This window comes from Dasypus novemcinctus, chromosome 9, assembly GCF_030445035.2.
Source record: "Dasypus novemcinctus isolate mDasNov1 chromosome 9, mDasNov1.1.hap2, whole genome shotgun sequence".
In the NCBI taxonomy this organism is placed as follows: Eukaryota; Metazoa; Chordata; class Mammalia; order Cingulata; family Dasypodidae; genus Dasypus; species Dasypus novemcinctus.
Window position 1 is genome coordinate 107,460,091 of NC_080681.1, and position 72,089 is coordinate 107,532,179.

At 41.5% G+C, this 72,089-nt stretch overlaps 1 protein-coding gene and 1 pseudogene across 1 annotated transcript; both read right to left on the bottom strand.

Annotated features, from left to right (window-relative positions):
- Nucleotides 1–274: 274 nt before the first annotated feature.
- On the bottom strand, nucleotides 275–50,456 carry STX12 (syntaxin 12). The gene is made up of 9 exons (XM_004455712.4): nucleotides 50,192–50,456; nucleotides 38,052–38,121; nucleotides 36,187–36,286; nucleotides 19,587–19,724; nucleotides 13,707–13,750; nucleotides 12,075–12,180; nucleotides 4,798–4,870; nucleotides 4,090–4,172; nucleotides 275–2,221 (listed from the first exon to the last, which is right to left on the bottom strand). Exons 1-9 carry the CDS (start codon nucleotides 50,307–50,309, stop codon nucleotides 2,129–2,131), a joined length of 825 nt encoding a protein of 274 aa, XP_004455769.1. The 5' UTR covers nucleotides 50,310–50,456; the 3' UTR covers nucleotides 275–2,128.
- On the bottom strand, nucleotides 15,150–15,999 carry LOC139439697 (proteasome subunit beta type-2 pseudogene; annotated as a pseudogene).
- Nucleotides 50,457–72,089: the final 21,633 nt, after the last annotated feature.

Genomic DNA, 72,089 nt, shown 5'->3' on the forward strand with positions numbered 1-72,089 from the left:
GCCCACACTTCCCGTGCCGCTGACGACAACAGAAGCAAACAAAGAAACGACGCAGCAAATAGACACCAAGAACAGACAACCGGGGGGGGGGGGGGGGGGGGGGGGGGGGGAATTAAATAAATAAATAAATCTTTAAAAAAAAAAATTAGAAACTTGGGGTGGGGGAACTAAATGTCAGTACTTTAAAAAAAAATCTGAATGTGAATCCAAGGTTAAGAATCACTACCTTGGACCATGGTGCCCTCCAAAGATGATAAAGACACAGAGCAAGAAGTTTCTGTGAATAGGTTTATTCAAGACCATCTAGCAGAATCCCTTTGGCAATTACCACAAATTCTAGGCCAAGTTTATCAGTATTGCAGAACAGAACTGCGGTTGATTTACTTTACCCAAATTCAAATAGTTTTTCACAATAATGATTTTTTTTTCTTTTCTGTAATATTACAAATACCCAAGTCCAGCTATAATTTGGAGCTGAAGGGGCAGTGATCATAGAACCAAGGAATTTGCTCTTAAGCTGCTGCATAGGCCACTATGCCACCCCAAAAACTCCATCCTGATTTCAAGAAAGGGACTGCAGCCTATTTACTCCCCTAAACCAACCCTTCAGTCTTGCTCCTAAGGTGTGTGGTAGGTTACAATTTTTCTCGGGATGGCACATTACCTAATACCTGCCTCATTAGGATATTAACTTATAAAAACGTATACTATGAAAGTTTTAAAAATGTTTATTTGTATTACTTGGGTAGATTGGTACAAGAGTGCAAAGAAACTTATGCTTTTGGGCCCTGTTTCCCTACTGTTCACATTAGTTTATAAAAGATTAAGTAACATTAAGAGAAATGGAAGAAAGGAATATAAATATACCAGAGTAGTGAAGTCCTCTAATTCACTAAAGGATGAACTGAAATAGTTGGCCTGATTCACATTTATGTGAGAGTCTAAAGAAATTATGTTCCCTTTAAATGCTCTAAGCCTGTGAAAAAGGAAGTGGAAGACATATTACAAGACAGCAATCTTTTATTGAAACTTTTTTTGTCTGAAACTATGCATATAGAGATTAATCTCTTGCTCATAAATTAGGATAAGTCTAACACTATTCCAAACCAGTATTATTTACAAAAAAGAACCTTTTCTTTGCTTTATCACCAGGTTCACAGGACTAAATTTTAAACCAACTTCAGTCTAGCTTTTAAATCGTTTCCCATCAAATGCTCAGCAACCCTTATGGGGTAGGGCAGCTTTCAGAAATCAACATTCATTATTTACCAGGAATGTAGAACCACAAGCAAATGATGACAAAAAGAAATCATTTCAAACAATTTCCATCTGCTTTTCCAAAAGCATGCTTTGTCTAATTCTCCCTTTCTATACAGACCGTGGGAGAGGGAGTATACAGCAGAGTTTACCATAGAATATAGTAATGTCAATTAAATTAACCTCTTCAAAAAGTGAGTAAGATTGCTTAGTGTATGTAAGGATGAACTGCTGTGGATGACCCTAGCAGATAATAAAGTAAACCTTAAATCCAGTCTAGGAATGTGTACCTCAACAACTGACAAGCTCAAATAGATATTTCTCACTTTATCTGGATTACATTTACAAATTTTCACTTTCCAGTTAAATACAGTGCCAAATCTTTCAAAGCAGATATAGAATAGGCTTCTTAGAAATTCAAATTAAAACGTTAAATAATAAAAACTGCTGGCTTATTATACAGTTTTTGACAGCGTCCAATATGCCTGGTACCAGAAAGTAATTCTATCTCAGTTGCTAATAAAAAGATAAATCTGGTATATTACAAGAATGTAGTGTCACTTGTCAAAACGAGCATTTAGAATGGAATAGTAAACACTTGGGAGAAGGGGCAATCAGAATACAAGAGAAAGTAAAATCCACATAAATTAATTCCTAATTTGAGAAGTCAATAAAATGTATACATAAATTGATAAATACTGTCTCCATAGATCACTAATTCCAAGGACTGGTTAGTAGTTAGCTTCTAACTAAATTATCACAGGACGTTCTGGTGTATGATCTCTTCTTGTGATCAGTTTGTTCTGGCAAGACTCCAACAAGCCCTTGCCCTTGCAACAGCTCAGCGGGAGAAGGTTCTGAGGCAATCACTTCATTGAGAAACTCGCCAGATAATAAGTCCCAAGATTACACTAATCACTGACAGGACAAGCACCAGGATACAGATCTTCTTGCGAGATTTTTTCTGAGGAAAGAAATATGTAAAGACACCCATGAACCAAGTAAAATTTTTTATATTTAAGACATTAAGAGTGCTTCATAAACTTGCCTCCTTATAATTAAAAATTAATTTTATCCATGGACAAATATTCAGAGACCTTTCCAAAATCTGAATATTCACCAGTGCAATATTTGCAACAACAAAAAAAGTCATTTTTACTTTTTTTTGAGGTACCAGGGCGAGGGATCGAACCTGCGACCTTGTACATGGGAAGCTGGTGCTAAATCACTGAGCCACACTGACTACCCTGAGTTGGTGTTACTGTTTGTTTGCTTGTTTTTTTTTTTTAAGGAGGCTCTGAGGACCGAACCCAATACCTCCCATGTGGGAAGCAGGTGCTCAACTGCTTGAGCCACATTCGCTCCCCTTTGCATGTTATTTAATAAAACTTTTATACTTACTATAAAATTTTATATACAGGCAAGCAGAAAGAATTGAAAATAACCCACAAATAAAATTGTTGATATTTTGATCATAATTCCTTCTGATCTTTCATATATGCATATTATTAGTTGACTTAATTGGGATCATACTGTATGATGTTTCTTTTTTTTTTTAACATGTAATGATCTCAATGGTATTTATTTATTTTTAGATTTATTTATTTATTTCTCTCCCCTCCCCCCCACCCCAGTTGTCTGTTCTCTGTGTCTATTTGCTGCTTGTTCTTCTTTGTCCGCTTCTGTTGTTGTCAGCGGCATGGGAATATGTGTTTCTTTTTGTTGCATCATCTTGTTGTGTCAGCTCTCTGCGTGTGCAGCACCATTCCTGGGCAGGCTGCACTTTCTTTTGTGCTGGGCGGCTCTCCTTACGGGGCGCACTCCTTGCGTGTGGGGCTCCCCTATGCGGGGACACCTCTGTATGGCACAGCACTCCTTGCGCGCATCAGCACTGCCCGTGGGCCAGCTCCACACGGGTCAAGGAGGCCCAGGGTTTGAACCGTGGACCTCCCACGTGGTAGACGGACGCCCTAATCACTGGGCCGAGTCCGCTTCCTCTGTGTGATGTTTCTTATTTTCCTCACTTTATGTTTTAGTATTAAAATTTTTGTTATTATAAACTCTTTATAAACACTATTTTACTGCCTAGATAATATAACATTGAGTGGATATATATGATTTATTTAATTATTCCTTCGCTGTTAGATACTAAAGTCATCACATGATTTTTAAAGGAAATATTATTAAAAAATATAAATTTCTTTAAGAACATTCCAGGTAAAATAATGCTATCCTAGGAAAAAGTAAAATGACTGAATGCTATTTATTTCTAAAAAAGCTGCAAGACCAAATTAAAGGGAAATGAGAAGGACCTCATTCACAATATTTGTACAGAGAGATAGAGACCAGGAGTTTCAACTAATATGTAGAAGAGTGTCACTTGACAGAAACAGCTCCATAATGATTACCTCCTATTTATTCATAGAAAAAGAGCAGTCAGAATTAATCCTATGTCTATCCTCTGTGGCAAGTCACCATAAATTACCTAGGGAGCTCTACTTTAACTGTACCTATTACTATCCTAATCTGAAAAAATTTCAGCTATTTAGGATATAAAATTAGCCTTATACCAGATTTAGGTACTGTTCAAGCTAATGGGGTTAGCTTTATAGCCAAGTGGCTTCTGTGTAAATTGACTCAGGGTTTCATGCTTTTTGTAGAGCACTCTGCAAAGGAAAATTCTAAAAATGGAACTGGCACTGCAGCTATGACTACTTGCCTCCAGTTTATGCCCAAGCAAGAGGCTGCAGCCATTCTCAGTCTGTCAGTATACTATAATGACCCCAAAAAAGTCTGAAGCATAGATTGACTTTCACTGGTACCTGCTTTTACCTGATAGTAAGCAGCTCGCTGTAACTGATCAACGGCTCTTTCAACATGCACCTCTGAGCTTTCCACATTGGCTTCTATGCTATCTGTAAAAAGAAGAACAGTGGCTGTTTTACCACACTTGATGTTATGGATCCTGATTTTATCACCACCATCCCAACCATACAGCCAGGGAATCAAAAGTTACTAATCCCATAAGAAAATATGTCTGTTCTTTGAAAATAAACACTGATGTATTTAGAGGAAAGAGCTAATAAGTATGTAACTTGCCCACAAATGAATCAGAAAAATTATGAATATATATACAGAGATCACACATATACACAAAAATTAAAGCAAATGGGGTAGAGTGTTACAAGAGGTAATGGGTATATAGGAGTTCCTTGTGGTATTTTTATTTTTGGAACTTTTTCGTAAACTTGCAATTGTTTCCAAATAAAATTATAATTGTGTAAGTTTCTGGAGCTGAAAGCTGGGAAGCTTTCAGAGCTTATCAGAGGATATGACAAGTAAATGGGGCTGAGTTTTCAAGGACACCTCACCATAACTTCTACATTTGACGATATAAGAAAATCGTAAGGAAAATTAATTTAGTAATTTTAAAAAATGGCATTCCTAAACATTAATTCTAAAGGTGGCATGTCTGACTGACTTCTTTGCACGCTAATACTATCAACTCACCTTGAGGTTAAAGGGATCAATAATACATACCAATCAGATCACCCTGGTCATGGATCATCATGGCCAAATCTTTAAATATCTGATTGACATCCAATATGTCAGCCTAAGGAAGACACAAAAAAATTAACTAACATTAAACAACATGTTAGAAGATTAATTTCTTCTATTTACATAAAGTGTTGGCTATATGTGTTTTTAAAGTTTTATAAACTAAGCTTTCTCCTTAAACAGAAAATAAAAATAAAAAGTTATTGAACTTCTGGGAAGACGGCAGACTAGAAAAACACAGGGCTCTCTTCTCTCTCAGAAAAACAACTAGGAGACTGGGAGAAATGGCCTGAAAAATCTTCCAGGGGAAGGCAGAACATTGCCCAGAAGAGAGAGTAACAAAGGAAAATAACTACAATGTCAAAACTGCAAGTTAAAAGCAGCAGCTGCTATTGTCAGCAAGTTCTCCCACACTACAGACACTTGAATTCTCAGCGTTGGGGCTGGGGCCAGCAGGTACAGATGAGCGGGGCTCCAGGGATTCACCTCCCCTAAGGCTGACTCAGCTTTTGACCCACAAATTTGGTCTGCTGTGTTCTAAGCCTTTCCAAGCCAACTGGGGACCACGCCATTGTTTGTTTGGGAGCCAGCAAGGGACCTAAAGAGATCCGGGACTAAAGAGATACAACCCTCTCGATCACCCCTCCTATTGACCGGGACTGGTTACTGAAGATGCAGAAGGGAACGGAATTATTTCCTACCCAGGAAAAGGGAGGGAAATGCCAGCAAAGGTTGGAGACAGTCTGTGAGAAAGTTTAAACTGTGAGGCTCTTAGCACCCAGGCAGGACCCTCTGCCACACTGATCTGGTCCATGTTGCAGCAGACACACTGGGACCAGACTTTCAAATGAGAGGACTGCTGACGAGTGCCATCTGCTGGCTGACCAAGGAAGTTCATGTGAGGAAATTTAAGAAAGGATTTTTCTGGCCTTTACAACCTTCCTCCCCAAGGTTCTCGGAAGTGGGTATGTAACCCATTACTAGGTCCAGGGCCCAAATCTGAGCAACTAATGGGGACAAACAAGACCCAAAACAGGTTGAGCCATAATCAAAGAAGAGCAGTAACACACAGCTTCCCACCACTAAATCCTAAAGGAAGTGAGGGAAATTGAGCATCCAAGTAGACTCACCATCCTAAGCAGATGTTTAGACATCAGCAAAAAATTACATACTAAGAAAATTGAAGACATGGCCTAACAAAGGAATACATCAAAGTTCTAAAAGAGATACAGGATTTGAGAAAGCTAATCAATAAGATACACACATATTTCCAAAATGAAATTAGTAAGTTGAAAGACAATATGGCTAAAGAGATAAACGAAATCAAGAAGACACTGAGGGAGAGGGAATGGCTCAAGCAGTTGAATGACCACCTCCTACATGGGTGGTCCCAGGTTTGCTTCCCAGTGCCTCTTAAAGACAACAAACAGGGAAGTGGATGTGGCTCAAGAGACTGGGCTCCTGCCTACCACATGGGAGGTCCATGGTCCAGTTCCCAGTGCCTCCTAAAGAAGACAGCGAGCTGGCACAGCGGGCATGCATGGCGAGCTGACACGAGAAGACACAAGAGACACAAAAAGAAAAACATGATGAGAGACACAACAAAGAAGGGAGCAGAGGTTCCTGGTACCTCCTAAAGAGGACAAGCAGGATGGTGAGTTGGTTCAACAAGAAGGTGCAGCATGCTGATACAACAAGAGACACAAGATGAAAAATATAATAAGAGACAAAGCAGGGAAAAGAGGTGGCTTAAGTGATTAGGTGCCTCCCTCCCACATTGGAGGTCCCAGGTTCAGCTCCTGGTGCCTCCTAAAGAAACAAAGAAGATGAACAGACACAGCAAGTGCAGACAATGAGGGGGTGGGGGAAGATAAATAAAATAAATCTTAAAAAAAAAAAAAGACAAATAACAGCAGACATGGAGCAAAAACAATGAGTGGAAAATGAGCAAAAAGCAATGAGCAGACAATGAGCAAAAACAAAGTGAGTAGGGAGCAGACATGCCTCAAGCAGTTGAGCATCCACCTCCCACACGGGAGGTCCCAGGTTTGGTTCCTAGTGCCTCCTAAAGAAAAAAACACAAAACAGACAATGAGGGACAACAAGCAAAAACAACAAGTAGACAAGCACAAACAATGAGCATAAAACAACGAGCAAACAGAGGAGGGAGCCATGGCGGGGGGGATGGGGAAGACGACAACATTGAGCAAACACAAAGAAGAATCTGAAAACCGGAATAAAAAAGCAAAGAGCTCATGGGAATGAAAGGCATGATAAATGAGATAAAAAACACATTAGAGGGGAGCAGAAGTGGTTCAAGAAGTTGGGCACTCACCTCCCACATGGGAGGTCTTGGGTTCAGTTCCCAGTACCTCCTAAAGAAGATAAGCAGACATTCAGCAGACAGATGAGGGAGCCATCTTGGGGAGGGATTTTTTTTTTTAAAAAGCTTAAAAAAAAAAAAAACACATTAGAGGGGAAACAGAAGTGGCTCAAGCCATTGGATGCCTCCCTGCCACATGGGAGGTTCCAGGTTCAGTTCCCGGTGCCCCTAAAAAGATGACAAGCACACAATGAACAGACACAGCAGACAGCAAGTGCAAAATAAATTTGAAAAAATTATTCTTTTAAAAAAAAGGAATGAAAGAGGACTGGTTCTCATTCCCTATATAAGAATCAATTCAAAATGGATCACAGACCTAAATGTAAAAGCCAGGACTACAGAACTACTAGAAGAACATGTAGGGAAACATCTGAAAGACCTTGGGGTAGGTAGTGGTTTCTTGGACCTTATACCCAAAGCACAAGCAACAAAAGAAAAAATACATAAACGGGGTCTCCTCAAAATAAAACACTTTTGTACCTCAAAGGACCTGCCAAAAGGGTGAAAAGGCAGCCAACTCAATAGGAGAAAATATTTGGAAATCACATATCTGATAAGGGTTTAATATCCATGATATATAGGGAGATGCTACAACTCAACAATAAAAAGACCAACAACCCAATTATAAAATGGGCAAGACTTGAATAGACATTTGTCCAAAGAAGAAATACAAATGGCGAAAAAACACGTGAAAAAAATGATCAATGGCACTGGCAATTAGGAAATGCAAATCAATGCTGCAATGGGATATCATTTCACACCTATCATAATGGCCACTATTAAAAAAGACAGAGAACTATAAGTGCTGGAGAGGATGTGGAGAGATAGGAACACTTATTCATCGTTGGTGGGAATGTAGAATGGTACAGCCACTGTGGAGATCTGTTTGGCAGTTCCTAAAGAACTTGAATATAGACTTGTCATATGATGGGGCAATACCAGTACTAGGTATATACCCAGAAGAACTGAAAGCAGTGACACTAACAGACATGTGCACACCAATGTTCACAGCAGCATTATTCACAACATGATTGCCAAAAGTTGGAAACAACCCAGGTTCCATCAACCAATAAATGAACAAATTGTGGTGTATACACATGATGGTATTTTATGCAGCTGTAAGAAGAAATGAAGTTGTAAAGCATATGACAACATGGATGAACCTGGAGGACATTATGTTGAGTGACATAAGCCAGATACAAAAAGACAAATGCTATATGTGCGACTACGAACTAAATATATTGTGTAATTTCATGGAGTTAATAACCTGAATATGGGTCACTAGAACATGGCATGAGGTGAGAGAATAGAAAGCTGAGGGTTAACTTGTGCAGCACTGGTAAAAAGGATGTGTGCTAATCTTTGGAACTGAAGAGAAAAGGTGAAAGCCCAACATAATGTCTGTAAGTAGTGGTACTATTATGTGGGTATGAAAGGGGTTTAAAGGGAAAGTCTAAGGTCATGTATATTACTAAAAGGAAAGATAAAAATGTAACATGGAACTGTAGAGTACAGTAAAACCTCATGTGTAATATAAATATGGGTAAAGTTGTATACATAAGACTCTTCTTCTTTGAAATTGAACAAATGTATGTTAATACTCAAGATATTAAAATCTAATCAAAAAAGCCATCATGCTAAGTAAAAGAAACAAGATGCAAAGTACTACATATTGTATGATTCCAGTTATATAAAACGTAAATATAAATTAACTTTTGGAGATGAAGTTAGATTAGTGGCTACATAAGGCTAGGGAAGGACTGCTAAGGAGTGTGGAGTTTTTCTTTTCGGAAAAACGAAATTTTCTAAAATTTTTTGTGGTGATGAATGTTCAACATTTTAAGTATACTAAAAGCCATTGATTATACACTTTGGACAGATTGTGTGGTATATGAATATATCTCAATAAAACTGCTTAATAAATAACTGTGCAATAATAGCCAGAAATAGCAGTATGTACAATAGGGGAAGCATAGAGAGGTTATGGAGTGAATAATTTTCTTGTTTGTTCTTTGCTTATTATTAATATTATTATTGAAATAATGAAAATGCTCTAATGATGACTGAGGTGATGAATCCACAACTATGTCATTATACCAAATACCACTGATTGTACACTTTGGATGAAGTGTATGCTTTATTAATATGTACCAATAAAATGGATTTGTTAAAAAAAGTTCATGATATTACTATACCTCCTTTATATTTAACTATTATTCAGTAACTATGAAATAGGTTTTATCTTTGTGGATGACGCTCAGAGAGATTATATCACTTGTGTAGTTTCATAGCCGGTAAGTAATGAAACCAAGCATTGCAGCCAGGATTTTATCTCTATAGTCCGTGCTTTCCCATTACAGTACAATATACTACCTCCCAGAATGCAAACAAACAAACAAAAAAAGGATGCCGTGAAAGCAATACCTTCCCAATCATGATTTAACAAGAATAGTTCTTGCCAGCTCCTCAATCATTTGCTAAGAGTTTACTACAGCTGGGGTAGTCTGATAGTTGCTGGGGATACAAATGAGCTTAATATCTAATGGAGGTGTGTGTCAGTATACAGTAAGATAAAGAAGACAGGGAATGACTTCATATGACCTTTAATGACTTTCTATGGGAAATGATTAATGAATGCTATAGAAAAGTGTGCAGAGGAGGAAGATTTTGCAGAAGAGGCTGGACTTGAGTTGTGCCTTAAAGCAAAGAAGAGGCCATATAAACAGAAAGGCAGCTGAGTCAAAAAAGCAAACAGCCCATCTTGGCTATAATGTAAGGTTTGAATGTTTCTGAATGTTTGACACAGGATATGACTAGGTATGAAAATCAAACCAGGCTATGGAATTTGCACTTAATTCTACTGAATTTTGAAGTGATCCATCTATTCCTAACATGCATCCTTTTTCCCTTTTTCCCCCCTCCCCCCGCCACCGCCCCAGTTGTCTGTTCTCTGTGTCCATTCACTACGTGTTCTTCTTTGTCCGCTTCTGTTGTTGTAAGCTGCACGGGAATCTGTGTTTCTTTTTGTTGTGTCATCTTGTTGTGTCAGCTCTCCGTGTGTGCGGTGCCATTCCTGGGCAGGCTGCACTTTCTTTCACGCTGGGCAGCTCTCCTTACGGGGTGTACTCCTTGCGCGTGGGGCTCCCCTACGCCGGGACACCCCTGTGTGGCAGGGCACTCCTTGTGCGCATCAGCACTGCGCATGGGCCAGCTCCACACGAGTCAAGGAGGCCCGGGGTTTGAACCGCAGACCTCCCATGTGGTAGAAGGACGCCCTAACCACTGGGCCAAGTCCGCTTCCCCCATCCTTTCTTTAGCTCTATATATCACTCCATGCCCTGCTGTAGCAATATTTCTAATGTAAGAGAAACAAGCTGAGGTGATTACTAGGGGTAGGTAAAAAAGAATAAAGGAAAGATATGACATCTTTGAAGGTAATAAAATAACTGTAACTTCAAGATAAACTGTACCATCTAAAAACAGAAACTGATGGCCTCTAGGGCAGTGGGTCTCAACCTTGGCTGCATATTACAATCACCTGGGGAGCTTTATAAAAATGTACCTGCCCATGCCTCAACCCCAGAAACATTGATTTATTAGGTTTAACCCTATGAAAGTTTGTATATTGATGATTTTTTATATACATTTTTAATATACAAAACCCAGCAATTTTGCATAGTTGAATCTGTCATGGAGGGGGAATAGAGTTTGGTTTTCTGTTGTTTTTAAACTTCTCCAGGTGATTCTAATGTGCAACCAAGGTTCAGAACCACTGCCACATGAAGGCGAAGAGGGAGCTCAATTTCTCTACTCCCCTGCACTGCCCCCCACTGTCCCCCTGAGACTTCCTCCCACAAGATCTACTGCCCTCTTTTTACCTCCAAGGAGGAGAAAACTACCTATCAGGTTTAAGAATATTTTACTGGTCACTGTGCAGAAAGTTAAAGTTGGAAGCTTAGTTAGGTAAGAAAGTCCTACAAACTTCTCTCCCAACCCCACCTCAATAACTGCTCCTATTTCCCTGACCCACTAAAGTGGTAAGATTCAAATTTGGGATGTACAAAAATGGAGCCACCCTTTTGGCTTGATTTTATTCTGAACTATTTATGTAGACCATACAAAGGGGCTCTCCTCTTAGCCCTGCCTAACCCAAGAATTTGAGATTGAGGTTTGGGGATAAAGCCCTAATGAGCAATAAAATATTTATTGCTTGCACTGTTCTCCAGACATACTTCTCATGGAAACCATATGCAATGTGGTGACTGAAGAAGGGGATTTGGGTGTTCCTGGGTACCATGGCCAATAACATCTTTTTATTTTTTTTAACGATTTTATTTATTTTTCTCCCCATCCCTCACCCCGTTGTCTGCTCTGTGTCCATTCACTGTGGCACTGGGAAACTGCATCTCTTTTTTTGTTGCATCATTTTGCTGCACCAGCTCTCCATGTGTGCAGTGTCACTCCTGGACGGGCTGCACTTTTTTTTTCACGTGGGGCAGCGCTCCTTGTGGGGCGCACCCCTTGCGCGGGGGGCACCCATATGTGGGGGCGCCCCTGTGTGGCACAGTACTCCTTGCACGCAGCAGCACTGCGCGTGGGCCAGCTTTACCACCTGGGTCAGGAGGCCTTGGGGATCGAACCCTAGACCCTCCATATGGTAGGTGGATGCTCTATCAGTTGAGCCACATCCAATTCCCATAACATCTTAACTGTAGTTCAAACTCACTATAATTACACTGAGACAGATAATATAAAAACCAAGGACCCATTTCATGCTTTTTCATAATCATTGAGAGGAAACTCAGGTGGACCAAAGAGAATCCAGATACTTGCAGTGCCACACTGAGTCAAGCAAAACACATGACCTGGCTCTCACCTCCAGCTGCCGAATTGCCGTTTCCCTCTCTTTAATAAGTTCCAGATCCTGTTCAGTGATGGCCACCTCATCTTCCTGGCTCTGCATCTGGTTCCATTCCTCATGGCTGCAGGGAGACAAGAGCACTAGGTGATTCCTCCTCTCCAAGGTGTACATGAAACATGCCTACAACACCTCTATTCCAGCAGAGTCCATCCAAAGACAGACACCAAGGCTCCAACTCCTCTGACATCAATACAAAGACCCTGAGAGAGACATTCTTCATATCCAGACGTAAAGGGCTAATAAGACAAAGAAAACAGAGTCTTGGCTTCCATGGACAAAACTGAGATGAAACAGGATACAAGGCTCGTACTTCTTGTTGTTTCCATTTTTGGGTATACTCTGCAATCTTACTAGGTCTTACAAGACAAAGAAAAATAGCCAGAAATTTGAAGTCAGTGAAGTATATTGGCCCACTGTCTTCCAAGGACTCTCAAAGAGCAAGCTGTATTGGTATCTGGGGTACTAAACAGGTGAAGAGGAAAGCAAGGTAAGTGCCTGTCAGTGCTTTGTCAATTACTTGAACAGAACCACATCTCCTGATTTTCAGGAATTTCCTAGTGAAGTAATGCTTTAGGTTAAATGCCTCTTTTTTTTTCATCTTTATAAACTGATTTATATTTACATTTTATATTAATGGAATCATACATATGAATCCATATGGAACCATATACAAGTTACACAATATATTTAGCTCATAGTAGTGCAATCATATAGTATTTGTCCTTTCGTGTCTGTCTTAATAGAAAATCAATGTAAAAAGCTAGTGAAATGTAATAACTTTTCAGTTACCATTTTTATAAGAAAAGTATATTATATATTATACTAGAATTGAAACACTTTGAAAACCCAAAACTAAGCATTTTTCCAATAGTATTATAAATTGTACTCAACCTCACTGTATTTAAAGAATTTTCTCCATATGCTAGAGATAAAAAACTGAGTTAAGAGAGAGTCCCCCAGGCCTTTGAGGCACTCACAATGTAGTGGGGAGAGATAGATACATATCTACAATAAAACATTTTAAGTTTTTAACTAATATCACAAATATATTTCCATGGGATTAGTTATTTCAGCTTGGAGAAGACAAAGGAGATATCTTTCAGATACAAATTGTTTTGCTTTTCCTCTTAATACTCCTGAAGAATCAGTTGCTCCTATTTTAAAGATGAGAGAACAGAAACCCAAGAACTTTGAATGACTTAATCTGAATTATAGGTAAGATGATTTATACCTCCTAATTAATAGATTTATGGGGTACCAAGCTCTCTCTCCATGTGATGGACATCAAGGGTTTCTTGGAATTTTTTAATTTACCTTGAGATTATTCCTTCCATAATGCAAACACCTTGGAAAAGCCCAGGGTTTTGAACTGTTTAATTTTATTTTGTGGATTATAAAATGTCCCCTAAGGCCCCTTTTGTTTTGTCCTGATTTTTTTTTAATTAAAGCAATTTTACTAACACACCATACAATCCATCCAAAGTGTACAATCAATGGCTCTCAATATAATCACAGTCAATAAAAACAAGTATAAAGATATGAAATCCCAACTCAACTATTCAGCAGGTTGTATGAATAATCCCTTACCTGTCAAATGAGACAAGCTGCTCCTCTCTTTGCCTCTCCTCTGCCTAGAAAACAGGTGATATTAGTATTGCTGACATCCAGAATCACATTACAGAGAGACACACAGAACAAGGGTTTGTCTTTACTACAGGATAAAGAAGCAACATTAGCTCTGACAGATCTGTTAGTTGACATAAGACTCTGGTCTCCTACTAGAAAATGGGCATGAAGTGGTTTAAGCCAAGTCTGCATTCCAGTTTGGGTGTAGAACAGAAACCATGCTGAACAAAAAGAGATCATGGGCAGAAGAAAGGGGTAAAATAACAACAACAACTTATTTAAAAATTGGGGGGAAAGAGGATGAAGGGAAAGATCTGAAAACTTGTAAGGAAACAAATTCTGAAAATCTTTTTCCTTACAAGTTTTCAGAATATGTAAAGATTTTTAAAAGTTGATGTTTACAGCATGTTAAGTAGCAAATTCACTTCAAAAATAAGTCTAATGCACTTATTACTACTGTAATTTAAAAACAAACCAAGAAAAAAAATGTAAAGACCAATCTAATTTCATTTAAAAAAAGCTTTCCTTTTTATAATAGTGACAATTAAAAGACCAGCAAAATGAACAAAATTAAATATTTCAACATTCTATCCAGCTGAAGGAAAGTTTTTTTAATTTTCACTTTTGTTTTACCCAAATAAGAAGCAAAAAATTCCTAGTGTTCCAGAAGCCCACCCATATGCCCTTCTCTGATCACCCCTCCCTCCATCTCCCTTAAAATAATGATTCTATACTTTGTGATAATAATTTTCTTGCTTTTAAAAATAGTGATATGCATCCTTATTCAATATAATTTTGCCTGTTTTTGAACTTTACACAAATGTAATCATATGGTTTGTATTCTTTTGTGCTTTGTATTGTTCACTCCAGATAATGCCAGATTCATCCAGATACTGACTATAACCATGTTTCATTTATCTTCTTTTTCTGTTGGTTTTTTGTTTTTTTAGGAGGTACTGGGGATTGAACTCGGTGTTTTCCAAAGTGGTTGTGCCAATTTATACTACCACTGGTCAGAAAGGAGAGCTGCTGTTGCATCATATCCACATATTAACACTTCAACCCAGTGTTAAAAGTGGACATGAAATAGTTAACTCATTATGATTTTAATTTGCAATGCCATGACTACTAAAGATGTTAAGCATATTTTTATTTGCTTGACCATTATTCAAAAAAAATCAGCATGGAGTCGTCTTACTGTGCTGGCATTTGCAATCACAGTGCAAAAGCAAAGGTGGGTAAAACGGCTGGTGCCTTAGCATGAATTAGAGCATAGGCACCAAACTGTACCAGTTTTCACTGTATTCATCACCACACACTCAGAGTTTAAAAAAAAAAAGCTTGTTTGTCCTTGATGAAGCCATACAAATTATTTTAATTAAATTGCAACCCCTTATTACACATTTTTTTTTCTATTTATCCATATTCAACTTTATTCTGAATTAACCATCTGTTAAGAGTGCACATGAAGAGAGCAGAAAAAAATAAAGGAGCCCATCAAAAAAGTTCCCAGCAAGTGTGAGGAAGGACATGATGTTAGGAGCCCCATTTAGGGAAGGAAATACTGTTGAGGTCATGATTGCCATTTTTGTCAATGATTCGAACGCTGAAGGTTGGCAGATTTAGGATGAATTGTTTCTGGAGCGCCTCAAGACAATTCCCAAGAAGCTCCACTGCCCTCTCATGTGAGAGAGTGGTATATAGCATTGGTCCAGGATACTGAGAGTAAAGAAGGCACCATAGCCTTGGGCTGCAAAAGGGCCCTTGGCCAAGGCTGCCAGGTAGTCCATGTAGTAGAGTGCTGGACCTTCATGCTCATCATTGCCAGCCAGGAGGCTGACATGATACGGGGTCCGACTCTGAAGGCAGTCAGCCAAGTTTCGGTGAGTGAAATTAGCTGCTACTGTGGGAGACAATTCATATCCATTTATCATCTTATAAAGTTGTACATTTTTCTGAATATATCCTGTAAATTGCACAGGGTCTCCAGCCTCTCCGACACGTAGGAGTAAGATTTTTTCACTCATCTTAAACATCTTGTTATGATTGTCCTTCATCTGGACAATATTGCTGGTGGCCACCCTATCAGAAGTGACCAGGACGTAGTCGGGGCCCTGGATGCTGATGAGGTACTCCATGGTGGCGGGAGGTTAGGACCTGCAGGTTCGACAGAGCGAGGGGCTCGCCTGCTTCTCTGCCTCACTGGTGAGACAGCACCACCAGCACAGACTTGCATGATGCAGGCCACAAGACATACACATCTTTCTAATACTTTGTGAGATGAAATAGAAAGGACACATAAAGCACTTCTGCTGCATATAGAATTACAATGGTTGTCCTCAGGAAAAGCACTTGTGCGACTGAGCTACAAGCGAACTAGCCACTTTTTTTCAGGGAAAACTACTTTTACTTACAAGAATAAACTGACAACCTATGGTTATTCAGACTGGTATTTGACAGAAAACTTCTTGAATATAAACAATATGATACTGTCATTTCAAGGAAAACAACTGACAGTGCCTGTTACCAATGATAAAAATCTTTCAAATAAAAAAATCAGAATTTTGAAAAACCTGTACCTACCACTATGAATTTGACAGTTTCCTAATATTTAAAGACTTTTCTGATGAAATTGATGGTAATACTAACAAATGAGATTTTTTTTTATTTTGCAAAATAAAATATATCAATATGTGGAAGAACTACATTACTCAGGGAATCGGTATTTTCCAAATGATAAAAAGCATGTTACAAAATTATTCATAGAAAAAAGACTAGAATGCGATTAGATTTTGTCAAGTTTTTAAAAAAAGATTTATTTATTTATTTATTCCTCCCCCCACCACTGTCTGCTCTCTGTCCATTCTCTGTGTGTTCTTCTGTGTCTGCTTGTATTCTCATTAGGTAGCTCTGGGAACTGATCCTGGGACCTTCGGGAGAGGAAGAGATGCAATCATTCTCTTATGCTACCTTAGCTCCCTGATCTGCTGCATCCCTTATTATTTCTCCTTTGCCTCTCTTTTCATTGTGTCATCTTGCTGCACCAGCTCTCCACGTGGACCAGCACTCCTGAGCAAGGCAGCACTCCTGCATGAGGCAGTACTCTGCACAGGCCAGCACTCTGTGTGGGCAGCTCACCACATAGGCCATCTTGCCTTTACCAGGAGGCCCTGGGCATTGAACCCTGGACCTCCTACATGGTAGACAGGAGCCCAATTGCTTGAGCCACATTCACTTCCCTTTTGTCAAGTATTGTGGTTTTTTTTAAAGATTTATTTTTTATTTATTTCTCTCCCTCCCCCCCCCCACCTCCCAGTTGTCTGTTCTCTGTGTCCATTTGCTGTGTGTTCTTCTGTGTCAACTTGTATTCTTGTCAGTGGCACTCGGAATTTGTGTTTCTCTTTGTTGCATCATCTTGCTCCATCAGCTCCCCGTGTGCGGCGCCACTCCTGGGCAGGTTGCACTTTTTTCACGCTGGGTGGCTCTCCTTATGGGGCACACTCCTTGTGCATGGGGCTCCCCTACGTGGGGGACACCCCTGCGTGGCGCGTCACTCCTGGTGCACATTCACACTGCATGTAGGCCAGCTCACCACACAGGTCAGGTGGCCCTGGGTTTGAACCCTGGACCTCTCATGTGGTAGGCTCTATCCATTGAGCTAAATCCGCTTCCCCCTTTTGTCAATTTTTGATGTAGTATCAAAGATGATTCCAAAACGTTTGAGAAGTGTTGTTTATGTCTGTTTTTCATACTGATTCACAGGAATTCCTTACACATTCTGCAAACTAGAATAACTTGTTGTTGATTATATATATAGAAATATCTTCTCCCTGTTTGTGGCTTGTGTTCTCACATATTTACCTCTTTTTTGCTCTTCATTCTTTTCTGCTCCTCAGATTTTCCATCTGAGTTCACTATCCTTCTGCCTGTAGTACATCTTTTAGAATTTCTTTTAGTAAGGTGTGCTAATAACAAGCTCTCTTTTGACTGAAAATGTCTTTAATTAGCTCTCATTCTGGATATATATTTTCACTGGGTTTAGAATCCTAGGCAGGCAGTTATTGTCCCTCATTAAAGAAATTAAAAATATCAGTCCACTGGCTTCTGTTGTTGTTGAGAAGTCAATTGTCAGTTTAACTTTTGTATCTTTCAAAGTATTCTACTGTTTCTCTATTTTTAGGATTTTCTCTTTGTCTTTTATGGATTGAATATTTTTCTATAATGTTTTAAAGAAATAAGAGTTTCTTAATATTTATTATCCTGCTTTGGATTTGTTGGATTTCTTGAAACTGTGGCTCTTTTCATCTATTCTGGGAAATTATCAGTAATTATCTCTGAAAATATCACTTCTGTTCCCTATTCACTCTTGTCATTTTATAACTCCAATTAAAACAATGTTAGAAAAAAGAAAAAAAAAGTTAGATCCTTTCGTCCTATTCTCCATTTCTCATAGTCTTTCTTCCATACTGAATTTTTTAACCCACTGTGTTAAATGCTGGATAAAATGTTCTAACCTATTTTCTAGTTAGACTACCCATCCGTTAAGTTTTTTTATTTCCATATTATATTTTTCAATTCTATAAGTTCTTTTGACTCTTTTTCACAGCTGTTTATAGTTTCCTGCTTCCTGTAGATGTTTTCAAGTGAAAAATTAATAATTCTAATTTATGAAGTCTTCGCAGGTTTATATCACTTCACTGTTATTTCTACTAGTTCTTATGCAGGGTACTTTGTTTCCTTGTGTACTTGGTTATTTTTTAACCAGATGTTGCTAGTTGCCCTTGAAAATGTGTTTGAGAGTATTCTTTTAGACCTAGGATAAAGGTGTCTCCCACTAGAGAGGAACTGTGATTGCTTCCACCTGGCACCTAGGTGCTATACCAGTCTAGGACCAATTGAAGTCTGAGACTTTTGGACCATTCAGGTGGTATTAACTTGAGCTAAAAATCTGCATCAAGGTTATTCTGTGGTACAAGTGATTGCCTGCATTTCCTCTCCCTCCTGCCTCCTTTACCACCTGCTCAGGTGAGTGCTAATGCAACATTTTGGCAGTTCCCTAAGGGAAAGAAAGACTTACTTTTGGCTTGCCCATACCCTATGGATATAGTTTTTAGGGCCCAGATTAATTTGAGGAGCACCAGTTTTTAGACTCCCCACTTTGTATGGATCCTAGGCTTAGACTTCGTCCCCTTCATGTCATAAGAACACCAAAATTGAAGTTTAGCTTTGCCCTCAATAAATATACTCAGTACAAAAGCATTTTCCGTGGTCTGCTTACCTCTCTGAGTTCTCATTTTCCCTTAGGAGGTACCAGGGACTGAACCCAGGACTTCGTACATGGGAAGCACGTGCTCAATCACTGAGCTGTAGCTGCTTCCTTTGACCTTAATATTTTGACAGCTCTTTGATACTTTTGAGAAGTTGAGTTTTTAAAATCCAGTATTTAATAAATGTTTCAAAGATAGGATTGGTCCAAATAACCCAGCCTGCTATATTCTAGGAAACAGTCATTCACTTTTTAAAAAAAGTTTTTAACATAAGACCAATATAGCAATGAAAAATGAAAAAGAAAATTGCACATAATTCTGCCCGCCACTTTTTTTAACTTTTGTGAATATTCCTTTCCAGTATTTGATCATATGCAAACATTTTTTTTTTTACATAGATTATACCAATCTGGCATTTTCACAGCAATTTATCTGTATGTTTATTATTTGGGGGAATAGTAAACAAAGGCTAATGGCCAAAGAGGGAGAAAAACAAACACAAAAACAAAAACAAAGAAAAACCTGGGAAAGAACATTGAAACTGTAAATGTCTTCTTTTGGGAAAAAAACTTACACAAAGACGAGATCCAGCTCTTGCTCTTGCAATACTCTCCTTTTCCTTTTCAGATACCCTTCTCTGCACAGCCTGGAAATTATTTAAGGCTGCAGAGAAGTCATTCATGAGCCGTTCCTTCTGAAGTTTCTGCAGGCGCTAAGAAAAGTAAACAAGAACTTGAAATTTCATATTAACCCAGACTCATTTAGTTTAAATTCCCATTAAAGGAAAATTACCCACCCTAAAAGAAAAAGGGGGGAAAAAAAGAAGAGGAAAAAAAAAAACCAAATAAAAAAATCACACCATCTCCCCCACCCCAAGAATTTCCAACTAGGAAAAATTCCTCTGAAATAGACTTCCTCAAATCAATGAATTTGCTCTTTGTTAGCTCACATCCTGGTTAATACTACGTGCCAAGTCAGCATCTTCCTTCTTTCATTCTGACAAACCTGGGAAGTAGGTGTCATAAACTTTGTAAAGTAATCTCAGAGGGAATTGAAATTCAGAATTTTGGTGACCTGGAGAATCTAAAAGCAAAATAAATACTCAGGTTGAACTCAAAGAGAGATTGGTTTCTTGTCAACCTCTTTTATCAAAACTATATTCATCAATACTGCATTCACAGCTTTCCAAATAAATATGGAATAATGAGATTTAAAATCTTTGAAAAACTGCAAACTACTTTGTATATCTACAGGATACCTTTACCAAGCTTGCTGTTTCTATGTCTCAACAAATACATATTGAGAGCACCTGCTGTGTGCTGAGAACACAGACTAAAAACTCATCCCTGACCTCAAGCAGCTCACCAACTATTTGTAGATAAAGAATAGACATATAAGTAACAAAATCATTATGAGTAATTTCTATACCTAATTAGTACTATAGGACTTCAGAGGCAGGAATTATCAGTGAAGACTCAAGAGGTCAAGAAAGGCCATAAGAGGAAGGGAAAGTAAAGCATGAATTAGAAGGGATAAAACAAATTCAAGCAAGAGAATAGTAAGAGCAAAGGCATGGTGGCAGAAATTTGAAGGGCATCTATAAGGAGACAGTTTGGATGGAACCAGAGGTTTATTCTTGGAATACTAAAAGATAAAACTGGAAAGACAGGAAAGGGGCTACCATAGCAGATCCTAAATGTTAGGCTAAAGAGTCTGGGGTTCAACCTCTAAAGAACAAAACACAACAAAGATTTTCAAGCAGGGAACATGATGGGTACAAAATGGAAAGATTATTATGTGATAGTGTACGAAATGGAATTGAAAAGTGAAGTCAGAAAGATTTCTTTAATAGTCTAGGTTTAATACTAGGAGGACATGGAATCCATAGAGGGAACACAGGAAATGAATTTAAGAAACATTATAACAATGACTGGCTGTGGGGGAAAAGGCATAAAGACAAGATTCACTCAAAATTCAAGCCAAGGAGAATGACGGTAATATTGAATAAAAATTTAGATGAGAAACATTTTTACTCTTTCTGGGATTTTTATTTGTTGCATAAACAAAATAACAATAATAAAGGGGAAAAAGACATTGTTTCCCAATCTTATCCAAAAATATTCTTTTAAATATATCATAAATATATTCTATGTCACCAAACCCTTAAACTTATGAACTTTGATACATAATATACCATTAAGATAATACAGTAAATTTTACTTAAGCATTCCTGTTAGATTGTTCCCAGTTTTAACTACTATAAACAAAGCTAAAGTGAACCCTATTGTAACAACTAATACTTATACAGAGCTTACCATATATCAGTACTGTTTTAAGTGCTTTATATAATAACTCATTTAATCCATGCAACAACCTATAACGTATTATTATCATTATTATTATTTAAGATTTATTTTTTGTTTGTTTCTCTCCCCTTCCCCCCCCCCAACCCCCCGTTGTCTGTTCTCTGTGTCCATTTGCTGTGTGTTCTTCTGTGTCCACTTGCATTCTTGTCAGTGGCACCAGGAATCCGTATTTTAGTTGTGTCATCTTGTTGTGTCAGCTCTTTGTGTGTGCAGCGCCACTCCCAGGCAGGCTGCGCTTTCTTTCGCACAGGGTGGCTCTCCTTACGGGTTACAATCCTTGCACGTGGGCTCCCCTATGTGGGGGACACCCCTGCGTGGCAGGGCACTCCTTGCGCGCATCAGCACTGCGCGTGGGCCAGCTGCACACGGGTCAAGGAGGCCCGGGGTTTGAACCGCGGACCTCCCATGTGGTAGAAAGACGCCCTAACCACTGGGCCAAGTCCGTTTCCCTATAACGTATTATTATAGGTCCTACTTTACAGATAAGAAAACCAAGGAACAGAGAAATTAACTAATTTTCCCAAGGTTACACAATAAGTGGAAGATGTAGAATTGAAACCCAGGAAATTTGGATCCAGAGTATATACAGTTTATCTTTTTTCTTCCGAATTTTTTTCCCTTAGGACAAACTTGCCTAAGTGGGAATATTGGGGCACAATTTTTTTTTTAATTAGAGAAGTCGTAGGATTACAAAAACATGCAGAACTCCCATATAATCCCCTGTGATAGCTTGAATTTGGTGACTCCCAAAAAGGAATGATCATGCTTTTGAACTAATCCGTTCCTGTGGGTGTGGGATACTTTTGATTCACCGGACTATGTAAGTGAGGTGTGACTCAGGTTGAATCTCCATCCTCTTACTGGGTCTGATATAAGTGGAGACAGAGAGAGAGAGAGAGACAGAGACAGATGGAAAAGGAAGCTACCTTACTGACCCTGACATTTGAGAGAGAGGACTGCAGGAAAACAGAGAAGACTGGGAGAGGTCCTAGAGTCTGGAACCAAAGCCTGCAAGAGGCTGGGCCCACGGCGTAGCTGAAGGCTGAAGAGATGCGCTATGTGCCTGATAGTTCACAGTTGAACTCAGGAAGAAAGCAGAGCAGCTGAGACTAAGAGAGGAGGCCAGGTAAGAGATAAGCCCTATGCCTGGCTGCCCACAGCTGAGCTCCAAGAGGTGGTAGATTATGGAGGAGAAGGCAGGGACCTCTGTAGAGATTGGGGGCCATCTTCATCAAGTAACAGGACCCCAGAATCTCAATAGTAGCTGACTTTTGTGAAAACGCATCTCTGATGGTGCCTCGATTTGGGCATTTCGCAGCCTTGGAACTATAAGCTTTTACCCACATAAACATTCCACAAGTGAACTGATTTCTGGTACTTTGCATGGAGAGCTCATAGGCAAACTAAGGCAGAAATCTGTACCAGAAGAACGGCATCATGCTGCTTGCAAATGCCAAAAATGTTGGAATGGCTTATAAATGGGTAAGTATTTTTTGGAGCAACTATGAGATGCTTGATAGAAAAGGCCTAGATTGCTTTGAAGAGACCATTGGTAGGAATATGGACTCTAAAGTTATTTCTCATGAGGACTTAGAAATGCTGACCAGATGGAAAGTGATCCTTGCTTTATTTAAAGTGGCAGAGAACTTGGCAAAATTGACTCCTGATGTTAGATGGATGGCAAAATTTGAAAATGATAAGCTTGTCATTTGCCTGAGATTTCCAAATGTGAAAAATGCAGGCTGGCTTCTCCTTGCAGCTTATAGCAAAACAAGAGAGCAAAGAGATATGCTGAGAACTGAATTGCTGGGCAAAAAGAAACCAGAAATGATGGTTTGGGAAAACCTGAACTTTGGAAAACAAGCCCCCAGAGGATAGTGCTCCATGTGAGGACTTAGCTAAACCTAGAACTTGTGAGTCAGGATGGGAAATACAGTTACCCAGGAAGGACTTGTGGAAAGTCTTACTATCTGATGGCTTGGATCTCTGTGAACTGCAAGCAAAACCAATGAGCTATTTGTGAGATCTGTATGAATAAAACTGCCATCAGCCTGGACTAAAAGGAACAGGGAGGCGAGAGCTTCAAGGAAAAATGGCTTCAAGAGGAAAAGTGTGGAAGTTTAGGTCTGGAATTGGGACATCTCAGACCAGGAGAGGGACCCCATCCCTGCATGGGATGCAGTTGTCTGTTCTCTGTGTCTATTTGCTGTGTGTTCTTCTTTGTCCGCTTCTGTTGTTGTCAGCAGCACGGGAATCTGCCTACCATATGGGAGGTCCAGAGTTCAAACCCAGGGCCTCCTGACCCATGTGGTGAGCTGGCCCACATATAATGCTGATGCATGCAAGGAGTGCTGTGCCATAAAGGAGTGTTCCCCGCGTAGGGGAGCCCCATGTGCAAGGAGTGCGCCCCTCAAGGAGAGCCACCCGATGTGAAAAAAGTGCAGCCTGCCCAGAAGCGGTGCAGCACACACAGAGAGCTGGCACAGCAAGATGACGCTACAAAAAAGACACAGATTCCTGGTGCTGCTGACAAGAATGCAAGTGGATGCAGAAGAACACAGAGCGAATGGACATAGAGAGCAGACAACTGGGGGGGGGGCGGTGGAATCTGTGTTTCTTTTTGTTGCGTCATCTTGTTTCAGCTGTGTGCGTGGTGCCATTCCTGGGCAGGCTGAACTTTCTTTCGCACTGGGTGGCTCTCCTTATGGGGCACACTCCTTGCGCATGGGGCTCCCTACGCGGGGACACCCCTGCGTGGCACGGCACTCTTTGCACGCATCAGCACTGCGCGTGGGCCAGCTCCACATGGGTCAAAGAGGCCCGGGGTTTGAACCACGGACCTCCCATGTGGTAGACGAACGCCCTAACCACTGGGCCAAGTCCGCTTCCTTGGGCTGGCTTTTATAATGGGTATTTTATTTAGGGTAAAAGCTCACAGTTCTGAGGCTATGAAATGTTGAAATTAAGGTACAATCAAAGATACTTTCTCACCAGTCAGCTTTACTAGTGATCCTGGCATCCTGCCACGTGGCACTCAGTCATGTGGCAGGGCTCATCTCCTTAGCTGTGGGTGCTCCATGGGTCCAGCCCTAGGAAGCCTCTGTGTGTGCCTCTGTGTTCCTTCCGTTTCAAACTCCAGGACCTCAGCCTCTTTTTTTGATTTTAAGAAAAGAGTTTATTGTGTGGTCAGCCAGCAAGAAGACTGGAGGCTAGCCTCAGATTAGAGTCCCTGAACAAAATGGGCATTGGGGTTTTATACCACCTGGGGAAGGTGGGCTTGAGGGAGTGACTAAAGATGACATGAGGTACCACAGGCCAAGTCGTTTTGGGAAAGGTGGGTTTGAAGCTGTATGTACCCCAGAAAAACACATTCTTCAGGTTAATACATTCCTGTGAACCCATTTTAAGTACCTCTTGATGAGGCTACTTAGTTAAGATGTGACCCACTTCAATAAGGATAGGTCCTAACCCTATTACTAGAGTCCTTTATAAGAGGATGAAATTCAGTCAAAGAAAGAGAAAGCCAAAGAGAAAGCAGCCAGAAGCTAAAATGAACCCAGAAGAGACCAAGAGACAGTCATATGCCATGACATGTGACAGAGGAACCAAGGATTGGAGGCAACCAGTCTCAGAATTCCAAGTCTTCAGGAAGAAAGCATGACCTTGATAATGCCTTGATTAGGTCACTTTCCCGTCCTCAAAACCATGGGCAAAATAAATTCCCATTGTTCATGTTGAACCATTTCATGGTATTTGCTTGAGCAACTTAGGAAACTAAAACAGATGTTGAGCATCTTTTCATGTATATATTGGCCATTATATATCTTCTTTGGAGAAATGTCTATTCTAGTTTTTGTCCATTTTTTAACTGGATTGTCTTTTTGCTGTTGATTTGTTAGATTTCATTATACACTCTGATTAAACCTTATCAGTTTTAGGGTGATACTGGCCTCACAGAATGAGTTAGGGAGTATTCCTTCCTCTTCAACTTTTTTGAAGAGTTTGAGCAGAATTGGTGTTAATGCTTCTTGAAATGTTTGGTAAAATTCACCAGTGAAGGCTGGACTTTTATTTGTTGGGAGATCTTTGATTACTGGTTCAATCTATTTGCTTATTATTGGTTTGCTGAGATCTTCTATTTCTTTTTTATTCCCCCCTTCCTCCTCTCCCCACCCTACTGTTTTAGCTGTGCCCATTTGCTGGGTGAGTTCCTGTATCTATTTCTCTTTTTGTCTTCTCTTCTCATTTTTTTCTCCTCTAGGACTCACTGGGATTCGATCCTGAGGACCTCTGATGTGGAGAGAGGTTCCGTCACTTGCGCCACCTTAGTTCCTGGTGTCTGCTGGGCTTCACTTTGACTTTCCCCTTCATCTCTCTTTTGTTGCATCATTATCTTGCTCCGTGACTCACTTGCTTAGGCACTGGCTCACCACGGAGGCACTCAACTCGCCATGTGGACACTCATCTCGCTGCGCAGGTACTGCCTTGCCGCGTGGGCACTCGGCTCACCATGCAGGCACTGACTCACCACGCAGGCATGCTTTCTTTTTCTTTTTTTACCAGGAAGCCCCAGGGATCAAACCCAGGTTCTATTTCTTTTTGTGTCATGTCAGTGTGTGGAATTTGTTTCTAGGAATTTTTCCATTTCATCTAGGTTATCTACTTGTTGGTATACAGTTGTTCACGGTCTTCTCTTAAAATCCTCTTTATTTCTATGGGGTTAATAGTAATGTCCCAGAAAGCGGATTTGGCCCAACGGATAGGGCGTCTGCCTACCACATGAGAGGTCCAAGGTTCAAACCCAGGGCCTCCTGACCCATGTGGTGAGCTGGCCCATTAACAGTGCTGATGCGTGCAAGGAGTGCTGTGCCAGCAGGGGTGTCCCCCGCGTAGGGGAGCCCCACATGCAAGGACTGTGCCCCGTAAGGAGAGCCGCCCAGCACAAAAAAAGTACAGCCTGCCCAGAAATGGCACCACACACATGAAAAGCTGATGTAGCAAGATGATACATGAAAAGCTGATGTAGCAAGATGATGCAACAACAAGAGACATGGATTCCTGGTGCCACTGACAAGAATACAGGTGGGCATAGAAGAACACGCAGTGAATGGACACAGAAAGCAGACAACTGTAGGTTGGGGTGGGGAAGGGGAAAGAAATAAAAATAAATCTTAAAAAAAAATAGTAATATCCCCCCTTTCGTTTATAATTTGTTATTTATGTCTTCTCTTTTTTCAAAAGTTTGTCCATTTTACTGATCTTTTAAAAGAACCAACTTTGGTTTTGTCATTTCTATCGTTTTTTTTTCATTCTCTATTTATCTCCACTTTAATATTTGTTAGTTCCTTCCTTCTGCTTGCTTTGGTGTAAGTTTGCTCTTCTTTTTCTAGATCCTCCACTTGTGAGGTTAGGTTTCTGATTTGAGATCTTAATTTTTTTTTTTAATATAAGCATTTAGAGCTATAGATCACCCTTTGAGCACTGACTTTTTTTTTTTTCCTGCATCCCATAAGTTTTGATATGTTGTTTTTGTTTTCATTTGACTCAAGATATTTTTGAATCTGCCTTGTAATTTCTTCTTTGATTCATTGTTGTTTAAGAGTCCATCTGAAATCACAAAACCCAAAAGAGAAAGGAGAGACTGGCAGATGCAGCCATGTGCCCTGCCATGTGACAGAAGAGCCAGGATCGCCAGTAGCCAGCCCCGGAATACTGGTCTTCAGGAAGAAAGCATCACCTTGATGATACCTTGATTTGGACACTCTCCTGGCCTCAAAACTGTGAGCAAAAAAATTTCTATTGTTTAATCTGACCCATTTCATGGTATTTGCTTTAAGCAACCTAGGAAACTGAAACAGTATATTTAGGGCCTCTGCCACTAGGTGCATATATAACTGTCATGTCTACTTGTTGAATTGCCCCTTTGTCATTATATAATGACCTTCTTTGTCCCTCATACCTGTTTTTAACATCGTCTATTTTATCTGTTATTAGTGTAGCTACAGCTCTCTTTTAGTTACTATTTGCATGGTATTTTTTTTCCATCCTTTCACCTTCAACCTACTTGTATCTCTGCATTTAGGGTGAGTCTTTTGTAAATGGTATATAGATTATAGGTGGTTCATGCTTTTTATCCATTTTGCCAATCTCTGCCTTCTGACTGGAGATTTTGATCCATTTACATTTAAAATACTACTTATAATGTAGGCTTTCTTGGGTCATTTTGCTATTTGTTCTTTGTGTGTGTGATGGTGTGAAGCTGTATGTACCCTGAAAGATATGTTCTTAAATTTAACCCATTCCTATGGATGTTTACCCAGTCATTATAAGTAGGATCTTTTTTTTTCTTTCTTTCTTTTTTTTTTTTTTTTTGAGGTTTTGGGGCTGGGGATTGAATCTGGGACCTCGTATGCAGGAAGCTGGCGCTCAACCACTGAACCACATTGGGCTCCCCTGGGTTGATACTTTCATTTGTTTGCTGATTATTTGTTTTTGTTTTCAGGAGGCACTGGGGACTGAACCTGGGACCTCCCATGTGGTAAGCAAGTGCTCAACGGCTTGAGCCACATCTGCTCCCCAAGTAGGACCTTTTGATGAGGCTACTTCAGTTAAGGTATGACCCACCTCATTCAGGATGGGTCTTAATCCTCTTCCTGGAGTTCTTTATAAACAGACTGAAGAGGGAGAGAAAGGAGAAAGAGAGAGCGAGCGAGCCATGAAAGCAAGAAGGTGAAGTAAACAAAACCCCAAAGAGAAGGGAAAGACAAGCACATTTCGCCATGTGATTTGCCATGAGGCAGAGGAGCAAAGAATCAGCAGCAGCCAGTCTTTGGGAAGAAAGTATTGCCTTGATGATGCCTTAATCTGGACATTCTCATGGCCTCAAACTGTAAGCTATTAAATTCCCATTGTTCCAGCAAAGCCATTTAATGGTAATTGCTTTCAGCAACCTAGGAAACTAAAAACAGTATTATCATACCTTTTTTGCCCCTCATTTCTTCTGTTAATGCCTACTTTCATATTTATCTGATGTTTTGTATTGTTCCATTTGGAGCCCTTTCTCATTTCTTTCTGTATATATTTTTCATATATTTTATTTGTAGTGACCATAGGACTTAAATTTAGCATCCTAAATCCATAACGATCATGTTTGATTTAATACAACTTAACTTCACCAGCATATACATATACTATTCCTAAACCTCTCCAAACCCCCACTTTCCTGTTGCACTTGTTACAAATTTTATCTTTATATATTGTAGTCCAAAACCATGGATTTATCATTACTTTTTATGCACTTGCATTTTCGAACTTATAAAAAGCAAAAAGTGGAGTTACATTACCAAAAAAAACAATGCGATAGTACTGGCATATATAATTACCCAGAGTTCTTTATTCCACTCGGATCCACTGTCTAGTGGCCTTTCTTTTCCGTCTGAAGAACTCCCTTTGGCACTGCTTGTTGGACAGGTATAGTGGTGATGAACCCCTTTGGCTTTTGTTTATTTGGGAATGTCTTTATCTTTCCTCACTTTTAAGAGACAGTCTCGTATAAAATTCTTGGTTGGCAATTGTTTTCTTTCAGCACTTTAAATATTTCATCCCACTGCCTAAATTTTGCCTCCATGGTTTCTGATGAAATTGGCACTTAAACTTATTGGAACTCCCTTGTACATAATATGCTGTTTTTCTCTTGCAGCTTTTCACTCTCTCCTTATTCTTAGCATTCAACAGTTTGACTCCTATATGTCTGGGCATAGTTCTTCTCAAGTTTATCCTGTTTGGGGGTTCACTGGGCTTCTTGAAAGTAAATACTCATGGCTTTATTAAATTTAGGAAGTTTTCCACTATTATTTCTTTGAATATTCCTTCTTCTGTCCCTTTCTCTCTTTATTCTTCTTCTGGGACTCTCATAATAAGTATATTAATATACTCGATGGTGTCCCATAGATCTCTTAGGCTCTGTTCACTTTTTTTTCCATCCTTTTTTCTTTTGGCTTTTTTTTAAAAAATTTCTCCTCCCCCCCACCCCCCAAGCTGTCTGCTCTCTGTGTCCATTCGCTCTGTGTTCTTCTGCATCCGCTTGCATTCTTGTCAGCAGCACCAGGAATCTGTGTCTTTTTTGTTGCTTCATCTTGCTGTGCCAGCTCTCTATGGGTGCAGCACCACTTCTGGGCAGGCTGCACTTTTTTCACATTGGGTGGCTCTCCTTGAGGGGTGCACTCCTTGCACATGGGGCTCCCCTACGCGGGGAAGACTCCTTTATGGCACAGCACTCCTTGCATGCATCAGCACTATATGTCGGCCAGCTCACCACATGGGTCAGGAGGCCCTGGGTTTGAACTCTGGACCTCCCATATGGTAGGCAGATGCTCTATCCATTGAGCCAAATCTGCTTCCCTTGGCTCTTCACTTTGAATCATTTCAATTGTCTTGTCTTCCAGGTCCCTGGTTATTTCTTCTGGTAGCTCCAAACTGCTGTTGAAACCCTCTAGGGAATTTTTCATTTCAGTTATTGAGGTCTTCAACTCCAGTAATGTTTGGTTCCTTTTTAAAATGTCTACCTCTTTATTGAGATTGTCATATTGTTCATTTATTGTTTTCATGATATCCTTTAGTTTTTTTCTCTGTGTTTTCCTTTATATCCTTGAGCAAACGAGGATCATTTTTTTTAAGTCTTTGTCCGGTATGTCTCCAAAGCATGGTATTCTTCATTGATAGTTTCTGGACTTTTATCTGATTCCTTTGGCAAGGCTATCATTTCCTGTTTCTTATTTTGTCTTATATTTGGTTACACACTGTACATTTTAATATTTTAAAGTGTTAACTTTGGGATTTAGGCCTTAAACTGTCTGTTCCTTAAATCTGTATTCCTGCTAGTGATATGACAGAGATTTCCTTGAGTGCCAGGAGCTAACAAAACAAATCAATGCAAAAACACCTTTCAGAATCTTTGTAAATTGGCTCTGCCTTGGCTGGTGCTTTCCTTCAAAGTTTAGCCCTCTCATCAGGAAGATCATCCCATGGCAATGTGAAGTACAGAGTTTTCTCCCTCTTTCCTGAGGCTCCCTCTTGTTCTTATGCTTGCTTGTGGCCTTAAGAATTCCCTCAGGGGAAGGATAGCATGGCAAGGCCTGAATGGCATACATGTGGGTGGGCAGGCACATAAGACCCCTTCAGCTCCAGTGTCTGTGCATTCCACATCAACCCCCACCCCTGCCTCAGCCCTGTGGCAGAGGCCAATGAAGACACTTAGGCCCAGAAAGATGAAGTGACTAACCCAAGGTCACACAGTGTCAGGAGAATGGAATCCAGACCTGATTTCCTTATTGACCTGCACTGTCTTACGGCTATGTGAGTGAATTCAACACCACCCATTTTACAGAGGAAGCCACTGAGCCATGGAGCAACTGACTGGGAATATTCCATCATCCCATCCCTGGAGCCTCACACATGACTCTTCTCTTCCCACTCGAATGACTGCAAATTGGTTAATGGATTTAAGTAGGTTGGGAAGGTTTGATTGAGTGATTGTGCACCTACTGGGAAGTCTATGTCCTGGTCACCTGGCCTGTGTGAGATGATAAACTCCATGAGGGCACAGGCCATCTTATTCATGGTTATATCTTCATCACCAGGGGCAGAGGCACTCATAAATTCTTGAAGGTAGGAGCATGTCTTATAATTATATCCTATAGTGACGAGCATAGTAAAAGTTGCTCAAAAAACACATATTCAATGAAGACAAGAGGGAGAGGGAAGAAGGCACCTCTGCAGAAACATTATGGTTAAGAGTGTGACCCTGGACCCATCCTGCTGAGGCCTGAATTCTGACTCAACCACTTACTAACTGAATGACTTTGACTGGATTGCTGGTTGTCCCAAACCCATTTATTGAAGAAGAAGAAGAAGGAGCAAGAGCAGGATCCTTTCATCTATTTTTTCCTCATCCATTTGAAAGTGGCTTATTCTTTTGAATATCACATCCTCAGATATAGTAAATCTCCATTTCAGAGAATGGATTTGATGTTTGGATGCAGCCAAGTCATTGCTGAGAAGCTGTGAGTAGAAATACGTTATGTAAAGCAATCTGGGATTAGAACTCACAGCAAGACTCCAAATGATAAGATTGCTGCACTTGCTGGTTCAGCTCTATGGCTAGCTCTGGAGATATCTCCAAAGCAGATCCTGACATAGGGACTACTTTGAAGGGGACATTATTTCTTTGGAAGGATTAATTCCATGTTGTTCAAAAATAAATGAATAGGGAAGGGGATCTGGCTCAACTGATAGAGCATCTGCCTACCACAAAGGAGGACCAGGGTTCAAACCCAGGGCCTCCTGGCCCGTGTGGTGAGCTGGCCCACACACAGTGCTGATGCGCGCAAGGAGTGCCGTGCCATGTAGGGGTGTCCCCCGCATAGGGGAGCCCCACGGGAAAGGAGTGTGCCCCTCAAGGAGAGCCGCCCCGTATGAAAAAAGCGCAGCCGCACAGAGAGCTGACGCAGCAAGATGACACAACAAAAAGAGACACAGATTCCTGGTGCCACTGACAAGAATACAGGTGGACACAGAAGAACCCACAGTGAATGGACACAGAGAGCAGACAAGGCGGGACAGGGAAGAGGAGAGAAATAAATTTTTAAAAATAAGAAATCTTTAAATAAATAAATAAATAAATGAATAGGGAGCGGATGTAGCTCAGTGGTTGAGCACCTGCTTCCCACATACAAGATCCCAGATTCAATCTCTGGTGCCCCTTAAAAACTTGAAAAAAAAAAGAATCGCCCCATTTATAGGAATTCCAATGCTCCTTTGACTCCCTATGAAATAGACTTCTCCCCCTCCTAGGTGCTACTTTAAGACTTTAAAGCAGGTGATATTTTGCCCCAGGCCACTTTGACTTGTTTCTTACGAGTCTTTAGCTAATCCCTATTTCTGCTTGCAGGGCAAGTTCCGGGAGGGTGAGCCAGATATGAGTTTCCTATCTCATAGACTGGCACTGACATACGGGCACCCCAGTATGCACACAGAGGTTATTCTGCACCCTCCAAACAGGGCCAGGGACCCACACTGGGAGCAAAGCCACACCAAGGTAGGGTGGGACAGGAGCCAGTGAGATTGCCACAAGCTTCTCCTACCGTTTTCAAAGCTGTAATTTATTGATTTGGTACTTGCCAATTATAGCAACCCTATACTTGTTTTCTGGCATTTTGAAGAAAATAGCTCTACTAGATTTTGCTAGTTGTTCAAAGCTTCTGTGGGGGAACAGCATCCTGGAGCATCTTATGCCACCATCATGGTCCTCAGCACAAATTTTTTTTTACAGTATCCATCACATCATCAGTTTAGTTAAGGGGTTTGGGTAGAACACAAGGAAGTCAGTATAAGACATGTTAAATTTTAGATGAAGGCAGTATATTTAAGAGGGAATGTGAGGCTAGGACTTGCCAGTATTGGTCAAGTATTTAAGGGCTTAGGGATTAGGGGTGGAAAAAGATATGGGGATCATGCTCATAATGACGACAGAGTAAATCATAAAAGTAAATATTTCTCCCCTGAGGGAGAAATGAGAATTGTAGAATGAGAATTGGAAGATCAATGGCAAAGCCTTGGCAGGGGGGGCAGGGGGTGCCCAATTCTAAGACGATAAAGAGCCAGGTGAGGAGGATTATCCTGGAGTGAGAGATAAATAAGCTGGTATGTCCCCCACAGCTGGGGGACAAAAAGAAAAGTTGTGGTGATTTGAAACTGTATGTACCCCAGAAAATCATATTCTTAAAGCTAATCCATTCCTGTGGATGTTACTGTAAGTAGGACCTCTGATGAGGTTACTTCAGTTAAGGTATGACTCCAGGGTGGGTCTTAATCCTCTTACTAGAGTCCTTTATAAGAGAATATAATTCAGAAAAGAGATAGGAAGTCATGGAAGCAAGAAGCTGAAAGCAATGAAACCTAGAGAGAAGGGAGAGACTAGCAGATGCCAGCAGATGCCTTGCCATGTGACAGGAGTCCAAGATCAACAGCAGCCAGTCTTCTGGAAGAAAGCATTGTCTTGATGATGCCTTGACTGGAACATTCTTACAGCCTCAACTGTAAGTTAATAAATTCCCACTGTTAAAAACTAATCCAGGGTAGCAGATGTGGCTCAAGCAGTTGGGCACCCTCCTCCTACATGGAAAGACCCAAATTCGGTTCCTAGTGCCTCCTAAAGAAGATGAGCAGACAACGAGTTGACACAATGAGGAGACACAACGATCAGGGAGCAGATGTGGCTCAAGTGGTTGGGTGCCCACCTCCCACATGGAATTTCCTGGGTTCGGTTCCCAGTGTCTCCTAAAGAAGGCAAGCAGACATAGTAAGCACACAACGAGCGTAAAACGAGCCAACAGATGAGGAGCTATCTCGGGGCACAGGGGAATAAATAAATAAATCTTAAAAAAAAGTCCATTTTATGGTATCTGCTCTGAGCAGCCTAGGAAACTAAAACAAAAGGGGATCATGGAAAGAAGAAGTAAGTTTCAATGAAGATAGGATGGGGAAACAGTGTGGCTCAACTGATAGAGCACCCGCCTACTACATGGAGGGTCCACGGTTTGATACCCAGGGCCTCCTGACCCTTGTGGTGAGCTGACCCACGCACAGTGCTGATGCGTGCAAGGAGTGCCATACCACACAGGGGTGTCCCCTGCATAGTGGAGCCCAATGCGCAAGGAGTACACCCCAAAGGAGAGCCACCCCGTGCGAAAAAAGCACAGCCCACCCAGGAGTGGCACCACAAACATGGAGAGGTGACGCAGCAAGATGACGCAACAGAAAAAAAAAAGTGAGTTTCCCGCTGCCACATGACAAGAATGTAAGTGGACACAGAAGTACACAAAGCGAATGGACACAGAGAGCAGACAATGGGGGGAAGGGGAGAGAAATAAATAAAATAAATCTTTAAAAAAAAAGAAGATGGGCAAGAGGATCAAAGAAACAAAAAAGAGAAAAGTAATAAAAAACTGAATCTGCCACTTAGAAGATCATTGATGATAGGATCTAAGCATGGAAATTAAATACTGAAAGTTGGATATATGGTTTGACTTATAAGACAGTAGAGAAAAGATGGATGATGAGGCTAAAATTAGTTAGATGAGGAAAGAGTTGAAAGGAAAAAAGAGCACTCAGCACAATAGGAGAAGGGAATCATAGAATTATATTTCACCAGTGTGACTGTGATGAAGATCTATATTTTGTCTTATTAATGATCCAAGCTAATGGAAGGGAACAATGGCATGCATAATCTAAAAATAACTTCTATTTGGTTTTAGAATACATTAGATGCATTTTTTTTCATAGATTTAATTTTCTATTTATAGTTTGCTTAGGCTACTATTTAACTCTTAAGTACTTCCAACATTCTGTTTGCATCAGACCCTTAGACTCCTTTTTATTACTATTAAAACTGTCTACAAGTAAGTGTTTCCTAAGTGCATAGTTAGGCAAAAGAAAGGGACAATTTGGAAACAATTTCAAGATACTGGAGGGTAAGGGGTGCACTGTAAGTTGAAATATCAGCATGAGTAACAACTAAAACAAAGAGTCCATACATGGATAACTAAAGGGTGATTACATTAAGATTACTTTTATCATACCTACTTTGTAGAAGGATGACAAAGCATCTAGTTCTACTTATCTTTCCTAGAATTCAGCAGTTCTGTTCCTTCCTTTTGTGCAAGAGGGCACTCAAACTCCAAAGACTGAACATATGCTTCATTAAACAGCGTGCCAGGTATGAAAAACTAGTGTTTGTCAAACTTTTTTTGATGAGTACTGTGGCAGTTTGATATTATTTATGAATTCCAAAAAGAGATATAGATTATGTTTGTAAAGTGGTCAGTTCCTCTGGGCATGATACCCTTTGATCAATTTAAATCCAAAGGCTCTCCTGTTACTTGATTAAATCAAGATTAGGGCCTTGATTCGACCAAGTCATTAGGGGATGCAGGGTTGAGTTCCTACCCCCTTGGTGGGCTGATAAAATAGACTCTCACACAGGAGTAGATACATAGAGAAGATATGCAGGTATAGAGAGAGCTCCATAGACACAGCAGAAGAGAGAACTTGATCCTGGGGCTCGGGAGAGAGATGAGCCATTTTCCTGATAGTTTACAGCGGACCTCATAAAGAGACCAGAGCAGCTGAGTACAGGAAGAAACGAGCCCTCCAGTCTCCAGCTGAAATCGGAAGAAGCTGGGCCCACTGAGCCTTAAGAGAGAAGACGGCTGAACCCTTGCAGACATTGCCTGCCATCTCACTTCAACAGACTTTGGGTAAGGAAGTACCTCGAATTGGACTCTTTTGGGCCTTGTGACTGTAAGCTTCCTCCCCAAATAAATACCCTTTAAAAAAGCCAATAGATTTCTGGTACTTTGAATCAGCACCCCTTTGGCTGACTAATACAGGTACCATGGTAAGAATCTGACATCATGACACAGTACCATATGCACATATAAGCATGAAACAAAAGTTTCATATAACAGTATCTACTCTTATTATGTTATTCATTTTGAGTTTTCTACTCATTAATATAATATATTATTATTAATAGTACCAGTGACTACAACATATTGAGTGCCTACTAATACCAGGCACTTTGCTAGTTATGGTACATACATTCTTTCTATTGTCCCCATTTTACAGATAAGGAAACATGTTCAGAGAAAGTCTATCTAGTACCAACAGGGGAGTTATTTCTGTTTCATACACTGCCTTTCCATTAAAACAAAATCCTTTCCTATTAAAAAAAAAAAAGAAAATACCAACCTGTTCTGAAGTAGATAAGGGAAGGGGCAAGGACCCTAACTCCTTCAGCAATTCATTTGTTTCCTTGGCAAGCTGATTTGTAGAGTGTTGTAACTGTTGCCTAAGAGAGAAAAGACATGTTTCAAGATATTTTCACTCCTTGAGAGCTGTTATAATCAGCATCATTTTGTTTTCAGAGTGTCTCACAATGCAGGGAATGAAAGAGCATTTGAAGAAATTGACTCCTAGATGCCAAGGTTCAAAACAGAATTCCAGAAGCAGCTAAACCAAGGACCTAGCCAACTCTGGATTCTGAATCTCAAAATAAGAGAAGGGCTGGAACTAAAGGGCCTTGGTTCAAAAAAGCACTGACCCATTGAGTAAAAAAAAAAAAAAAAAAAATTCCACAGGGAGCTGATATAGTTCAGTGGTTATACTCACATACAAGGTCCCAGGTAAAAGCCCAGACCTCCTAAAAAAACGAAAACTAAAACAACCTTAAAAAGTAAAGTGATACCAAAATGCTTAAAAAAAAAAAACAGAATTCCAGAGATACTGCTCAGTCAAACCTACTTGAAGGCATCTTCACATTACTGAGTACAATGAACCTGCCTCAATGAAACCTGCTGTAGGAAGCAAAGATCAGGAATTTATCTCTTCTGGGGAGAAAAGAAAAATATATCCATCAGTTCTGATAGAAATATTAAAAGAGCAATTGCCACCCTCACCTAAATCTAATATTTTTAACATACTGAACTCCCTTGCAAAACTTGCAGATTGAATTGCCCAAGAGTTCTGCACAGTCAGAGTCCACTGATTAGAGATAGAATCCAGGCCCAGGTGGTTGGATGAAATGTGCATCAAAAGCATAGCTTCCTACCCTAAAGAACAACTTCCAAAAATCTACTTCCACGTTCTTGCATAAAGCTAATTCTTTGCATTTTTATCCTTGGCTCCCTACTTACCCTTTATTCTTGACTGACTCTTCTCTACAAAACAAAGAAGGCTATGTTGCTTACATAGGAAGGGAAGGAAAATAAAGAGGGAAGAGTATGGAATGTATTAGGTGAAACTGGTTTCTTCTACTCTCCGGCCATTTCTACAAAAATTTTAAAGGAGAACAGAGAAATCACAGTACTAATTAATATTTTTCATTGCACAGAGATGTCCAGGATTTAAAAATAAATAAGTAAGGGAAGTTATTTTAACAGAGAGTCAACCAGGAGCCTGACCATCTCAGATAATACTAACAGTTTCCATTTATCCTATTTCACATCTCACTGGAAAAAGTTCAAAGTAGTAAGTCATTCTCTCACTTCAAAATGTCTGAGACAAAAAAAAAATGAGACAGGAAACAAAGAAAAGTGTTCAGTATATTTTAGAGATGAAGAACAGAACTTCTAAAAGCACAAATGTAGTCAATAAGATATGATAAAAAGAATCAGGAGTCTCTATTACAAGTTTACTTTTCTCTCTCAGGCTCCCCTTGGGCCATTCTGAATAAATTTTCAATTATATATTTGCAACTAGACTCAATCAGTTCTGCAGATCATCACGAGTTCTATGCCAACAAGGAGGCTCACTTAGGCAATGCTACAGAAAGATTATAGTTTAAGTAGTAGGGGTTCCCTTCTTAACTTGCCTAAATTCTTCTGTTACACTACCCAGGGGAAGAAAGAACCAGAGTTCAAAGACTTTGAGAGTCAGCAGAGATTACAACCCATGACTGTATTTTGTTGCCCCTCTTCTAGATCTATTACTCACGTCCCACTGCCTCTCATTTTGACTTCACAAAGACCTGAAACCTAAGCTTCTATGCAGCAAGGGCATTGAGTATGTCCTCAAAGGGCACTCACAAAACCCAACCTTGTTAGGAAGCTACTCACAGATTTTCCTGTAGTTTGCTTGAGTCCTGCTTAGTTCCTAGTTGGCTCATCAAGTTCTTAATCTGAGCAGCTGAGGAGAGGGGAGAAAAAATTTTCTTTTAAAGAAATGTACATTCATCATGAGCACCTACTTCACAGATCACTGGCATCTTTTCATATCCTAAAAAAGTACATGCAACTAAAAGAAAGCATGCTATGTATGACCAAAACCTTGGCAGAGAGAGGTTGAGAGGTGAAGAATTTTCTTATTTGTCTGTTTTTTTTATTATTATTGAAATAATGAAAATGTTCTAATAATTATTGAAATGATGAATAATCACTAATTTTTCCAGATCACCCACAGCACTGGCTAAAAATTTTATCACCTTTGGAAGAGCCTTGTTACCAAATATCAAATAATGACATTAAGAACTTTAAATCCTATTTTTTATATAACACTTATGCAACCCAAAGTTTCTTTAAAATAAATAAATAAAACTTTAAATCCACTGAAATACAATAATTCTTCTATGGCAAACATTTTTGGAAAGACAATGTACATTTATTATTGAAAATAAGATACCATTCATTAAGCACCTCTATGTGCCAGGCACTATACTAGGAACTTGTATATATTATCTTACTAATTTTCACAGCAGTGGTTTGAAGTAGATATTTACTCATTTTGTAGAGTAGGAAATCTATCTGGAGAGGGTAAATTATCTTAAATAAGGGTACACAATTAATAAGTAGCAGGGCCAAAATTCAATCGCAGACTCCAAATGCCAATGCCCATGTTCTTTCAACTATACTGTCTATACTGTGACACAGCAAATATATATTCATTCGTTCATTCATTTATTTATAGAGGTTAGAATTTAGTTGTATATCTGTTTTGTTTGCTTGCTTTTTTAAAAGCACGCACTGTTTTCTATTAAAAATAGCTGGAATACAGAACAGTTTAATAAAGGGCTCTTTGCCCAGGAGAAACACACTAATCTTCAAGTTACTTTCCCTAGAACTTCAAGAAAGAAAATATAACACAATAGATATAGGGCTCCTCCAGCAAAAGGTAGTCTCTTTTGTGAGGGCCTTTCCTATCCTCTCTGGATTCATGTAAAAGTTTCACTTGTGACACTAGAATGTTTAATAACTGGTTTAGTGGGAAGAAGTTGGAGAATCCAATGTATGATGCATCAATCTGCGTATATTATAGGGACAATATACATACAGTGCTTCCATATTCAATGAGAAAGAACCTTCACTTATTAGAATTTTGAAGTTGAAAAACTAATTATTGCTTATTATCATCAAAATAATGAAAATGCTCTAATAATGACTAAAGAGATGAATGCACAACTATGTGAATATGCCAAATACCATTGATTGTATACTTTGGATGAATTGTATGCTTTATTAATATGTACCAACAACCAAAAAAAAAAAAGCTAATTATTCCAAATTTACTTTATGTGGTTCTCCTTAAAATAACAAAATTTGGTGTCACAGTCAAAATCTTGTTCCTAATTTGTTCATCAAAACTAGTAAAATAGCAAGTTAAAGTACCAGTTACCTTATAACAACACTGATATACTAAAAGTTCCCAAGTCTGACAAGAAACAAAATCTCATTTTGTTTTGCAAGTAAAAATCTTCTAATTGGTTGCTGCTGGGTGAATTTACTGCTAAGCAAAAATTCAATAATCCAGTCGTTAGCAGTATGTACTAGTTATTTCCCTCTAGCCAAAATCACTGTATTCATGGGTGTTAAGCAAAAATCTCCAAAGAGTCAATAATACATACATTTGTAGCACTTCAAATAATGATTTTTATCTTGAGGCCATGTTTTTCTAGCAAAAATATAACTCCAATTTTATAATAGAAATGCAGGATTCCCTTGATTAAACACTTGCTTTTGACAAACTTCCCTGAAATATACCTATTCTATTCCATAAAGGTTTATTTACTGCTTAATGTTTCCACAGGAAAACGTAGGCACTATAATTGCTGCATTCTGCCTAGAGAGCACTACGTAAGATATAAATAACCATTTTCCTTCATTGCTAACATGGAATTTTCTTCTTACCTAAGTCAAATGGTAATGAGGATACCACTAAAGCTATCAACTGGCTAGTCACACAAATAATTTTGAAAGAGCCAGACAAATAATTTACTCAGCACTTACTGTATACGAAACACTGGGCTAAGTACTTGATAAGAATTACCTTTTTCAATCACAACATTATTATCCCAATACTGCACACGGGCAAACTGAGCTCAAGAAAGCTCCAGAATTCATTCATTCATTTAGAGTGTCTGCACTACACTATTTTATACCCTAGCAGACACTTGCTCTCAAGAAGCTTACATTCTAAGGAAAAGAGATAGATAATAAATAAGTGTTAAAAAGAAAAGTGGTAAGTGTTAAAAAGAAAAATAGGATGTGGGCAAAGGGTACTAATTTATATAGGGTAGTCAAAAGAGATAACTGATAAGGTGACACTGAGCAAAGATCAAAAGAAAGTTTAAGCCACGCAGATGTCTTAGAGAGAGCAATCTAAGCCGAGAGTTACAAGTACAAAGTCCCCAAGGCAAGAGTGCTTGATGTCATGGAGGAACAGCAACAAGGTCAGTGCAGCAGCAATACAATGGGTGAAACTAAGATAAGAGAAGCAGCCAGGGAGGTAGTGAGGAGCTAGATTATGCCTGGCATTGTAAACCTTTGTAAAGGGAAGGGCGTCTGTCTACCATATAGGAGGTCTGCAGTTCAAACCCCGGGGTACCGGGCCTCCTTGACCCGTGTGGAGCATGAAAGGAAGTGCAGCCTGCCCACGAATGGTGCTGCACACATGGAGAGCTGACACAACAACAAGATGATGTAACAACAACAACAAAAAGAAACACATATTCCTGGTGCCTCTGATAAGGATAGAAGCAGTCACAGAACACACAGCGAATGGACACAGAGAACAGACAACTGGGAGAGGAGGGGAGAGAAATAAAAATAAATACATAAATCTTTAAAAAAAAACAAAACTTTTTTAAGGACTCTGGATTTTAATGAAATGAGAAGCAACTATTTCTTTTTCTTTTTTCTTTTTTTTTTTTGCGGTACTGGGGGACTGGGGATGAACCTGGGACCTTCTATGTGGGACGCCAGCACCAGGAGGCACTGGAAACCGAACCCAGGACCTCCCATATGGGAGGTAGGAGCTCAACTACTTGAGCCACATCTGCTCCTCACTGATGGGATTTTTTTTTTTAAGATTTATTCCCCCCCCCACTGTCTGTTCTGTGTGTCTATTTGCCGCCTCTTCTTTGTCCGCTTCTGTTGTTGTCAGCGGCACAGGAATCTATGTTTCTTTTTGTTGCGTCATCTTGTGTCAGCTCTGTGTGTGCAGCGCCATTCCTGGGCAGGCTGCACTTTCTTTCGCGCTGGGCGGCTCTCCTTACGGGGCGCACTCCTTGCGCATGGGGCTCCCCTACGCGGGGACACCCCTGCGTGGCAGGGCACTCCTTGCGTACATCAGCTCTGCATGTGGGCCAGCTCCACACAGATCAAGGAGGCCCGGGGTTTGAACCGCGGACTTCCCATGTGTTAGGCGGACGCCCTAACCACTGGGCCAAGTCCGCTTCCCTGATGGGATTCTTGAATAGAGCATCATAATAACCAGAATTCAAGCCCAGGGCTAAACCAATGGCTATATTCTTTATGCAACATTAAGTACTCTCAAAAGGCTGACACTTAAAGGAAAGCAAATGTAGTGGCACAGGGCAGTCCTGGGTTTCCCAATGTTCTACTTACCCCTAACCTACTTATCTGACACTGCCCTAAACTTAATAGGCAGTACTCAAGATAGGCTGATGTCCTTGCTCTATCTAACCTGCTCTCCTCCCCACTCCCTCCCACCTATGAGAATATTCCTTTGTATTCAGAGTCTAGCACAAGTGCCATGGACCCAGTAGGTACATATATGATTGCTGATTAAATTATTTACCCTCCTTTTATATTCTTTAAAGCAGTAGATATGAATGAACATGAGCTGGGAATAATGAAACCTGAAGTCTGAGTCACTCTTGACCACTAAATGGATGTCTGGCACTAGGTAAATAATTTCATTTTGCTGGGTCTCTTTTCAAGTATACCTGTCATTCAGATTTAACAAACATTTGTTGAATACTTATGATTTGTCACAGTATTTACTATTCATGTGAATAGGTCCCCCCCATTAAATCTTTACAACTCCTGAGCGTACTAAATGATCTCTAAGTATCCCACCACTGTTCAATTCTAAAATTGAATACATGAACTAGCTCTAGTCCCAGAATGATGCTGTGTAACCAAGGCACTGTCTTTGCAAGGCAGAAGTTTAGCTTAAGAGGATCAATCTTTGATTTTCTTAACTTTGCAAATGCAATGTAAAAATGGAGCTGGAACTGACGATATGCCTCTGGAGGAGAGGGACCACAACCACATCATACTCATTCTTTATATCTGCATAATCATACATACACGTACACAAATATACTCACACAATACTCCAGAAAACAGTTGATTGTATTATGACATTCAGAGGTAGATCCAAGAAAAAAGTCAAGAAACAAATCTCATTGACTGTTTTTATAAAATAGAATACTCCTTAGAAAGTCTACAGATATGCCAAAGTATCAAGTTGCTAATCATCTATCAAATTTATTAAACCACCTAGAGAGTCTATAGATTTTATGGAATATAGGAAAATATCAATTGATAATCAGCTGATTTCTGTGTATTTTCTGCTGAGAATTTTTTTTTTCATATAGATTTTTCTGGTTTCCTCTATTGAAATGACCAAATTTACGGGGTTATTTTTTTTTGGGGGGGTGGGGTGGGGAGGTGATAGGGGACTGCTTATAGGGTCATTTGCTAACTAAGCACTAGAATAAATCAAGCCTATATCAACTCTTTCTAAATTTGTGAATATTAAGATATTTTCCTAAAAGCTACCAGTTGGTCTCAGGTATCAAATACCTCAAAACTCACATCATTAGGAAAGTAATGTCTTGGTTTACTGTAACCAAAAGAACCAAAATTTTTTGTATACTGCCCTCCATAACCACCAACAGCAGGGATTTATTCAAAAAAAGCAACAATGCAATGACTCAATGACCCATATATTTTACATCCAAGAACTATATCCTTCAGTACACCTACAGTTCAGAAAGGAATAAAGTGTTTACATATATACTTATTTTCACTTGTCTACTTAAAATATCAAAAAGTAAAATGACTTTTTGGGAAGATTTTTATCAAAATGGGTTGAATTAAAGGGTTTTCTGATCACCTCGGTAAATGAAAAAACTCACTCATTAGTATCTTAGTAAATAAAAGTTTTATTTTAGATTGATTTGTTACAGCATTTTGGATAAAGAAAATTGAGTATTTCCTATGAAATGCTACATAATTCTAAAAACCAGATGACTAGTGAAATGTAAAGACTAGTCCTTTGGATTCTTGTAGCAATTTTGTTATTTTTAAAACTAGGCCTCAATTTCTCCTATCACTGACCTCTCATTTTTAAAAGCATGCCCTGGGGAGCAGATGTGGCTCAAGCGGTTGAGCTCCCGCCTCCCACATGGGAGGTTCTGGGTTCGGTTCCTGGTACCTCCTGAAAAAACAAAAACACACAACAAACAAGACAAATGAAAAGGCCAACTCAGGGCGGCCAATGTGGCTTAGTGGCTGAGCACTGGCTTCCCACATATAAGGTTGTGGATTTGATCCCTTGCCCCTGGTACCTCCAAAAAAAAAAAAAAAAAGCATGCCCTGGATAAAACTCTTAAAAGACTATGAATCAAGTCAATTTATTGTGTATTACAGCTAATACCCACCCTAGGAACTACTCTAAACTGAATAATCTTTATGTGCTTTTAGCTGTTATCAGCTTTAAGCAGGATTTCGATCTCCACATGAACCTTAACCCAAATCAAAGTCTAATCATATCAAAAGCAACTACCATCAGAGGTAGAAAAAATTTGTCAAACTCTAATGCTTTAGAGTTCAGTATATTAAAAAACAAACATAAATTCAATGAAAATACATCATATGCCCAAATGAGAAAACGACAGTCTATGTGGTAATTATGACAAGGAAGTCATCTCAATGTATTACTCTGGAAATTAAATTTACATTCTGCATTTATATAGCTACAATTAAAATTTACTGACTTCTTAAAAAGTCACTGTTTTACAACAGTAAAGTTCTAAACTAAACTGAAAATGAGTACTAAATATCAAAAGTAATCTTCTATTTATCATACAAGTGACACTATGTGTGTAGTTATTAAAAACACAGATTCTGAATTAAGACAGCCTATGTGTGATTCCTGGTTCCACAACTTCCTAGCTGTGTGATCTTCAACAAAAGGCTCCACTCCTCTGTGCCTAAAAAATGGGAATAAGCCAACTTTCATGGTTGTTGTGAAGATGAAATGAGATCATGTGACACTAAATTTAGAACATCTGGCACACGAAAGCACTCGATAAAAGGTAACTATTATTGTTATCAAACTCAAGACCAAGAAAAATGTACTTAGCAATGATAAAATCAATTAAGTACATACTGAATGCCAACTATACATCCACTGCTGTGCCAGGCACTGTAGCAAAAGAGAAGTAAATAATAAAGGTTCTCGATCCCTAGGAAACTAATAGTGGTCTCTCTATTTGAGTGACACAGTCAAAAAGCATGAATTAATTAAAGTCTTCACCTGTGAGAGAAAATGTTTACAAATTCAAAGAAAAAAACAAAAGAATAATATTCTTAAGCACTTACTACATATAGTAGGCACTGTTTTAAGCACTTTCCATAAATTACCTTATTTAATACTTACATCCCTATGAAACAGGTATTAACTCCATTTTATAGATAAGGAAACTGAAAAGTAGAGAGGTAAAGTAACAAATTTATACAGGCAGAAAGAAGCAGATCTAGGATTCAAACCCATACTTCTGTGTCTACCCCAATTGTTTTTCACGGAGAGAAGAGACAAAGAGAAAAAATAACCTGCCCAAGTTTAACCATATATAGAGGAACAGGGACTCATTCACAGAGCTGCTGACCCTAAAATCCATGTTCTTTCTGTGACCTGATGCTATCTTTCAAAGGCAAAGGAAGGCTTAGTTACAAAGAGAATGATTAAAACACAATTTAAAGAATTTGTATAGTTTAGATAGCTAGTCAGGTAAGGAAAGAAAAGACATTAAAGACAGGAGGAATAGAAAGCAAAATCTTGGAGCAAAAAACCTTGGTGAAGGACATTAAGTAAAAGAGCCTGCTTACAGCAAAAGGTGAGGTAGAGTAGAAAATATGGGTAGTTTGGGTTAAGATCACAGAGCAAGTAAAAGCCAAGTAGAATGTTAATGCAGTAGACAACAGAAAGCCAGTAGAGGCTCTTGAAGAGGTGAATGGCATAATGAAAACAGGATTTTAGACACACTGCTCATAGCACTACCAGGCTGAACTAGAATGGTGAGAGGCTACAGAGACACTAGCTTAGAGGATGCTTTTGGAATACAGGTGTTGAGATGATGAAGAATTAAAAGGATAGTAATGAAATAAAAACCAAGGGGTTTTTAAAAGTTCAACTCTTTGTATTTTTAGTAAACAAAATCATATCAATAAATTAGAAACATCAAGAACATAAACACTGCTTTTTAGTCTCTTCAAAGAATTAACTTAGAGGCTAATCCTTTTTTTGTCATATCTATCTCAGCAATACTCCCCCAGATCCCATTCCACAGTAGGCAGTGTCAAGTATTATTCTTATATACTTCACACATACTGATATCAACCCTTTGTACCAAATAGCCAACCATAGCTGTATCTAAAACATCCCACACAGTGGCCTGCTGTGTTTTGGGCTGTGTACAGCAATTCCAAACCCATGTCTATGGCTGAACAGTTAGAAAAAAAGAGCTATTCTCTCAAACTTTAAATGGCTACCGGTCCTTGCAAGCCTGTATGGGGGTGGCTATACATCTGTGAGCTCACATTCAGAGTATACACTTGGGTATGACAGTCACATCTTGGGGAGGCTTGGGGGACAGGCACTAGCTTGAAAACTAGGTGAAAGTAATGCCATCCTACCAATTTAAAATTTCAAACTATTCACCAAACAGTTCCAAGGGAAGAATTTCAATTTCAACTTGTACTGTCTAAGGTGCAGTAAGCACCACAAAGTACAAGGGGAAAAAGGCAGGAATTGTTCCAAGATGGCAGAAAACCCGCATTCATTCAAATCAATTAAATATTTAGCAAGATCCTATATGATCTGAGTCTAGCTACCTCTCTGACCTCTTTTTCTACTGCTCTCCCCTTCTCTATCTACAGTCCAACTACGCAGCCTCCATGAATTCTTTGCTCTTGCTGTTCCCTCTGCCTAGAATGCCTTTCCCCAGCTACTCACATGGTTCTCTTCTTCACTGCACTCAGGTGTCTACACAATGTCACCTCCTCCAAGAGGCCTTTCTTGACCAACTTATCTAAAATAGCACACTCACCCTCCCTGTCTGCTCACTCTCTAAGCCCTTATGATGCTTTATTTTTCTTCATAGCACTTATTATTACTTGATATTATTTTGTTTATATATGCATGTCCATACACACACTCTATCTGGGCAGGGAATTTGTTTTTTAAAAAGATACATAGGTCACAAAAAATGTTACATTAAAAATAAAAGACGTTTCCATATACCCCACACTCCAACCCCCCCACTCCTCCCACATCATCAACCTTCTTTATCATTGTGGCACATTCACTGCATCTGGTGAATACATTTTGGAGCACTGTTGCACCGCATGGTTCATAGTTTACACTGTAGTTTACACTCTCCCCCAGTCCATTCAGTGGGCTAGGGCAGGATATATAATGTCTAGCATCTGTCCTGCAATATCATTTAGGACAACTCCAAGTCCCAAAAATGCCCCCACATCACACCTCTTCTTCCCTCTCCCTGCCCTCAGCAACTATCATGGCCACGGTTTCCACATCAATGATACAATTTCTTCCATTGCTAGAGGCACAATAGTTCTAGAATAGAATACCCGTAAATTCACTCTAACCCATATTTTATTCCTCCATCCTGTGGACTCTGGGATGGTGATGTTCACTCCACCTCTAAATCAAGAGGGGGCTTAGATCCACATGGCTGATGGATGCGATTCCCCTGCTTGCAGTTGTAGGCACTCTCAGTTCCCTGGTGTGGTGGCTATCCTCACCTCCTTGTTAGCTGACCCAGGCAAGTCCAACGAACCAGAGAATAGGTGCCACCACTCTGCTGAGGCTCAGGGCCCAATTGGCACATGGCCAGTCCGGAGATTCAAGTCTCCGGAATATACAACAACACCAGCGCCAACCCAGGTTCAGCAAAAGTGACAGAAGAGGCATGTGTAGAAAGGTCACTTCCAAGTCCAATTCCATCACACTCAGGAGCACAAACTTCAAAGCAGGGTCCTCTGACAAGGCATTACCTCCAGAGCCATCTGTGTTGTCTGTCTTTGTTATCCCTCTATCCCTAGGCACCCAGAACAAGGCTTGGCACATAATAGGTGCTCAAAGAATGCTTGCTGACTAAGTGAATGAATGAATCTATTATACTCTTGGGACTGAGACAAGTACTAGAAATATCAAGATGAAAAGTCATGACCCCTACCTCAAAGGAGCTAACAGTCTAGCAGGGGAGACAGACTAGACACCACAAGAAGAGACTGGGAGAAAGCGCCACAGCTTCAGGTATTCTCCACAGTTTCCTTCAGAGAGTGAAAAACAAGTCACTTGTATGCTTGAAGTGTTAACTGCTACAGATCTATAATATTAATTTAAAAAATTATAAAAATGGAGATGTGGCTCGAGCCGTTGGGCACCTGTCTCCCACATGGGAGGTCCTGGGTTCAATCCCCAGCCCCCAGTACCTCAATAAATAAATAAATTAGTAAAAGACTGATGTTCATAAGAGACAGACCTGGTTTCCAATTCGGTATTGCCATGTGTTAGCTGAGCAGTTATTTAACCTCTCTCAGCCTATTTCCATAAAATGGAAATAATATTGGTACCCTCTTTCACAGGGTTGTTGTAAAATTAAATAAGATAATGTATGTAAAACACTTTCATACTGCCTGGCACACAGTATATACTCGACGTTAGTTATTAATGCTATTAATAGCATTGACTAATAGCACTAGGTTGATTCCAATGATCCCCTTGAGCCCAACATCAAATCAACAGCAAAGTCTTATCAAGTCTATCTCCAAACAAACATCTCCTATCTTTTCCTTCTCACTGTCCCTAACTGGTATCTCTGATTCTAGTCTCTCTCCCTTCCCATTTCATTTATACATTACTAAAAAATTAAATCCAAACCCTTAGCCCAGCATTTAAAGCCCTTCGTGTTTGGCCCTGACTTACTTTCCCAACCATATTTTCCACTGCTTTCCAGAGTCCATCATTTTAGTCAAATCAAACCACTCTACTTTCATATATATATCCCATGCTTTCCCACTACTGAGTCTTTGCTTATTTTATTCACCCCTCCCAGAATTTCTTCTCTTTATCTTCAAAAGTCCTTTTCTATCACCTTTCCAGACCTAACTCAAATGCTATACTTTCTCTGATACTTCCCAAATGGAAATGGCCTCTCTTCCCTAATACCAATAATGTCATGTACATCTTCTATAAATCCCTCTGGATTTTATGTTCTGCTTATTTATGAATTCCACATGCTTGCTGAGGAAAGAATCTGTGACAGTTCCTATACTTACTGCAAAACCTGATACTCAAACAAATATATGTTGAACAAATACTTCACAGACATTAAAATTAGATTTAACCTCAACAAGATGCTTTCAGCCCTGAACCAGAATTTTCTAATCTAACTTGTATTACAGTTCCTCACAAAAGGTGTCATATTAAATTATTTTTATTTCTGGATTTAACAGGACACATAACTTTCTTCTTCCAAATCATTCAGTTTGAATTCCTTCCCATCAGAAATTTTCTGCTTCTCAAGTTCTATATTATACATTTAATATATTTAAAAGCAAAGTGATAGATTATTCTTTAAAATATAAAACATAATTTTAATCAGGACCAAGAAATTCTACCTATTAACAGAGTATAACAAAGCTCACAAATATACAATAATAACAATGATGATGATCACTATTCTTTCCAAGTAAAGTCGCTGCAGTTGAGCACCTGTTTATAAGGCTCTAAACCGATTTTCAGGCACAAGAAATAGGCTGTATTTGACTCATTCAGCTATAGTCTCACTCAGTCCCTAATGGTGAGGAGGGGATTTTAGGACAAGTAATGACATTCTGAATTCCACCACCAACTCTACCATGTCTTACTTGACATGTGATTGTGGTCAAGTCCCTAAGCTTCTCTGTGCATCAGAATTGTTGGCTAGAGTAGCTAAATATGGAAGAAAATAAATCTCACTCGCTTGAAATCCTAAAATATACATAAATCCTCTGCTACACAAAAGACAAAATAATGTAAACTGAACTGTTGTCGGTGAATTATCTTTATTAAAACAGAAGTCATCCCACCCCTAAAATACCAGTCATTGTATTTGATCCCCAAATTCATTACAGAAAGAACTGTGTATTAAGTCATCCAAACACATGAACTCTCTACTTCCTGTCATTGAAAACTGCTGACTTCCGAGGAATCAGTGGCCGAGAAGAATGTAAACCTAAAGCCTAAATCAGTAAACAACCCCCAATCCAAACTGGCCAAAGAGGAAAAGGAGGTGGGTGGGGGGAAAAGGATGACAGAAAAAAAAAAACAAAACTCGGCTGACCACTAATATCACGTCAACGCACTCCCAGCTCTCGAGGTGAAATTCCCCCACCCTCGGGCTGTCAGGTATGCAGTTTCAGCCCCAAAATCGGGATAGAACTCCTGAAAAGAAACTCAAGCTTCAGCTGGGGTTCGGAACCCTTCCGGAGCCAGGGCCTAACATACTCGGGGATGGCAGCCCACCGCCCCAAGAGTGGAGAACCCGACGGCCTCAGGCGTGACCCCGGCTGTAGCCCCGGCCAGGTTTCCCGTTCCGGGGGCCTCACGCAGGCCTGAACCCCGGACGGCGCCCGCCCCCCAGCGCGGTGTGCCGGCTCACTGGCTTGGCTGATCCGCTGGATGTTGCCGCTGCATGTCTGGATGATGCTGTTGAAGTCTCGGAGCTGGGGCCCCGAGGACCCCGGGTTCCGGTACATATCTAAGGGGCCGTAGGACATAACGAGGAGTTCAGACCCGCCCGCCCTGCACCGAGCTCCGACCGGAAGCAGCCGTCTGACCGCACCGGCAGGCTGACCGCGAAACCGGGAAGAGAAAGGGCGGGGAAACAGCTGAGGCTGCGTGCGCACTAGCCCCGCCCATCCGCAGTGCGCATGCGCCACTGGAACTGGGGCCTGGGACCCTGGAGACGTCAGAAGCAGGTCTGGGGATGCGCGGCGGAAATAGGATGTCACACAGTCGCGATTCGGATTAGATGATTTGGGTGGCGTGGTACAGGGACCGGAGCAAGAATTTTCTATTTGCATAAAATTGTACAAGATGATCTTAGCCTATTCTTTTCTATTCTGAAAATGCAAGCCCGAGTATGGGAGAATTTGACAGCCTCGGAACTCATATCTGTAACCAAACCCCTGAAATCCCTCACTCTATTTTCATCCTCTATGGTTTTGGTATTTGCGGAACCCTTTACGATTTACGACCACTTTAATTTTGCCCTCCATCACTCTTCTAATTCTAAACAATAAAATAATAGTTTTGAGCAACTAGTATGTGTGTGAATCCTTACTGCAATTTACTTGTTTACAAGCTCTTTCACAACAAGAGACCATGTTCTATCTGTATTTTTATCGTCATGTAAATAATGGGCAGTCCATTTTTAAAAGTTGAAGTAAGTCCGCCAAGCATTATTATTTTCTCTTTTACAGATAAGAAAATTAAAATCATAGAGGTTAATACAAAACTCACACAGGAAGCTGGCTCCGTCATCATCTCACTACTTCCCTAAAATTCATCTCCAAATTTCCAAATTAATTCTCTATCTAAATCTCTCCCAAGTAGTCTCTTCATAGGTATCCCAAACCGGGATTTCTTGGAGCGATAAACTCCCAACATTTCAAATCATTTCCTTAAGTAATTCGGAGTATATTACCTCAGTAATCCCACATAAGTTTGCATTTTGTGAGCGAAAGATGAAGGGAAAGAATGGGTATAATTTTTGTTTGGGAGGAGATCAAGACAGGGAGAAGTGAAGGGGAACTGGCAGCATTTGTTTGCTGTGTTTTCCAGCCCACCCCACCCAAGTCCGCTTTGCAGTCTTTGGGAAATTGCAGAGAGGACGTCCTTTGCCTGTATTTCCATATGTGGGAGGGATTTTTTTTTCTTTTAAGCATTTCTTTCCTTATAAAAGGGGACAGATGACATTTGGGGGCTCTCATTCTGGTTATTAAAACTACTGGTCCTTGGTGGCGGACTTGGCCCAGTGGTTAGGGCGACCGTCTACCACATGGGAGGTCTGCGGTTCAAACTCCGGGCCTTCTTGGGCCGTGTGGAGCTGGCCCATGCGCAGTGCTGATGCGCGCAAGGAGTGCCCTGCCACGCAGGGGTGTCCCCCGCGTAGGGAAGCCCCATGTGCAAGGAGCGTGCCCCGTAAAGAGAGCCGCCCAGGGGGAAAGAAAGTGCAGCCTGCCCAGGAATGGCACCACACACACGGAGAGCTGACACAAGATGACACAACAAAAAGAAATACAGATTCCCCTACCGCGAACAAAGAAGACACAGCAAAATAGACACAGAGAACAGACATCTTTAAAAATAAAACAGAAAAACCTACTGATCCTTAAGAGCCCATAGTTTTTTGTCAAATCTTACAGCAAATCATATAAATTGTACTTTTTTTTTAAGATTTATTTTTTAAAATTTGTTTCTCTCCCCTTCCCCACGCCCCCCCAGTTGTCTGCTCTCTGTGTCCATTCACTGTGTGTTCTTCTGCGTCTGCTTGTATTCTTGTCAGCGGCATCAGGAACCTGTGTCTCTTTTTTTGCATCATCTTTCTATGTCAGCTCTCCATGTGTGTGGCCCCACTCCTGGGCAGGCGGCACCTTATTCGCATGGGGCGGCTCTCCTTGCGGGGCGCACTCCTTGCACATGGGGCTCCCCTACATGGGGGACACTGTTCTATGGCATGGCACTCCTTGCACACATCAGCACTGTGTGTGGGTCAGCTTCACCACACGGGTAAGGAGGCCCTGGGTTTGAACCCTGGACCTCCCATGTGGTAGGCGGATACTCTAGCCATTGAGCCAAATCCGTTTGTATTTTTTATCAACAAAACAGTCTTGAGGATGTTTTTATTTACACTTGACACTAGTTATAGTGAAATTTATTAAAGGTTATTTATCTTGTTGCTGTTGTTTTCTTCCTTCATCTGAAATAAAAGTGGTTTTCCATTTGTGCATCTCTCCTAGCAGTGAATTTTTGCCTTGCAAATAGTAGGTGTCAGATAAACATTTATTGAATTCCTAAACAAATAATAAAAAACTAACTTTACCATTTTTTAAATGCCTATTCAGGTGCCAGGCAGTGTACATACGTTTTACACATATTACTAGTAATCCCCAAGATAAAGCCCATCTGATAAAGACCACCAGTGGTCTGACAAAGTTAGGCAGATTAACTTGTAGTTGCAAGGGGAACTTCATACAAGGAGAATCCTGAGGCATCTAGCAAGCATGGGAAGAGATGGCTATTCAAGGATTTAGGGGAAAGATGGAATGAAGGTAAAATTTAAAAGAAGTAGTGTTTGGATAGCCTCAAAGCACGCCAGGCTATATGTAAAGAGATTAGCATCATGACTGAGCTAATAAGGCCTCAGGATCCTGTTTCCCTGGAAACTACAACATGAAGATAAATGCATTATGTTATATATGGAAATCCCTTATCTGAAGCTCTGCACCTGGGTTGGAAATGGAGATTGCTTCTCTGTGTCAAAGTAACTCTGATCCTCCTGGCAAGAATGGAATGTTCCGTTCTTACTGATATACTTCAAACAGTAAGTTTTCTGAAAATACATGATTTTAGAGAATAAGGTTTCTCAGTACTATGCCCCTTTGTTAATTAAGGAAAGCAGTTTTCACAGATTTGCACCACTCAAGGTGAGATTAGATCCTTGGTACAGATAAGGAACCTGGTGTTCTCTAGAGCTTCTGGGTAACTGCTCAAGGTAATACAGCTGTTAACTGGCAGAGCCAGGATTAGTACATACCCTACAACTGAGTACAGTTCTACTCCTAACCATATACAGAACAGACATATACATATGTGTTCCAAAAAACAGTACAGGAATGTTCAGAGTAGTATTCTTTTAGGACCAAGCAGCATTTAAAAAAATAAGGATTAGCATTAATGCATAGAAAGTACATAGTACTCTAGCATATTTTTAATTTTGAAAACTTTTTTAACATTGAATGCAATTTTAGAAACATGGCATCTTTTTCTATTTTTATTTTTGTTTTTACAACCAAATACTTTCCCTTCCCACCTACCAGTAACCTCTAATGTGCTCTCTTATCTCTGCAAATGTACTATTCCTAGTCATCTCTTATAAATGATATCATATAATTTTTGCCCTTATGTGCCTTGTTTATTTTATCAAGCATAATGTTTTCAAAGTTTTTCCATGTTACCGCATGTCTCAAAACTTCATTCCTTGTAATGGCCAAGTATTATTTCATTACTTGTGTATCATGCATTTTGTTTATTCTTTCATTTGTTGAAGGGCACTTGGGTTGTTTCCAGCTTTTAGCTTTTGTGAATAGTGTTATTATAAATACTGATGTACAAGTATCTCTTTGAGAGCCTGCTTTCACTCTCTTTGGGTATATACATAGAAGGGGAATTGCCAAATCATATGATAATTTTATATTTAACTTTTTGAGGAAACTCCACAGTGGCTGCACCATTTTACATTCCCACCAACAATGCATTAGAATTCCAGTTTCTCTATATTCTATCCAACACTTGTTATTTTCCATTTTTAAAAATAATAGGGGAACAAAAAATAATTATAATAGGGAAGGGAGACGGATGTGGCTCAAGTGATAGGGACTCCACCTACCATATGGGAGGACCCAGGTTCGATTCCTGTGGCCTCCTGGTGAAAAAAAAAAAAAAAGAAGAGAAAGCATGCCTGTGTGGTGAGCCAGTGCATGTGTGGCAAGCCGAGTGCCCACACAGTGAGCCGAGTGCCCATGCAGTGAGCTGAGTTCCCATGTGAGTGCCCACATGGCGAGCTGAGTGCCCACACAAGTGCCCATGCTGCGAGTTGAGTGCCCACGTGGTGACCCAATTGCCTGCGTGAGTGTCTGCGTGGTGAGCCAGTGCCCTCATGGAGAGCCAGTGTCCACGGGGCAAGCCAGTGCCCACATGGTCAGCCGAGTCCCCATGCAGCAAGCTGAGTGCCCATGAAGCAACCTGAGTGCCCACGTGGTGAGTGAGTACCTGCACAAGTGAGTCACACAGCAAGATGATGACACAACAAAAGAGAAATGAAGGGAGAGTCAAGGTGAAGCACAGCAGAGTCCAGGAACTGAGGTGGTACAATTGACAGGGAACTTCTCTCCACATCAGAGGTTGCCAGGATCGAATCCCAATGAATCCTAGAGGAGAAAGATGAGAAGACAAAAAGAAATAGATAGAAAAGATCACACAGTGAATGGACACAGAGAGCAACAACAGCAGGGCAGGGGAGGGGAAGAAAAAATAAATAAAAAGCTATTTTAAAAAATCATAATAGGGGAACAGTTGTAACTCAGTGGTTGAGAACCTGCTTGGCATGTACAAGGGCCTGGATTCAATCTGCGGTACCTCCTAAAAAAATAAAATAAAAATTTAAAATAACAATAGTAATAGCAGCCATCTCTGTAGGTGTAAAGTGGTATCATGGTTTTGATTTGCATTTCCCTAATGACTAACAATGTTGAGTGACTTTTCATGTGTTTATTGGTCATTTGTATATCTTCGGATAAATGTGTCTTCAAGTCCTTTGCCCATTTTTCAGTTGGGTTCTTTGTCTTTTTGTGTAGCATTATAAAATTCTTTATATAGTCTGGATATTAAGCCTATATCCAATATACAGATTGAAACTTTTTTCTCCCATTCTGTATGTTGTCTTTTCACTTTCTTGATAATCTCCTATGATGCAGAAAAAGTTTTAATTTTGATGAAATCAAATTTATTATTGTTTCTCTTCTGCTCATGCTTTTGGTGTTGTATTTAAGAATACATTACTGGGAAGCAAATTTGGCTCAACTGATAGAGTATCCGCCTACCACACAAGAGGTCCAGGGTTCAAACCCAGGGCCTCCTGACCTGTGTGGTGAGCTGGCCCACACGCAGTGCTGATGTGCGTAAGGAGTGTCCTGCCACGCAGTGGTGTCTGCCACGTAGGGGAGCCCCACACGCAAGGAGTGCACCCCATAAGGAGAGCCACCCTGCACAAAAAAAGCACAGTCTGCCCAGGAGTGGTGTCACACGGATTGCTGATGCAGCAAGATGACACAATAAAAAGAAACACAGATTCCCAGTGCTGCTGACAAGAATGCAAGCAGACACAGAAGAACACACAGTGAATGGACACAGAGAGCAGACAACGGGGAGGGGAGGGAGTAATAAATAAAAACTAAATCTAAAACAAAAAGGATACATTACTGGGAAGCGGATATGGCTTAAGTGATTGAGCTCCTGCTTACCACATGTGAGGTCTGTAGTTCGGTTCCCAGTGCCTCCTAAAGAAGACAACGAGCTGGGTGACGGGCAAGCACAAGAAACACAAGAAGGAAAAACATGAGAGACACAACAAAAAAGCAGGAAATGGAGATGGCTTAAGCAATTAGGCTTCTTCCTCCCACATTGGAAGTCCCAGGTGCTTCCTAAAGAAACAAAAGAAGACAAACAGACACAGCAAGTATAACCAACGAGGGTGTGGAGAGAAATAAATAAATATAACAAATCTTTAAAAAAACAATCCATTACCAAATCCCAGGACATGAAGATTTGCTCCGACATTATTGTCAAAGAATTTTATAGCTTTAGCTCTTCTGTTTAGGTCCTTGAGTTAATTTTTGCATATGGTATAAGACAGAGGGATCTAACTTCATTCTTCTGCATGAAGATATCCAGTTTTCCCAATGATATAGTCTGTGCATAAATTCAAAATTGTTTCCAAGTGTACCTAGTCCCTAAAAGTCCAAATAAGTAATAGAGGTCCTACAGTCTTTGAATGTTCAGAAAGGATGTGAGACTGAAGGTGTATTCAAGGTTGCATCCAGATGGAATGTGGAAGATATGCTAAATCCAAGCTGGGGAAGATATGCTAAATCCAAACTGGGGAAGATATGCTAAATCCAAGCTGGCTTGAATGTGGGAAATATGCAACTCACCTGGAGGAAATAACCTACCTGATACTCAGATCAAACACTGAAGAAACTAACCAAAGGTCTGTTTGCCTACCATCACCCTTTGTCTCCCTAATCTCAAACCTCTGTATAAAAGGGACCAAAAAATGCTATTCGGGGCTCAGTTTTTATTAGGACAAGAGTCCACCGAGACCGGTCGGTTGAAATAAACCAACTTCCTTCTCAGAGTTCTCGTGTCTTGGCCTTCAATACCACGCACACCCCGACTTCTCTACAACATTTTGGGGGCTCGTCTGGGATTGCGCCGAGAAGGTCAGAGGCGGCAACAGTTGTTTGCCCCTCCCAGACGTCTCCGAGGAGGCCAGGAGGGCCCGGGCAAAACCCAGCCCTGGGTGCCCCTGGACACCCCATTTGAGTCCAGAGAGAGGTTGCGGTCTTCGCTGGAGCCCTCCTGGATGAACCAGGGCCACCGGGAGGTTTGAGAGACCCTGAGAACGAAGCAAGGAGCTCCGTACCTCAGACTGGTAAGAACCCGGGGGCAAAGTGCAGGAAAAGCCTAATTCTAAAATTAGGAGGGAGCCTGATCAACTCTCAAAGGGGAGACCGTAGTACTCCTGAGAATACAGAAGGAAGCTGTCTCCTCTTCAGGTCCAAGGAAAGGAAAGGGGGGTGGTTGTGTGCATGTGCTTGTGGCAACTGAGTGAGATGTAGAAAATCACTTCTGCGGGGCGAGTGCGGAGTCCTGATCCGCGGTTCTGTGGCGACCTCATATGATCAAGGGCAGTCTTGGGGGTCCCTGCAAAGGGACCCTCTTCTTTATCGGGGGCTTATACCAATTTGCTAAGGTTAAGAGGCGCCAAAAGCTCCCACGAGGGACGCAGCCGGAGACAGACGAAGCGTAAGGCTTGGATGACTGTCGGCACAGGGTGGAAATGGGAAACACACACAGTAAAACCCCATTAGGTTGTATGCTGAAAAATTTCCCCATGCATTCCATGAAGATGTGTACGCATAAGGTTTCAGCCAGGAAAGCTTAGGATGCTTTGCAAATTAGAATGGCCAACTTTCGGCGTGGGCTGGCCAGAGGAGGGCACTTTAGATCCCCGGATCACCCGTAAAGTCCACGATGCAGTAACTGGAAATCCAGGGCATCCAGACCAAGTCCCCTACATCGATGCTTGGGAAAACGCTGTGAGCCAAAACCCACCTTGGTTAGGGAAGTGCGTGACTAAGGAAGCTAGAATTTGCTTAATGCAGAAACTGAGGAGTGCCATCCCAGGGACCAGACCAAACAATCACTGTGCAAAGGGCCCAGAGAAAGTGCACCCCAAATCCAGTGCCGATCCGCCCATTTCAGAAGGGCCATATGAACATGAATTTCTGCTGCCTTATGCGATGACTCCCGCCCCCGGCAGTACTAAGGAATGAAAATGAGCTGGTCTCCCTAAGCAGTGCCCCATTGTCGTCATCCACGCGGGGAAGTGCGACGCCCACACCATCCCTGCCGCTGCTTTTATCGCCATCAGAGAGGGCACCTATACCATCCCCGCAGTTGCCTTTATCGCCATCTGCACCTGAGAGCCCTATGCCATCCCCACAGCAGCTTTTACTGTCTCCTCAGCGGTCTTTGGCACCTTCCGCAAGGGAAAATGCAGACCAGCTGCTTTTACAGCCAGTTGCCCCTGGCAACACCACTGCAGAGCTGCCAGTCAGTCAGGAAGGAGACACTGAGAGACGGCAACTCAAACCACAGGGAGCCCCGGGGGCAGAGGGAGCAGGGAGAAGGGCTGCCTTCCAGCTACCTCTCCACAAAGCCAGGGCCCCAGTCTTTTACGATGCAGATGACCAGGTTCAGGGGGGAAACCCGACATTCTTCTATCAGCCCTTTACAACAACTGGATCTTTTTAACTGGAAAAGCCACACCCCACCATTCCTGGAGAAGCCTCAGGCCATGACAGACCTTCTCCAGTCCATCATACAGACCCACAAACCCACCTGGGCTGATCGTAAATAACTTATAATGACTTTATTGAACTTTGAGGAGAGAATGCGTGTCACACAGGGAGTGCTAACCTGGCTTAGAGAGCACCCACCTGAGGGAACTTTGGACAGTGATCAATACGCCGGCTTGCAGTTCCCAGAGGAGGACCCCCTGTGGGATCCGAATAGCACCCAGTCAGGCTCAACCAACTAGAAACGTTCCATAGGGCCTTAGTTGAAGGAGTCAAGGTGGGGAGCCGCAAGGCAGTGAATATGGCAAAGACCAGTCAAATTCTACAGGTTCTGGATGAGAGTCCTGCTCAATTCTATGAGAGACTGTGTGAAGCGTTTCATGTATACACGCCCTTTAACCCAGAAGCTCCAGAGAGCCAAACAATGGTCAATGCAACATTTGTTGCCCAATCACAGACGGACATCCGAAGAAAGCTGCAGAAGTTGGATGGATTTGCTGGAATGAACATCTCTCAGCTCATGGAAGTAGCTACTAAGGTCTATGTCAACCGTGATGTAGAAACAAGAACGGAAGAAAATAGAAAAATGGAAAAAAAGGTAGATCTTCTGGCAGTGGCAATTGTGGAAAAATCCATTCCTGTGTCAAGGAAAGTAACCTGGCAAGCCTCAGCCCCAAGGAGAGGGAAAGGCCCATGTCTAGGGTGAAATCAGTGTGCATACTGCAAAGAGGATGGGCATTGGAAGCGAGTGTCCCAACTGGCCACTTGACCTGGCCTCTGCAGCCAAAACATTAACCAGAAAAGCGAGTGGGGCATCACAACCCAAACGCTGGGTCCGAAGAGGTTCAGAAAAAAAACCCTGCAGATCAGATCATTGGGCTGGCAGGAATGGAGGACTCTGATAGAGATTATTAGGACAGACCGGGCTCCTACTCTCTTGGCCCCACGGAGCCTATGGTCGGAGTCCAAATTGGGGGCCGCACCATACATATGATGGTCGACACTGGGGCTCAACATTCTGTAATGACCAAGCCAGTTGGGCCTCTATCAAAAAGACAAGCCATTATCGTAGGGGCAACTGGCAAAAGTGCCCGATGGCCCTTCCTTCAAGCCAGGACCTGCAACATTGGGGGAAAGGAGGTCATTCACGAATTCCTTTATCTTCCAGAGTGCCCAGCCCCCCTCCTGGGTCAAGACCTGCTGCCTAAACTGCAGGCTTAAATTACCTTTGATGCCACAGGGCAATCCACACTGACACTGGGGCCACAAGACGCTCCAAAAATAGCGCTAACCCTTCCTCTGCAGGAGGAATGGAGACTGTTTTGCCTCAGTGAGACTGCCCAATCCATGGCCATGAAGCTCCCCTTTGAAGATGTGCCTGAAGTATGGGCAGAGGGGAACCCGATGGGGATGGCACATGACATTCCTCCAATTATTATTGAAATAAAGCCTACAGCCAGTTCAGCAAGCATAAGGCAATATCCAGTTCCACGCGAAGCGCAAGAAAAGGTCCAGCTACATATTCAGAGATTGCTGAGTGAGGGCATATTGAGGCCGTGCCAGTCTCCGTGGAACACCCCTCTCTTCCCAGTTAAAAAGGCTGATGGGGATTACCGCCCGGTCCAGGATTTACGAGCAGTTAATTCGCAGTAATAACTCTTCATTCTGCGGTTTCTAATCCATATACTCTGCTCAGCTTAATACCCGCATCGGCAATCTACTTTTCATGCCTAGATCTTAAGGATGCCTTCTTCTGCATTAGGGTAGCACCCCGGAGCCAGCCGATTTTTGCCTTTACATGGGAAAATCCAAACTCAGGTGAAAAGCAGCAGCTGACATGGACGCGATTGCCTCAGGGATTTAAAAATGCACCCACTATTTTTGGACAAGCCCTGGCCAGTGATCTCAAATCCTTTAAAGCAGAAAGCCATAACTGTTTTCTCCACCAATATGTAGATGACCTCCTTCTCGGAAGTTCCACCTATGAAGACTGAGCTGGTGGAACCCAGGCTCTTTTAAAGCATCTACAGCAAAAGGGCTATCAGGTGTCTAAGAAAAAGCCCAAATCTGCCTACCTCAGGTTAAATACCTAGGTTATAAAATAACGCAGGGGTGCCGTGAATTGGGACTTGAAAGAAAGAAAGCCATCTGTAGTCTCCCTGAGCCTAATACCCGCCGGAAGCTGCGAGAGTTCCTTGGGGCAGCTGGATTCTGCCACAATTGGATCCCCAATTTTGGGGTCCTCACGTGCCCTTTATATGAAGCCACAAAGGGGGGAGATCATGATCCCCTGCTCTAGGAAAGCCCACAGAAAAATGCTTTCACTCTCTCAAACAAGCTCTAATGGAAGCACGGAGCCTCGGACTTCCAGACCTCAGTAAGCCGTTCTACCTCTACGTTCACAACCGCCAAAGCATCACAGTAGGAGCACTCACTCAATACCTTGGTTCCTGGCAAAGATCTGTAGCATATCTATCCAAACAACTGGACACTGAAGCCCAGGGATGGCCCTCGTGATTGCAAGCCGTAGCAGCTGCAGCCATGCTTACAGTAGAAGCTATAAAATTAACTCTTGGGCAGCCTATAATTGTCTGGGTTCTGCAGGCAGTAATCACAATCTTAGAAGCCAGAGGAACACATTGGCTTACTAACAGCCGCCTGGTTAAATATCAAACCCTAATGTGAAAATCCATCCATCCAGCTGGACCTTGTAAAAACCCTAAGTCCAGCCACCCTGCTACCATAACTACATGGAAACACGGCAAGAAGTATATTCCAGCCAGCCAGACCTTCAAGACCAGTCACTGGCAAATCCTGACATGGAGTTCTTCACAGATGGGAGTAGCTTTATGGAGGGCAACAATTGGGGAGCAGGATATGCTGTAGTAGCATCTGAAACTACAGTAGAGGTGCAACGCCTCCCAAATAATACATCAGCACAGAAGGCTGAACTCATTGCCCTCACCCGAGCCCTGCAACTTGCAGCTGGAGCCAAAGTTAACATCTACACAGACTCCAAATATACCTTTCTTACCCTGCATGCGCATGGAGCTTTATACAAACAAAAGGGACTCCTTAACTTAGGAGGGAAGAGCATTAAATATGGCACACAGATTCTGGAGCTACTAGAAGCAGTTTGGGAGCCTGTCAAAGTGGCTGTAATGCACTGTAAGGGACACCAGACAAGCCACAGCCCCATTGCCCAGGGAAATTGGAGGGCAGACGCTGAAGCAAAAAGAGTAGCACGGGAAGGATCCCTATGTGAAAACCTGGCCACCGCTCTCATTTCTCAACCTCTTAATTATCAGAACCTCCAGTATACACTGCCTGCTCTCGTCCCACAGCCTCTGAGTCACCAAGAGCCACGATATACTCAAGCTGAGAGAGAATGGATACTCTCCGAGGATGGGACACAAGGAGAAAATGGATGGTGGACATTGCCTGATCACAGAATAGTTGTGCCACAAATATTAGCAGCAACTGTAGTTCAAGACTACCATGAGAACACACACTTGGGAAAAACCCATCTTAAGGAAGTGTTAGAAAGATTCTTCTACATCCCAGGACTAGTTGCTATCACCCTTGCTGTATGCCAGTGGTGTGTGGCATATGCAAAGAATAACCCTCGCTAGGGGCCCACAGGAGCCCCACGGGTCCAGAGAATTGGCAGTATGCCTCTTGAAGATCTAGTAGTTGATTTCACTGAAACGCCACGATCCAGAGCCTATAAATATCTCCTAGTCCTTATTTGCACGTTTTCCGGCTGGGTGGAAGCCTTTCCCCCTCGAACAGAAAAAGCTGAAAAAGTAGCTAAGGTTCTCCTCAGGGAAATCATTCCTCACTATGGGCTACCGCTCTCGATTGGCTCTGACAACAGACCTGCCTTTGTCTCCGAAATCACTCAAAAGATTGCAAAGGCACTGCGCATCCAATGGAAACTGCACACCGCTTACCATCCTCAGAGCTCAGGAAAGGTAGAGCGAATGAACCGTACAATAAAGACTCATATTGCCAAGATTTGCCAAGAAACTGGGCTAACATGGGTGCAAGTACTTCCAAGTGCTCTCCTACAAGTTAGAGCCAGCCCAAGCCGAAAACTAAGCCTAACCCCTTATGAAATCCTCTTTGGGAGGCCTCCTCCCGTAATCAGAAATATAGAGGGGGATCTCAGAGAAAGAGGGAACTTATCAATAGCTCAGCAGATGATCAGCTTAGGAAAAACCCTACATAACCTGCATCACTGGGTCCAAGAAAGGCCCCCCATTAGCTTAAGCAGCTCTGTACACCCGTACAAGCCAGGAGATGCAGTTTGGGTCAAGGACTGGAAGTCAGCTCCACTAACTCCTCGATGGTGAGGACCCTACCTTGTCATTTTATCCACCCCCACTGCAGTTAAAGTAGCTGAAATCATCCCGTGGATACACCATAGCCGAGTCAAGCGAGCTGCCCCAGAGTCCTGGACCTGTATTCCCGATACCCACAGCTCAACCAAACTCATCTTGTGAAAAAGGGCAACACCGAGCCCTGCTCCAGTCACGCCCCGGAAGGTGACTGTTCCACGCACGGCTATAGATTGAGGACGGGACACCGAGCTCTGCTCCAATCACACCCTGGAAGCTGATTGGTCTGCACAGCCGAAAATTAGGAATCAGGTTTAATCCATTACAATGCCCCTTCGGCTATTTTTCCTACTTCTAGCCCTAACCCTCCACTGGTCCCAGGTCGACACCACAGAGCGTGAGCCATGTATTCAAAAGGTGCGTACATTCGGTTCAAACCCCGGGCCTCCTTGACCCGTGTGGAGCTGGCCATGCGCAGTGCTGATGCGCGCAAGGAGTGCCGTGCCACGCAGGGTGTCCCCCCCTTGGGGGAGCCCCACGCGCAAGGAGTGCACATGTGAGGAGAGCCGCCCAGCGTGAAAAGAAAGTGCAGCCTGCCCAGGAATGGCGCCGCCCACACTTCCCGTGCCGCTGACGACAACAGAAGCGGACAAAGAAAAAGACGCAGCAAATAGACACCAAGAACAGACAACCAGGGGAGGGGGGGAAATTAAATAAATAAATAAATCTTTAAAAAAAAAAAAAAGAATAGATTTAAAAAAACAAAAAACAAAAAACAAAAGGTGCGTACAGGGGCCCATGTCAACACCACATTTATATATCATAGTCATTACACCTGCAAGGGCTAGATAACCACCTGTCAGTTTCAGGGAATCTCCTGTAGTGTCTGTAACGCATCTGGCCAAATAACCCGCTATGACCCTAGACCCCCAACTGTCTCCCATAAATGGGAAATAAGAGTGCTTGATCAAAATGGGGAGCTACTTTCCTCCACCCCAGTCACTAGTCAGAACCAACGAGTGTCCCTCCTATTTGACGCATGTCACGTTAGAGACTCCGGGATACCATGGAACACAGATTGTGGAGGGCCCAGCTGGGAGCAGACGTATACTCATAATAATAAGTATATGTGCGCTCCAGAAATGAAAAGTGCAGCCCAAGGTGGGGGCTTTTGGTGCAAATACATAGGTGCATACTACTGCCCCTGCTGGTCTTGTGTCACCTGGGCCACCTGGAACACAGACACAGCTAAACAAACAGCTGTCCTCACCAAGGGTATGGCCCTGGATAACTGACCATGTGGTCAATATAACCCCTTAAACCTCACCATCCTTTAGCCAAATGGGCCTCCGCATTGATGGTAAAGGAATAGACCCAGGAGCCTATGTCTGGGTTGGGTATCAGGTATACCTACTCACAAATAAAGCCCATTCTGTGTTCCACTCCTTCTATGAAGAAATGGAAAAGTCCTTTTCCATCCCACAAGCAGCAAGAAACCTCTTTATAAGCCTGGCTGAAGTGGTGGGCGCAGCCTTAAATGTCTCCTCATGCTACGTATGTGGAGGTACTAATATGGGAGACCAATGGCCCTGGGAAACCAGGGAATACGATTACAGCCAACCATATAAAGCACCTGACCTCCCGGCTGTCCCCCGAGATAGTATGTGGCCCTTGCAAACTTCTGTCATAGGAAAATATTGTGCTTCAAGGGCCTGCCTAAGCTCCTCTATAGCTGTTGGAAACCTAACATGTACAGGGGGAAAATTCCAAAATTATACCACAAATACAACAGAACCTTGGGGAACATGGAATGAATCTGACCTCGTTCTCATAAATCGTACTTTCCCCACATTAGTCACAGTGTGGAACTCCACCGCAAAGGGCCCCTTTACCGCCCCAAATGGTTTGTACTGGATTTGTGGGAAGGTTGCATTCCAAGAACTTCCGCGAAACTGGTGTGGAACTTGTATGCTTGGTACAATAAAACCCTCCTTCTTCCTCATTCCCTTAACAGAAGAGAAAGAGCTAAGCCAGCCAGTACATCAAAACATAAGAGAAAAAAGTGGTGTCACTACCTGGGGAGGTGAAGAATGGCCCCCTGAGTGTGTAATCCAATACTATGGGCCAGCAACTTGGGCAGAGGATGGCATGTGGGGCTATCGAACCCCTATCTATATGCTAAACCAAATCATCCGCCTACAAGCTGTGGTAGAGATAATAACTAATGAAACTGCCCATGCACTAAACTTACTAGCCCAACAGCAAACTAAATTCAGAAAGTTCAATCTCTCTAACTGCTGCCTTGAATTAGATAACACTGGAAAGGTTATTGATGAAATTACAAGTAAAATAGTAAAAATTGCTCATGTCCTAGTGCAAACCCAGAATGGTTGGAATTTAAATAATCCATTTGGAAGCTGGCAGTCAATAGTAAATAATTTGAAGCTTCTACTGGGATTACTGCCTTCTTCATAGGAGCATGCATCATCCTTCTGTGCCTCCTCCCTTTCATCATAAACAGAATGCCCACCCTAATAAATGGTATAGTAAGAAGGCAAACAGCTGCCCATCTCATGGCTCTATATACATTCTAGTCAGTCCAGAGAGACTCAGACAATAGTGATGCCAAAGCTTAATAACTTAAGCTTGGCCTCAAAGGGGGGAATATGATATAGCCTGTGCATAAATTCAAAATTGTTTCCAAGTGTACCTAGTCCCTAAAAGTCCAAATAAGTAATAGAGGCCCTACAGTCTTTGAATGTTCAGAAAGGATGTGAGACTGAAGGTGTATTCAAGGTTGCATCCAGATGGAATGTGGAAGATATGCTAAATCCAAGCTGGGGAAGATATGCTAAATCCAAGCTGGGGAAGATATGCTAAATCCAAGATGGCTTGAATGTGGGAAATATGCAACTCACCTGGAGGAAATAACCTATCTGATCCTCAGATCAAACACTGAAGAAGCTAACTAAAGGTCTGTTTGCCTACCATCACCCTTTGTCTCCCTAATCTTAAACCTCTGTATAAAAGGGACTGAAAAATGCTATTTGGGCTCGGTTACTATTAGGACAAGAATCTGCCGAGTCCTGCCGGTGGAAATACACCAACTTCCTTCTCAGAGTTCTTGTGTCCTGGCCTTCAATATCGCGCACACCCCACTTCTCTACAACAGTACAATTTGAAATTGGGAAGTGTGAGTCCTCCAACCCCGCTCTTCATTTGCAAGATTGTTTTGACTATTCAGAGCCCCTTGCAGTTCTGCATGAATTTGAGGATTAGTTTTTCTATTTCTGCAGAACAGGCTGCTGGAAATTTGATAGGGAATTCATTGAATTTGTATACATATTGCTTTTGGAAATATTGACATATTAACAATATTAACTCTTCCAATGCATAAACATAGGACATTTTGCCATTTATTTAGGTATTTAATGGCTTTCAGCAGTGTTTTATAATTTTTAACATAGAAAACTTTTGTATTCCTTCTTAAATTTACTCCTAGATATTTCATTTTTAGATGCTATTGTAAATGGAATTATTTCCTCAATTTCCTTTTCAGATTGTTAATTGCTAGGGAATAGGAACACAATTTTTTTGTGTGTGTGTTGATCTTGTACTCTGCCACTTTGCTGAACTCATTTATTACCACAAATAGTTCTTTTGTGGATTCCTCTGGATTTTTCTATATATAAAATCATGTCATCTACAAATAAAGATACAGTAGTATCCTTTCCAATCTGGATACTTTTTATTTCTTTCTCTTGTCTTGTTGGAGATTTGGACCCAAAGGGTATCGGGAATGAAAGAAAAAAGGAAGAATGAAAGAAAGAGAAAGAAAGAAAGAAAAAGAAAGAACAACAGAACTAGGATCAGGGGGTCTGCGAGTAGAGACTCATCAGACAATTTTATTGTTTGCAAGGGTCTCTATATATACCCCAGTCCACGTGGGTAGAAGCAGCAACATTCAGTTAACCATCAACATTATTCTTAGTCTAAGGAATTTAAAAAATCTTATTTTAAGGTACAAAGTTTAACTGTTCTATTTACTACACAAATGTTATCTGCTCATCCTTTCTTTCAGCCTTTCACAGCTTTATCCTGTTTGCCCGGAACTCTTAATTACCGCATTCCTTAGGTTGCAAGCATAGCCATGGAAACAGCAAATCTCTCCCTGTGAGATCACTGTGCCTCAGTTTCCAACATTGCCTATATCGCTCTGATGAGAACTTGTAGTACAATATTAAATAGCAGTAGTGAAAGCAGGTATGCTTGTCTCATTCCTGCTTTTAGGGGAAATTTTTATATCTTTCACCATTGGGTGTGTTACCTATGGTTTTTCATAATAGTCTTTAAAATGTTGAAAAAGTTCCCTTCCCTTCCTACTTTTCTGAGTGTTTTTTTTTTCTGTCAAGAAAGGGTGCCTTTTCTGTCTACTGAAATAATCATGTGTTTTTCCTCCTTCATTCTATTTATGTAGTGTAATACATTGACTTTTTTTTTTTTTAAGATTTATTTTTATTTATTTAATTCCCCTCCCCTCCCCCGGTTGTCTGTTTTCTGTCTTTTTGCTGCGCCTTGTTTCTTTGTCCGCTTCTGTTGTCCTCAGCGGCATGGGAAGTGTGGGCGGCGCCATTCCTCGGCAGGCTGCTCCCTCCTTCGCGCTGGGCGGCTCTCCTTATGGGTGCACTCTTTGCGCGTGGGGCTCCCCTACGCGGGGGACACCCCTGTGTGGCAGGGCACTCCTTGTGCGCATCAGCACCATGCATGGGCCAGCTCCACACGGGTCATGGAGGCCCGGGGCTTGAACCGTGGGCCTCCCATGTGGTAGACGGACGCCCTAACCACTGGGCCAAAGTCCGTTTCCCTTTTTTTTTTTTTTTGCATTCTAATCCTAGGTTTATTCAAAGCAATACTTTGATTCTACAAAGTCCAAACACAACATTATCTGAAAGTTACAAAACTCAAAACAGAAACTTTATAGTACTGACCGTACAATGAAAGGCCAAAAAAAGCAATGTACGCTTTGCAAAGTTAACCCACAAGGCCACCAGGACCGACGGTCACAGCGGGTGGCTCCGTGGTGACCCAGCTGAGCTGGCTCTCAAGCAGTGCACCAACTTCTAAGAGAGGCAGGTATGGGGTGTACGCGGCAGTATGGGTTGTGCGCAAGTACATGTAAGAACCATTCACATCAGCTGATGGGGAACAAGAGGGACTCTTCTTGGTGTTCTGACCCTAGGGGTCAGCAAAGGACTTAAAGCAGAGGGACCGTGGACGGGCCAACAGGAATGGCAGGTGCTTACCTGTGTCCGCCAAGGGCCCACAAGAGGCAAGGCAAGGCCACCAGATGGCCCTAGGTCATTTGGGAGAGGAGAAATGTGCCAAGGGGGGTGGGCAGCACTAACACCCTGCAGCTTCCCTTGCTGTTCCTGTTGGCTCTGCCCCTGAACTAACTCTCTTCGGAACTGGGAAGTGGCGAGCTTTCTAGCCAGCATCACTGGATGGCATCTATAGGCACAGTCCCAAACCAACACTTCTGCAGGCCATGCTCAGCCTTCAGAGAAAATGTATCCATTGCTGCCTTAGAAGACTTCACCTGAGTCAGGGATTTCCTTTCCTACCTATTCTCCTTTGGCTAGCGAAGTAACGAAGCTTAGTTGAATGGAATGTAAGTTTCAGGAGGCAAGGAGCCTCTGCCGCCCTGCTTTATCTTGAGAGTTGGAGCTGGGGCAGCTCCAGTGGCGGCACTAGCCAGGGGACCAGGAGAGCAGGATCTTCTCTTCATCGGTGGGGGTGACCTGCGCCATGTGGGAGGCGGTGGCGGCATTCACCTGGGAAGACGGAAGCCAGTAGACCAGCAGAGTGGTGGAGGTGATTTCCTGGTCCTCTATTTGTCCTTGGTCCATGTGATTCAGCGCCTTCTCGGCTCTCAAACTCAAGATCGGTGTAGTCTTTGGATAGCTGGGGATGCATTCTTTCCACGGGCATGTCGATCATTTAAATTTTCCTATAGGTGGGGAAAATCTCCATGATGTGCTCCTTGGTCCCATTCCAACTGGGCCTCCCAAGTTGTTCTTTGGTGCATTTAAGGAAGAGACTCTGCCTTTTCCTTTCCTGCTCATCTCTTTTGTGTGGGTTTGGATTTGGAGCAAGAATGCCACCTATTGTCACGTCTGTACCAAGAAGGACTTGGAGAGCCCTAGAAGCTGCTGGAGCTGGAGCCGCAGGATGTGCTAGAACTGCCTGAGCGGCTGGAGGCAGAAGTGGAACTGGAACCACTGCTTGAGTGTTAGAAAGAAGGCTGCACCTATAAGAAAACAAAAGCTCACCTGATTGTGGAGGAGAAAAGAATTTTATTAACCATCTTGCAAAAATGGGCAGGCGACCTGGGCAAAATGGCAGGCCACGCCAAAAAACAAGAAAGTGATATTTATAACCTAAACCTAACATGCGGGTCCCTCCCCTGTTCCCCACTGATTCGGTACTTCAGGGGTTACAGCCTATCCGAGAGATCTAACTAACTTTCCCGGTTCCTGCTATGATTGCCGGCTCTCCTGTTCCCTACACCCCCACCAGCTGGGCGGGCTCAGCATGGTTTTCCAGTTTGGCGCCGGCCCCAGCACTCACCATTGGCCCTCCCTCATTTCTGCGCCACTTTTCAAATTCTTTGCAAGCCAAAGCCGCTGGAACCCCTATCCTCCCTCCTCAAACAGCAGAGCCGCCTCTGGCTTCCCTTTGTGAACATTAAACTCGACCCTTTCCCACATTGAGTACGCGCTGGTGCTGGAGCCAGAGCTGGAGGTAGAGTTGGAGTGAGAACTGGTGTTACTGCTACCACTGGAAGCACTGAGCCTCTTTGTTGTATCCCTGTCACCATCCTTCTCACTTGACTCCTTGGTTATTATTTTTATTATTATTATTTTTATCCTTTTATTATTATTTTTTTCATATATTTACATTTTATATAAATGGAATCATATAATGTTAAACAATATATTTTGCTCATAGTATCACAATCATACAGTATTTGTCCTTTTGTGTCTGGCTTGTTTCACTCAACATAATGTCCTTTAGATTCATCCATGTTGTCATATGCTTTACAACTCCATTTCTTCTTACTGCTGCATAAAATTCCATCGTGGAAATACACCAGTTTGTGTATCCATTCATCAGTTGAAGGACACCTGAGTTGTTTCCAACTTTTGGCAATCGTGAGTAATGCCACTATGAACATAAATGTGCAGATGTCTATTATTGTCACTGCTCTCAGTTCTTCTGCGTATATACCCAGTAGTGGTATTGCAGGGTCATGTGGCAAATCTATATTCACCTTCTTTAGGAACTGCCAAACAATCCTCCACAGTGGCTGTACAGTTACCAGATTTTGTCTAGGTTCTTGACTAAACTGTAGGAAATGAATTTCAAGAGCAAGCCACATTGATTAGGCCATTAAGGTAGGGAGGGAAGAGAAACGGGAGAAAATAGCAGATCACGGGTCCCAGGTAGAGAGGAAGGGGCTAAGAGTGATAAAGAGGGCTGATTTACAGACTACAGTTCCCCATTATAGAGTATAAATTCCCAGGTTTACTTACCTATCGATCCAGGCAGGGGCGAAGAATAGGGGTCAAAAGGCGAGAGAGAAAGGTCTTTGCGCTTCCTTTTTAAACCGTTAATTATGCCACCCCTTTTCTAATGGCATGGGAGGAGTCCCAGCTATTGCTATTGTGATGGATTACCCCACCCATCAGTCCCCCAGGAGGGCCTAATGATAAGGTCCTTGGGGAATATCCCAGGCTGCACCCGGCTTCTGGAAGAAATCTCATTCCAAATGGGATTTCTCATGAGGGTCTTCCAGCAGCCATCTTGGGGGTACTGAAGGACACATGTTAATGTCTGCAGTTTTTCTGCCAGGTTCCAGATCTGTCTACTGAATCCCTATCTAGCCTGCTTTAGTATCATTCTGCATTCACACACAGTGAATAAGTGTTCTTATCTCTCTATATCCTCTCCAACACTTGTATTTCTCTGTCTTTTTAATGGTGTCCATTCTGATAGGTGTGAAATGATATCTCATTGTAGTTTTGATTTGCATTTCCCTAGTCATGAGTGATGTTGAATATTTTTTTGTCATTTGTATTTCTTCTTTGGACAAATGTCTATTTAAGTCTTTTGCCCATTTTTTTAATTGGGTCGTTTGTCTTTTTATCATTGAGTTGTAACATCTCTCTATATATCATGGATATTAAACTTTTCGGACGTGTGATTTCCAAATATTTTCTTTCATTGAGTCGGCTGCCTTTTCGCCCTTTTGACAAAATCCTGTGAGATGCAAAAGTGTTTAATTTTGAGGAGGTTCCATTTATCTATGTTTTCTTTTAGTGTGTGCTTTGGGTATAAGGTCCAAGAAACCACCACCTACCATAAGGTCTTTAAGATGTTTCCTTACATTTTCTTACAGTGTGGTCCTGATTTTTATGTTGAGGTTTTTGATCCATTTTGAGTGTGTTCTTGTATAGGGAATGAGATAGGGGTCCTCTTTCAATCTTTTAGTTATAGATCCAGTTCTCCCAGCACTGTTTTGTTGAAGAGACTGTTTTATCCTGTTAACATGGTTTAGCAGTTTGATATTAAGGATGAATTCCAAAAAGACATATTGGATTATGTTTATAAATTGGTCTTTTCCTCTGAGTGTATTAGAGTGTATTGGATTCAGAGGTTTTACTTTTACTTGATTAAATAATGATTAAGGCTTTGATAGGGCCATATCAGTGGGATGTTGCATCCCTGCTCCCTTGGTAGACGGGGACTCACAGAGAAACCACACAACAGAGAAGGGAGGTTGGAGTTTTAATGCTGGAGCCTGGGAAGTAAGCACACAGAGGAACAGAGAGAAGGCTCAATTAGACACAGCAAAGACCCAAGGAAAAGAGATAAGCCATTCACTTAATAGACTACAGCTGGCCTCGTGGAGCTAGGTGAGTGGTTGAGCAGGGAGGAAAAAAGAGCCCCAGGAAGGGAGGAACCCAGGAAGCCTGAACCCTTGGCAGATGTTGGCAGCCATCTTGCTCCCACATGTGGCAACAGACTTTGGTAAGGGAAGTAATTTATGCTTTGTGGCCTGGTAACTGTAAGCTTCTACCACAAATAAATATCCTTTGATAAAAGCCAACAGATTTCTGGTATTTTGCATCAGCACCCCCTTGGCTAAGTAATGCACATGAACTTGGTAGGTTTGTCAAAAACTAGTTGACCATTAATTGAGGGTTTATTTCTGGACTCTCAATTCTATTCCACC

Bases quoted from the DNA above. Each gene is read 5' to 3' on its own strand.
- STX12 (XM_004455712.4), bottom strand. From the start codon at position 50,309: ATGTCCTACGGCCCCTTAGATATGTACCGGAACCCGGGGTCCTCGGGG. The intron at 36,287-38,051 runs GTGAGTAGCTTC...TTTCTCTCTTAG, and splicing joins AGCAAACTACAGGAAAATCT to GCAACAGTTACAACACTCTA. The intron at 12,181-13,706 runs GTAAGGGATTAT...GTCTCCCTGCAG, and splicing joins CAGCTTGTCTCATTTGACAG to CCATGAGGAATGGAACCAGA.